The following is a 72,089-nucleotide window of genomic DNA, read 5'->3' on the forward strand; positions in this document are numbered from 1 at the left end:
TGATTGTTGATTTTTACAAATCTCATTTTTAGCTGCCTAATTCCTTGCAAGCTTGTAATAGTCACCCTGACATAAGGCCATTAAAGCCATAAAATACCTGCCCACACTCAAAGATCACAGTTGCAAAAATATCTGCCAACACTTTAAAGAGACTGTTGCATGTGAAACTCAAAAACTTACCTGAGAAAAGGAAGTCCACAGAATTTTTTTTAAACACCAAATAGAAAAATGTAATAAAAAAGCTTTTTTAGTGAAGATATTACAGAATACTGGCATGCTGTACAAATGTGGTTAACACACTGAAATTTAAACTAGTTGTAGGTTATGTTCAAGGCACCTTTTCTAGAAATAGTTTTTTTTAATGTTCATTCTACATTCACACTAGTTTAACCATGTAAACAAGTCTGTGAAAACTCAAATTAAGGTCACTTTCAAATCTGTATGCCAAATACTTCAGAAAAATATCATATTACACAGAAAATTCAATAAAGTAAGACAGATCCATCTACTGCCCAAACAGTTCAATAGATGCTAGGAGGTAAATTATTAACAAGATGAAACCTAAAAGAGGTTTCCAAAAATTAAAGATAAGTAACATGCAATGCATTAACATTTGTGTTTATCATTTGAAAGTGTACATAAATGCTGAAAAAATACAATTTACTATTCCTAGTGCTATCCTATTTTTGACGGGCAAATCTTTGGAGACAATATTATCTGGAGTTTAAAAACATCCCCCATCTTTTTTACCCCACGTTCATTAATCTTAAAATATACTAGAATGTATTTTCTTCACCAGGAAAATGTATAAAATTAATCTTACAATATCAACACTATAAACAACTTCCTTGAAACATCTTCTGGACAGAGAATTTCTGTGAAGATTGAAGTATAACAATTCTAGAATGATTATTTTTAAAAATATGTACATTCGTTCCAATGTCCTAGACCCAAGAAGAAATCCAAGTAAACTCTACAAAAGTTAGCCACAAGTCTTTGTCCAGTTAAGATTATGTCCAGCTTTGCCAGTCTTGCTGTATTACAGTATAATCAACAAAATTACAGCATTACTTGTTTTTGTGTAGGAAGTTCCCAAACTTTTGCATAAATCCTCTCAGCTTGTTTTCATTAGGCTGCAATGGGTGGTAAGCAGCTGAGTTGTAGCTGACCATGTGATTACTCCTGCCGTAATTATTCCCTAAGGTCTTGGTTTTGATATCTGAGAGCTGTGCACTGCTGTTGGCTGCAATTCCTGCAGGTTGGCTGGCATTTTCCATCTTACAGAATGGCTCAAAGCGACTGTAAACACGTCTTTCACTCAAACGAGACCTCAGCTCTTCTTGGTGCTTTGAGCCCGTCAGCTGAGGTGCCACTGAACTTGCTCTTTGGAGAGCAGAAACAGGAGCGCTTTCGGAAGTAGCATTTGTGGAGATCTCCTTTGCATCCTGATACTGAATCTGTTCTGTATTAAATCTTGGAGTAGATGGATCTCCTGCAGTTTCTATGAATTTACTTTCAAGGGGGCACAAGAGGGGACACTTTTTATTGCTCTCATCAGATGGAGGTTTTGGAGATTTCGGTGACTTCGGAGACTTTGGAGACTTTGTTGGACTCCCGGTGACATCTTCTTTACTTCTGTTCAAACTACCTTGAGAATTTGATGATGAATTTCTTTTTCTCCTTGGGGAAGAATCTGTCTTATTTTCAGAAATCTTTGGTTTTTGATTCTCATCTTCAGAAACCAATGTGTCAGAACTACTACACATTCTGTAAAAGGCAGGACCTTTGTTTCTTGACAAGTTTTCCTTCTTGTCTGGTGTGAGATTAAGAAGCGACCGCAGTTTCTGGGATCCTTTCTTCAGAAAACTTGGGGAATTCTTACTTTCTTTCTTCGATGTGCAATCCTTACTGGACTCCTCCGTGCTAGCTTCAGTGAGAGCTGCCATGGAGATTGCCTTGCTAGCAGTCGGGCCCTTCAGCTCTCCTTTCAGGTCCTTTTCCTCCTGTGGCGAGTGATTGGTTACACTGTGCAAACTTTTAGCACTCTTCAACACGTCTTCTGGAAGTTTTGGACTAACTGGCTGCTTAAGTCTATGTCTAGTCAATGTGCTGTAAACATAATTGGATGCATGTTTGTTGGTACCAGGATCCAATATGGACTTGGAATTAAACATGGGAAAACTTCTCCTTTTGAGCATATTTTCATTTTGAAGGTTCTTCAAATTTTCTGCATGTTTATCTGTACACAGCGTTGTGTACAAATACAGTGATGAGTCTCCAGCGGCATTTGAATTTACCCTAGGTTTTGTGTCATCTGCAATCTGACTTCTGTGGCCTGTTGGTGCATCTGACTTAAGAGGTGAGTTTGTGCTAAGCTCCTCTGAATTATTATCCGCTCCATTTTCCACACTCGGAGCGTGGTTAGATGTCCCTTTGGGTGTTGCACTTCCCTCTGACCCAATTATAGTTGAATTTGAAGAACTTGCACAGCTGCTTACTTCCTGCTGCTCAGGTAAAGTTGGCTGAAACACCAACGATGACCGCAAGCGAGAATGAGAGTACAGCGCATGAGCTTTAATATTTTCACCTGTGTCATAGCTATCATATCTGTCACCCAAGGCTGACCCATTTGACTCTACTGGACAATCTGACTGGTCATTCAAGTAGGACTTTATTCGCCAGTTACGTAGGAATGATTTTGTCGTGTGCTCAAGGGTTGGCATCCTCTGCTGCAGATGGCGGATATGATTGTCCGTCCCATTAAAAGACCTCCGTACAATTGAATTTCTCTCTGCAAGGTTTACCTTTGGTCGTGAGAACTGATCAGCAAAACTCTGCTGGGGAATATTGTAGTTATTTGCATATCCTCCTCGTAATGATGACACAATACTAAGGCTATCAGATGGCATTTTCCAAGTGTTTGGTAGATTGTTTGCTCTGTTAATAGCTCTGTTGAGCAAAAGGTAAGGTGTCCTTTCTGGCTTCTCTCCAGCATAACTATGTCTCTTCCAGTGCTCATTTTTTTCACTAGGTTGATACTGCTGTATTGGATTTTGAACATTAAAAGCTGGATTAAATGGCTGCTTATTATAGGCTTGATTTCTCAAGCTGTATTTATCTGTTTCATTTACTGCATACCTTCCACGAGCTTTCCAAACAGGATCTACCTTGAAAACATTGTCTGGCCTACCAAAAAGGTTTCTTTGGCTGGAAACTGAAGCCAAGGAAGACACTGAATGTTGGTATGTGTCATTATCCCACAGAGTCTTGCGACTGTTCACGCGCACTAATTCTGGGGCAAACGAGCTGGGAACGGAAGAACGGGCATACAGCGTCCTGAACTCTTCATCAAAGGATTCAACAAGCTGTCCTGTGATAACTTGAACCATGCTGAGGTTGGTTTTTTCAAATGACCACATGAAGCTGAAAGAAGAACAAATGACCATTAGATACAGTTCTTTGGAGCTGAAGTATTATACCAGTCTTGAGAAGAAAGCCTTTACAGAAACCTTGGGTTTGTAAAAGTACCTTCTAAATAAATAAGTTGAGGGCATGATTCATGTAATTTGGACTCAGAAGTCTAATCAAACATCAGACAAATTCAGATGGAGTTTTTCCACTGATTTCAGTGAGAGCAGGAATGAGTCTATAACTACCCTTATAATTGCCCTTATAAGAAGTATTCTAAAAAAGGATTGACAAATGTAGAACAGTAAAGTACAAATACCTAATGGAAAAAAATCACTTCTACAAAGTCTATGGCAGGACTAACCTGTACCCACTGTATTACCTCTTCTGTCAGACAATGTTACTGTGTGATTATGTTGTGAAAAAACTACATTTAAAATAACAAGCAGGAGTGCTTCAGCAATTTTGAAAGTACTTAATTCTAAACACTTTCAAAAAGATCCATCTCAGAATTTGAAAAAAGTTTACATTTTCTAATATGCATATTGCATTGGAGATGAAAATTTCTTTTAATTGCAATGATAATGCTTTGATAATGATTTTTTCTCTTTTGTGCTGTAAAAGACTGAACACATTCTCAAAGCTAAGTAGCTGCAATTAACTTACAGCTACTAAATGAGATAAAACAAATTAACATGTACATTAAGGATGCTGCAACAAGACTAATATCATGAGGCAAAAAACATGCAATTTCTAGGTTACAACAAAAATTGTTTTGAAATCCTATTTTTCATGAAAAAAGGAAAAAAAATAAAGAATTTATTTATTTGCATTTTTCTTTTAGATGTTAGAAAATGGGTTAGTTTTGTACAAAAAATAGCTTACTGATTTTTTTTTATGTTTTTGTATTTTTCAGGAAGTTATAGTGTATCAAGATTAAATCAGATCATGCTGCCTAAGTTCTTCTATTAATTGTCACAATTAAGAATAACATATAATATTGGAAAAAACCCCTGAAATTTAAATTGAGTTCAATGACAGAGTTCAGAAAGACTTGTTTTTCCTGTTACAAATCACTAGACTCTTTTACCAAGAAGGCCTAATTTTTACAGAAATTGATGATTCCAGCCTCTGTGGTGCAAGGTGTTCAAGCAGTGCTGTTTTTTCAAACTGGAATGAGAAAACCTATCCCATTCTCACAGACTATGAAGTGTCTCCTCACACAGTGGTGGGGAGATGTCAAAGCATGCAGGCTGTCCCTGCAGTCTCTTACCCTGAGTCATTTATGAACTTGTCACTTACCTCACTACCATTTATACATGTCAGTCTGAGTTTGGGGCTGGCTGAGTCTTAGAGGAAATGAAAGGTGAGGTTTTCAAAAGCTTACAGTGGTGGAAATCTGTGAAAGGCAATGGCTGTGGATTTGGTACCCAGGCACTATGCTGGCAGAAACGAACTTACTTGGGCAAAGGAGAAAAGTGTAGCATGAAAAGAAGGAAAATATTTAATAATGTGTGAGTTAAGACTGTCTCTGCTTTAACTTAGGTTTTTTCCAGCTCTGCAAGGCTGTTAGGTTCTTCCAGCCTGTTTTCCTCACATACACTGAAAATACAAAGGAAACCAGAATACAGAAACTTAGCCAAACACAGAAAAAGACATAGGCAAATTTGAATTTGACTATCATATACTAGAGAGCCACAGAATCAGTCTCTAATGTTAGCTTTAGAAGATTCCTCTTATGAAAAAATTTTGACACTTCTCTGGACTGAATGTTAAACAAGAATAATTCAGAAAACATAAAGACAAATCAGGATTTTTTTCTTTTTACGACTCTTCAGCTGTAGCAAAACCCATATCCTTTATTTCTTATTTGTGAAAAATGAGCAGAGGATCTCTTAGGCTAGTTAGCAATCACTATCTATGAAATCTTGCTAAATTACAGAAAACATAATCAAATTTACTCATGTGAGTCCCTAGAAGAATTTTCACAAATACAAAACCCCAACACTTGCTATAGCAGCAGCACTGAGATAACAGGCTTGCTACAGACACTTCAGTGATTGATCTTACCTGTAAGAACCATATATGACCTTCTTACAGTCAACAAGAATAAATTTTTGTTCCATTTTTCCATGGAATTTTGCTCCTGTTTTAGAATAGTAATCTTGTCCTTTCACAGTCCGCACCCTCATATTCTGAAAAAAACAATCAAAACAATTGATTTCATTTACTGTAGTCCGTGTTTAACATTCAGAGGGCTAAAATTCAGAGGAGCAGTAGGAGAAAAGTTAAATTATTACATATTAAAAAATTATGCAGGGAATGAAATGCTGATCAAGCTTATCACCTAGGGACCAAAATGGCTGATTACTGCTTTGGCTTCAAGACTGATGAGATTCCCCAGGCCTCAGAAAATGAAATTCTGCTTTTCCATAGCGACAACTTCAGAAAAGAGGTTCTGGCAGAAAGCACCTTCAACAAGGGGAAAGAGGTTTTGTACTGCAAAAAAAATTATTTCCATCAGCTGATGCACATGTTTATATGATTTCCAAGTACCTCAGCTAATCATAGAGAACACTGAAAAGAGCCAAGATCACTTTTATTTTAATTGAACAAGGCTGTTGTGTCTACAAATACCTATACCCTACTCTGAGTTCATCCAGTGAATGATACCACCTGGTGCTAGAATCCCTTGCAGATTTACCACCAATAAAATTTATCTATCAGCTTTGCACCATGAGATCAATCCCATTTTTAAATTCAGAGACACTAACACAACGTGCATAGGTAGCACAAACTCAATGCAGCAGCTGATTTTGAATTCTATTAAGCTTTATGCTTTATTCATGCAAACTCAGTAAATGGCACTTGGGAAATTTTCCACACTGGATCTCAAAGATGTGGTGAATTTTTATCCCAGACTACTGATGAAACTGATTCAGCTAAGTCAGCATCTTGTAATTTTTCTCTCTCTTGGGTTTTTATGCTCATAGAAATAGAAAATTTGAAAGAAATTGTTACTATACCTCATGGACTGTACTAATAAAAATTTTCCAGAAGTTCTTATGGGGATGTAGAAAAAAGACACATTTAACAGAAATTGTTACACAAAAGGTGCTTACCTGTCTAAAATTTATATTCAATGCAAACCAACCTACAAGCATCTACTTCATGTAAATATGAGACAAAATGCTTCACAAGAGATAAAAGCAGCTTGGAAGATAACTGTGAATGATCACAATATTTACTGTAGTTTCTCGCCTTGGAATAGTTTTTCTAGCAACCCTAAGCTTTCCAGGGGAAATAAAATCCATAATTTAGCAATAAAAACCAAGAATGTACATGATTACTACATACTCTGTACATATGGAAATGGTGGCACGTAAGACCTGCGAGTAGACAGGAATGTCACACTTCACCAGGACTGCCACAAGGGCAGGCTGCAGATCACAGCAGATGTGCTCTCTAAAGGTCAGCTATAGGTGGAAGGGTTGCTCATGAAGCACATGGAAAAGACTGTGTACATGGTAATTCCAGCAAAATCAGGAGGATTAAATAAATGGATAGGATAGGATAGGATAGGATAGGATAGGATAGGATAGGATAGGATAGGATAGGATAGGATAGGACAGGACTATTTCGGATGGAAAGGAGGTACAATGATCATCTACTCCAACTACCTGACAAATTCTGGACTGACCAAAAGTTAAAGCAACTTATTCTTTTGTCCAAATGCCTCTCAAGCACTGATGGGCTTGGGGCATCGATCACTACCCTAGGAAGCCTGTTCCACTGTATAACAATTCCCTTGGTGCTTCCTGATGTCCATTCTAAACCTCCTGTGGTGGGCTGCACCGTTCCCATACATCACTGGATACCAGGGGGCAGAGACCAGCATCTCTTCCTTCACTTCCCATCCTCAGGAAGCTGTAGAGATGTTCAAACTTACAAATTCATTTAAAATTCCAGTCTATAAAGTGTGACTGAGTTTGCAATACAGTGACATAAGCCTTCATTATCTATGGGAGGACTTCTACATTTGCCTAAAACATATGAAGTTCTGGAAGATAGAGGCTGTAGGAGTTTTAAAGATAGCATCTACTACAATCCAATTATCTTTCCAAACAGAAGATTCAAAAATTTGGATAAAATATCCATGATATGAAAGCACATTTCCAAATAACACATGCTTTCTAAATCACTGTATATTTCAGTGTTGGTTTCTTGAAACTTTAATCAAATGAAAAATCCAACCACAGAAGCAAGAGTTACACTTAAAAGCTGCTGAGTTGGAAAATTAGGGTTTAACTCAAGTTATCAAAGTTGTTTAAACTTCATTCACTGTTAGGAGAGTTTTTGCTTTGCATTTTTGTCAAGCTTTGAAAAAGCTCAACTCCATTAAAATGTACTCAATTCAGCTCAGTTAGAATGTACAAAGACAGCATTTAAGAATTACTTTTTTTCGTGAGCTATATGTCTAGCAAATGTAAAACATAAAGTTTATCTCTTAAATAGATAAACACAAGAAGTATTATCTAGAAATGCTGTAATATTTTAAAAGGAAAAAAATTTAAAAGCAAAAATACAGGTGAATACTTAGGTCTATTTTCAGAAATAGCTACAAAAGAATTAATAACAACCCAATTTGCATTACTGAATGCCAGGTTAACATAAATTTGCATCTCTAACTGCTAATCACTTCTGCCAACCTAATGTTCTGTCTTTTAAGTTTTCTGCATTCCAATTAGAAGTTTTCTTCTTGACAAAAATCAGTTTTTGTGCTTTTCCAAAGTGATCTTGTTGACCTTTGAACAAGCCCACTGAAGAAAATAATTTCTTCACCAGCAGCTATTCAAGCTTCAACTAATTATGTTAAAAGCTTTTATTTGAAAGATAAATACTACAGAAATAGTAATTCCTGAAAAAGAAGAAAATACTGAAATTTACCCATTCTGAAGATAACCATAATAGTAACTCTTTACTTTAATAGAATCCTGTGAATTAGTAATGAAATTTGCATTTACTTTAATGACTGTTTTACCCAGTTCTATATACCACATAATTATATGTGTATTTCAGACATATTTAATTATATTTAATCATATTTATGTCATTATAATTTGAAAAAGGTAACTTGAGAACAGCTTATACATTTTCAAGTACTCATACAAGTAATACTGGCCTAAAGACATGCCAGTTGAACACATTAAATGTTACTTAGATAATGTCTGATCAGTATTGGACAGGATATAATTTGGGAATCAATGCTGGAGGCACAACCAAGTCTAATGGCTTGCAAATTACCATACTACACAAAAAAAAAGCTTTGCCTTAGGTACACATAAGTTGATATAGGCATATGTAAAAAAGGAATAGAATTGTTTACATTAAATTCCTGGGAGGTTTAAAAAAAAAATTGTAGTCACTGTAGTCACTCTGTTGCTTTTGTTTACCTTCTCTTCTGTATTTTTCCCCTTGTAGCTTTTCTATCCCTATTCCCTGATTCTAAACTCTTTTCTTCCCTTGGTAGATCATCCATTACCAGCTGGGAACGTGACAAGTGGCAGAGATCATGCTTACCTTTCTCACATAACACTTCCTTTTCCTGCACAGTTCATCCAGCATTCTGCACCAGCTTTAAACCCTCTAATTAAGGTGCCAGGAATGCACGCTTTTATTAATCACCCAAAATCCCAAATCACCCAAACCACATCTGGAATACGGAAACGATGCATTTCACTTGGGATTAGAAACAGTAAGCATACACATACTGAATTACAAACCCCATCTGGTATGAAAGGCTGGGCAGGATGGAACTCCTGCCTGGTTTCATTCTCAGGCTATAGGACTGTCCTAACAGCAGTGTACTCATCACAGCATCATTGCAATCACTCATTTACAAATGGATCTCCTCTCTTGTCCAAGAGTTTAACAGGACACTCAGGAACATTTAAAACATCCAGTGGCTGCAGCTTAAGAATAGCCAACAGTGCTATCCAGTTAAATGACACTCAATGATGAACAAGAAACAAGCTCTAACCTCTTTTCTGTACATTTTCTGTACATTTTCAGTCCAGAGTGTGCCACACAAGCATGATTTAAAATTTTGAAGTATTATTCACCGCTACACATTTATTTTCCTTAGTAAAATTTCTCCAATATCGTAACCAGGTACAGTGAATATACTGGTCTCAAACATTTAATTTCAGCACTTTTTATTTGTAGGCACTGCTTTTATCAGTGTTCCATTACTTGCCCTGTATTTGCTGTCAAGAATATGCACAGACAAGAAAATTGATGTCTACCTAATATTTAGCCTAACAGTTCTAAAGGAAAAATAGTCAAATTTTTCATATTGTTCCTCATTACTTTAATTATTTACTGTCCTGTGCCTCTCTTCTCTAGTACGACAAAACAGGTCATAGAATGATAAGACTATCAGATTGGAAGGGACTTTAAGGATTATCTGATTCTTTGCCAAAGTACAGTCTGGTCAAGATGGCCTAGCATCTGCCCTTGAGTCTTAAAAGTGTGCAGCGTTGAGGAATCCACCACTACCCTGAGGAAATTATTTCAATTATTTTAACAGTGATTGTTCTCACTGTGACAGAGTTTCCTCTTGGAATCTCTCCAGGAGTAATTTTTTCCAAAGACCCTTCATCCTTTCCATGTGACTCCTTGTAAAAAATTAGTCTCTAGCCTCTTTGAAGCCTCTCTTTCATTGCTAGAACACAGTGATCAGGTCTCCCTTTCTCTTCTTAAAGCTGAATAAACTCATATGGCAGCTTCCCAGTCCTTGGATCATTTTTGTGGCCCTTCTGTGGACCTTCTCCAGCCTGTCCACATCTTTTATACATAGTGGGGATGAAAACTGAACGCACTATTCCAAGTGCTGAGCAGAGTGGGACAATGACTTCTTCATCTCTGCTGGCGATGCTGTTGCTGATGCAGCCCAGCATGCTCTGGCTTTCCTGCAGGAGCAGCACACTGCTCACTCACACTGAGCTTGCCACGGGCAGAACCCCAGCTGGTTACATCCCAGCCGGTGCTGCATGCCTGGATTATGCTTCCCCAGGTGCAAGAGTTTATCCTCATGCTTCCTGAACTTCCTAAGGGCCTTGCTAGCCCACTCTTGGAGCTAATCCAGGCCCTCCTGCAGGGTGCCTCTCCCTTCCAAAGTGCCCACTTATTCACCCCATCTGGTATCACCAGCAACCTCTGTCAGGGTACGCTTGATCCTCTCATCCAGATGGCTTATGAGGATATTAAACAGCATTGGGCCCAGAACTGATCCCCGGATGATTCCACTTGTGACAGATTGTCAGTTTAAAAAGTAGCTATTGACCACGTATGTGCTGTACAAATGCCAAATAGTTTTCAAGTCTGCTTCTATTCTGACTTTGAATATGACTCAATGACCGCTCGAGACTTGACTGGAGTCTGGTCCTTATCACAGAAGTTCGCCCACACGTACAACATCATGCTGCGAGTGCCTATTCAATAACCCAATTTGCCTTAGATGTGGAAGTACTGGAAAATTTTTGATGATTTTGGTAACACTAGTGAGAAAAAACAGGCTGCAAGCAGGTCTCAAGAGCAGCTTCTACTGTGTATTTAAACTTGCTTATCTGGGAGTAGATTTCACAGAAGGAAAGTGAAATCAATTAGTGGTTTAATTTTCCCTTTCCCTCAATTCATTAAAAATATTAAGGATTATCAGGTAATAAACAGGTCCTGCCAAACAGCTTCCAAACAGCTACCCTTCTGTAGCAAAGTGATTCTTCATTATTAGCAGAAGAGTAAAAAAAGAGGCTCCTCCAGAGCATAGAACCTCCACTGTCTCACCTCATATCAAATAAAATACCTGTCAGTAGCAGAAAAAAAAATTACTTATTAGTTTCTGAAAAATCACCTGGAAAAAAAAAAACGCTTGAATCTGTAGCAACTCTTCATCTCTCTATGCAAATGAATTGCTAACCAAGTAAGTCAGACCAGGGACAAAGTTAATGAAAGAAGCTTAGGTAGAGGGAAAAAAAAAAAAAAGAAGAAGAAAACAAAAAGAAGCAAGCCAATTAATTACTGAGGACAAATGTAATACAGCCAGAAAATGAATGAAACTAGAAAAGAATAATGGGAAAGTACAGGAAAGGAATTATTCGGGCTTCACTGATGGATGTGATGTCAAGATGAATACTGAGTAAGAAACAACCTACATGAAAAGATGCTGCAGGAAAGACTAAAAATTATTCTAGTAACCCCTGTTTTCCTAGTTTCCTACATGGAATTCACAAAATAACAACAGAATATACGGTCCATCCATTTTTTCAGCTGTATGTTTCAAAAAAGAAGAAAACATGCCCTGAATTTGGAGTCAGACTTCAGATGAGAAAAACTGTCTGCACAGACATTTAATGAAGATTTATGAACAAAATCCTCTTTCTTTTCCATACAGAAGACTACTTAGTTGTAATTGTGAATTAAAAAATACAGTACTGTTCATCACTGCATCTCAGGTTTTTTACTGATTCAAAGGGAGAGAAAAAGAGACAGAGGTGTTGAGTCTGAAACACTTTGCAGAAAACTCATCACAAGTGTAAGGACTAAGAAGCATCATCCATACTCCAACAAGACTGAACCAAATCATGCCAGACAAGAACAAGACCAATGGTGCTGGTGCTACATTTTTAGGAAAAGGAATAGACCCACACAGCTCTGTTCTCTTCTTGTCTTCACTGAATAGAAGGGCAAGACCAGAAGCCAAGAGTACAAAAAGTTGAAGATGTTTATCTTTTTTTCTGAACCTTGAGTAAAGTGAAAAAGGGAAAGGGAGAAAACATCTTCAAAATACTGGCTGTTCTTTCATAGTCACCTGCATTTCCCTTTTATCCTCTAAAAAGGCATAGGAGTTAATATGCAGGAGTAGCAAACTGCTATTCTCAGAGCAACACTCACTGGGAGTAGCCCATGGCTGAGAAGACCATTAATTTGAACAGCTTTATTACAAGCTAAACTGGAAACTCAGCACACAAAAGGATTATTACTTAGCTCTTTGGCATATATCTTTTATTTTCTGATTAAACTCAAAGTATTCTAGGTTAACCCTGAAGAATAAAGATGTATTTTATGTCTCCCACCAAAACCCAGAAATCTATAAAACACAGTGTCACTGAAGAGGCTACATAAAACCTCTCCAATCCCCACTAATCCATACAAAATCCACTCTGACCTATGTATATTAAATTTTCAACCATAATATAAATACCTAAAAGTCTATAAAACTGCCTTAAAAAGAGAACCTTGAATCCAAAGAATGTAAGCTTTTGAAACAACTGTCCATGGAAACAGTTTTCACATCTTGAAAATGCATACGGCATTTTTGAGACATCACTTGAAAGTCACAGTCTTAATCTTTTTTTTTATTTTGGAAGGAAAATGCCCATTCCATATATAGACATAGACCATTTTTGGTAACCTCTATGGCATAATTAACGCAAGTAATCAGCAAATGGTGATATCTCAAGTTCCAGAATATGGAAGTACTGCCAAATACTGACTTCATGAAGGCAATCACTACCAGTGTTTATAAAACACCCCAGTTTTGGTGGCTGTCCCTCAGAAGTTCGCACCACTCTGTGTATCAGGCAACCAGCGACAAAGAAACAAGCATGGAAAGTAGAACGGGAATACTTCTGAGGATGTAAGTCAACACTACAGAATAAAAAAGGGTATAAAACAGAGTTTGCTCCAAACATCTACCAAAAAAAGTCCTCTTTATCCTCACAAATACACCACATCTCTCTCCGATTCCTGGACTGGGTTCTCAGAACAGGTGCTGCTATAAAGAGCTTTTATAATACTCCTGACTGGCATGAATGAAGCTCAACTAGTTACAGAGGCAAGCGATTTCAAATGGAACTATGAGTTAAGGCAGTGCTCAGAACTTTGCAAAAAGACTTTGACAACATCCTTGGAACTTCTTTAGTACTGTCAGCAGTACAGTAAACCAACAAGTATTTATGAAGCACTTACATCAGTTCAGTGCAGCTCATGGTTTATATTCTAATCCCTGATAAACCTTTAGGCAGTGCAGGACATCTCATCAAAATGTAAATGTCATCTTGTAATCTCTCTTACAGGATAGAATTACATATTTAATGTGTAAAAGGAATAGGACAAAGCACAGACATGGAAATATGGATTTTCAGGAAAACACTACAAAAATAAATCTTGGGCCTCCTGAAGTATTTTAATGCAGAACCTTAAAGAAGAAATCATGAAATGAAGTACACAAATTTATCTAAGTCTTATGACTTTATTTGCAACTATAGGATAAAGGATAAAAAGAAGCTTAGTTTTTCAGTATTCCTAAATACACAATAATGGAAAAATATTTTATAAAATATATATGGAAGTGATGATATTCTATGAGATGCTCTTGTTTAGACACCTGAAAAAGATGCTTTAAAAATATATATATATATATGTAGAGAAAGTTCTGCTGAGAGCTTACCTATTTACACCTGGTTTTTAATTTGAAAAATCAGTATTTAACAACCACTCTTCCAACAATAATCACTTTTCAGTGGGCTGTGCAGGAGTAAGTAGTGAATGTTCATGCAAAGGAAGACAGTATGCTTACCCTGAGCCTCTGAACTTGACAGCCTTGCTTCTCTGTCATCTTCAGAAAGTGACTGAAGTTCGATTCATCAAGCAGGATATATACTGCAATCCCTCTAGTGGATGCTTCCACGATTTCTCTAAAAATATCCACATCTGTAAACATATCCATAACAATGGCAATGACCTGAATCAAACAGGAAAGACATAAATTATTGTATTGCATAAATCATATACAGAATTCTTTCACTTGAAAGCTAAGAATGATTGAATTGTGAGTTGTCTTGGTTTTGTCTGGAATCAAGTTGATTTTGTTCCTAATAGATGGTACCATGCTGTGGCTGGGATTTAGCACAAGAATAATGTTAACAACAAACTGATATGGTTGTTGCTAAGTAGTGTTTATCCCAAGTGAAGGACTTATCAATGTTCCATGCTCTGCCAGTGAACAGGTGCATAAGAAACCAGGAGGAAGCACAATTAGGAACAGCTGACCCAAACTGGCCAAGGGGATATTCCACACTGCAGAATGCCATGGTCAGGGGGCAAACTGAGGGGAGTTGGCTGGGAGGGGCCAATCACTGCTCAGGGACTTTATGGACATTGGTCAGTGAGTGGTGAGCAACTGTAACATGCATCACTTGTTTTATTGGGCTTTACCTCTCCCTCTCTCTCTCTTATCCTTTTACTTACAATTACTGTTATAAATACTAATAGTATCCTTTTATTATTGTAATATTTTACTTTCTGTGTAAAAATGTACTTTACTATAAAGTAAATAAGTAAATTTACTTATTCAATTATTAATCTGTTCTTATCTCTACCCACAAGAGTTTACTTCTTTCCAATTCTCCATACCACTAAGGGGGTGAATGAGCAAGTGGGTGTGTGGAACTTTGTTGCTGGCTGGGGTTAAACCATGACATGGGTGTGTGTAGTGACTGGTTTTATGAGGGAAAGGAAATTCAGTAAGGGTTCCCTCCCAGACAGGGAGGGAAAAACAGCAATACAAATGCTGTGGAAAAACATTCAAAATACAATTGCATGATGCATTAAAAAAAATCAAATAAAATTTTTGTACACAAGGCTTCTCAGTCTTTCATCATTTTCTCTAAAGCTAATGGCTCAAGAGCTGGAAGCAGCTAATAAGCAGACACTGAAGAGCTGGAGGCACTCTTACTGGGACAAAATGTCCTCAGCCTGTGAGAGTTTGGCTCAAGAAGATCAGCATGCTGAACACCAGCTACCAACACCCTTGAACCCACAGGAATAAAGCAAGTGCGTCTGATTTGGAAAAGCAATGTCCCTCTAGTGGTATTTTGGATATATATATATAAATGTTGTACTGTTGACATAACTTCAGTAATTTGGGAAGAACTTCTGTTGAAGCGCGAAAGGAAATAAGAGGAAGAACCAGGGTTTGTGTAACTTGTAAAGGTATAATTGTTATCCACTAGTATATTCATGGAAAGTTCCAACGAGATAGATGTCTTAGGTGCAAATTCAAACCAAATAAAACCTTTCACAGATATCAGAGCAGGTTTTACCATTTTCACTAATCTTCAAACTACCTATACATCAACTTTAAAGGTGTAATTGTTAAGTTGCAAGCACTCATCTTATTCTAGACCTGAAATATTTACCTCACACAGGTAAATGCTGTTGCACACAACCAGGTAAAAGTTATGTCTCCAGTCAGTTGCAGAAATTACCATTTTTGAATCCCAACTGCTTAGAACTAAAAGCTTCATTTATGCTGAACATGTAATTAAATCACTAGAAATATAAATGAGAGAAGACTTACATAAAGTAAAAGTAAAATAACAATGAAAACAACTAGAAAAGTAAAAAGACAACTTCCAAATAAGAGAAAAGGAATGAACTTGGCCTCTTCATTACATGTCACCTGGCAATAGAGTCTTCACAAATCCACCAGTCAAAGAGGAACTGAATAGCATCAAAGAATTCCATTCTTTTGAAAACCTTAGGTAACATGCCAATGCACTACCTCATTTCCTTTACTGAGTTTTTGAAAGTAAAACCTAAACGTGTTTTTCTCCAGTACAGAATATGTTTCTTTATCTGAGGACTGAAAACATGAATGTTTATCTTGACTCCAAGGATCTCATCACTTTCACACTACACCTTCTGCTTGGTCTTGTTTCTGAGATACACAGTGTTAACTGAACAAGGCAACCCTATTTATTCATCTGTCTTGTTTTCCTTGTATCTGAGAAGAAAAGTGCCAAGACAGATCAAGTATGGTAGGTAAGGACCAAAAAATAACCTGTTCTCAAATTTGAGTCTGTTTCATTACCTGTTTACCCCTTCCTGTGAACTCCCTAATTTCTTAATAGAATTTTCTTCAGATCCTCAAGAAATGGGTGCGCATTGCATTCTAGGATCAATTTAAATGTAAGAAAAAAAATCCTGAATAGATTCATTAGTGTTGTACACTGATACAAGTACATCCAATTGTGCATTTCCTACAAACCAGAGGTGACTCTTGTTGCATGTCCTCATTAGGCTGCCCATTTACTCTTAGCAACACTCAACACTCTATTAAACACAAACATAATTAGGCTTGGCTGCTGGAGTGCCAAATTTGAACAATGCACACAATACATATATGATACATACAATATGCAAAAAGTCAGTAACAGTGATAAGGTAATTTCTGCATACTGATTTCCATAAACCAAAACAGATGCTTGATCATAAACGATAGATTTTGATTCAGAAAGAGTGGATTCCATAAAGGTCATGGAACAGTCTGGCCTTTAAATGTATTAAACTTCTTTTTTCTTTTTTTTTTTCTCCTTTTAATAGGAGTGTGTGTATATTTCCCCAGTTTCCATATTCTGCAGCAGAAGAGAGTATTGCACATGGGAAAAGACAAAGCAAATATGGTATTCAAGGTTCCACGTTTTGATTAATTAGGGAGACCAAGATTAGGAAATTACTTCAGTGAGGTATTCTATAATGTGTACCTACCTTTAATTAAAGCTGCAAAAACAGCTGCAGGATTAGTTACTTGCTGCATCACTTTGGAAGAAAAGATTTCACTGCTGTGGTTTTACTTTTGTTTTTGCAATTGCAGAGCTAATTTTCAGCCTGGTACTTACAAGAACACAACAGTGGATTCCAGCAAGGAAGAAAAACTGATATAATTCAGACTGCAGAAATACACCAGCAAATTGCCTATTCCATACATCCCATTTCTTTTAGGCATAACAATACTATCCTGAGTCAAGAAAACCTCCTCAAGGCAGAAAGCTATAATGTCATACAGGAGGTTTCCTTACAAACTGCCTTTTTTTTTTCCAAAGCATACTTGTTTTCCACAATGCAAAGATCTTTTTAAAAGGAACCACTCATGCTTTTGAAGCAAATACAGTGGCCTTCCAACCATTCCAGGAAAACTGGATGGGTACAGCAGTTTTTTGATGAAAGCACCAGAATTCTGTGAGAACTTTCCAAACCTTGTCAAACTGATTATCACCCTGATCAAAAATGACCCTCTTTTGGGAACAGCTAAGCAAGCGTGTTACAGGAAGGAGAAAATCGTTGCTAGAGCAGACACTTGCTGTGCATAACATCACACAGCACTGAAATTATGCACAGCAATGGGGAACTACCACCACCTGGGTGGGTATTGGACAGAAAAGCACATTTCAATCATCAACTAAAAGTGAAGACAATTCAGAAACCAGTTTTTATGCCAGTGTTCTTCTCCCAAAATTATCTTTGATTGTCACTGATAGTATTTTTATCTTATCTACCCATTCTTTTTTTTTTTAAGCGATTATTATTTTTAAGCGTAAAATTTGGTTTCAGTGATGTCCTTACAGAACAAGAAAATCTGCTAAAGTCAATAAGCACAAAATTACTCCTAAGGAATCTAACAAAATGCTCAATTTAACTGAAGGCAGCAGTAGAGCCATATGCTATTATCTTTCTTACTGTCTTGACACTAAGACTATGCTTTGCAACAGAAAAGTAAACTCCACACCCTTCTTTAGCATTTAAAAACATGTAAATACAGAGAGGAAAGTATAACTGTGTTGAATAAGACTATTTTTATGCAAATATTCTAAACAATCTTTTTCAGAAAGCTGATTTACTTAATTTGCATGTAAGTGAGTAAAGTACCATTGTAAAGCTCAGTATCTCTAAACTATCATCACTGTACAAATACAGAGTATTCTTTTCATTCTTTCAAAGTTCTTAATCTTCAGTTTCAGTAAGTGACCGACTCCTACAAGAAGTACCAGTGACAAGGTTAATGAAAGACACATATACATTTGTTTGTTGGTTAAAACAAAAAGCTATAGCTGGAATATCCTGCATATCCTTGATAAACAGGAGATTATGTCCATGGTAACATGGCAACAGAGTGGATAACATGACACAGTAAATGGAGGCCAATGTTCAGTTCTGCGGTGCCTGTTATGCTACAGGGTAAGTTACTGCTACTTTGGGCCCATCCATGTGCATTGTATCTGCTTAGATGGTTCTCACCTTCAGAAACTAACTCTATTCAGAGACTTATCCAGAAAGAAGTTGCCAATCCCAACAGTTACACTTATCAATAAACATCGCCTGAGCGTGTCCAGGGGAGGGCCACCAAGAGGGCACTTGCCCTGTGCAGGCCTCATGAAGGAGCTGGCTTGTTCAGCCTGGAGCAAAGACGGCTTCAGGGAATCTTACAGCAGCTCCTGGTACTTTACAGGGAAGTTCTCAAGGGACAAGGTCAGGTTCTTTGCAGTGGTGGCAGGACAGAAGGAATGGTCACACCAAAACAAGAGCAGTTCTGCCTGGATACAGGGAAGCCCCTTATCCCCACAAGGACACCCCAGCAGTACAGCAGGTTGCCCAGAGTGGTCCAGTTTGCATTCTTGGGGGTTTTCAAGCCCCTGGCTGGATAAAGCCCTGGGAAACCTGTTCAGATATTACCACGAGCCATGCTCTAAGGGAGGCTGGGCTGGAGACTTCCAAACTGACCAAAGGCTGCAACTCAATGATTCAGAGATCTTCATTCCCATCATTTTCAAAATGAAAGCAAATTCTGCCATGTTTGGCAGTCATTATAAACTTTGCTGTGAGGCCTAAAGAAAACAAGCAGAGACTATAAAAAGAGAATGTAGAGAAATAAAGGAGTTTTTCTACTTTACTTCTTCCACTTTTGATAAGAAAAAATAAGTGGATTTTAATCTTCATTAGTTTTAGGACATCAAAGTCAACCGTTTTAGTAAGTGTGTGCTGAAATTCAAGCATAAATGTAACAAAAGGCCTTTACTGCTAGCACTCAGTAAGTCTATTTTGTGAACTCTTGACAGTTTCATTATCTCAGCATTACCACTTCTTTCACAAATATGAATTATGATTCTCCAGTTATATATTGCAGTGTGTGTCATTTAACAATTCCTTTGCTATAAACAGTAAAAATACAGGAGTCCTCCACTCAAACTGCTTGCTTAGGGCAGGCTTTACTAGGGACACATACCAATATCAATAACCTAGTAAAGAATAATGCTAAAGACCTACCCTACACTGCAAGAGTATTGATTTCTTGTAACCCACATGCAGCTTACTCTGGGCATTACATGACAAAAATCCATACTGCTGTGCAGCACTTTAAATGTCACCACCCTTTCTCACCCCAAGAACAGAGAACCACATCTCTGACAGAATTATTAATTCTGTTTTCATAGACCTTTCTTTGTTACTCCAGTCCTCTTTTTGCAGATCTCTGTTTTGGGGAGAATCTCCTTGAGGCACAGGCTCAGTGCTGTCTGAGTCTGGCCCTTCCCAGAGAGCAGGCAATTCCAACAGGGCTGTGTGCCATGCTGCTAGAATAGCAGGCAGGCAGCAAATGGACTGCTGAGTTTCTGGCATCAGAAGAGACAAATTTGGTGGTCAATGCAAACAACCTTTCCTCTAGTAAGCTATATAATATGTCCCACAAATTACTGTGGTTCTTTTCTCAATTATATTATGTTGCTTTTTATGGTTGAGGGTTTAGGTCCAGTTAGTTCCTGCAATTCATATTAACAGCTTCCTAATAAATCATCTGTTATCCTTACTTTCTGGCACTGTTGCTCACACCAGAGTGCTTCTAAGACATAAGTTCATTAATTTGGTATTAATTTGCAAAATTGAAGACAGCCCTGAAATGCTTTGCACAACATATCCTTTTATTGCAAAGTCTACTTTGAAACCATTTGTCCTGGATGAATTGCTGAGGTCTCACAATACAGTAACAGACAAGAAGTCTTGCAATAAAGTGCCAAAGTGTAATGTAATGAGGGAAGGCCTTGCTCTGTAAATACAGGCTAATGCAATGATATAAATAGTAATCAACCATCTGAGTATTATCCATTCTCCTACAATTTCTGTGGCAATATAATGGAACAAATACTGAGGTGATTTATACCTATGCAACATTCATGAAATTAATATCACTACTTGTTGCATTGTCCCTACTTGTATTATCATCATAATTGACCTCCTGAGATCTTATTTAATATATTTAATTTGGCTCTGCAGACACAGAGCAATATACCATAACTATGCAGCGTACTTGGAAATGTTCTCCCACTATTGCATTCTTTAAAAGCAATTTAATTAACTACAGGGTGAAGTCTGGCACTTCATTATAACAAGCAGCTACACCACCTCAGAATCAGCTCTCCTAACCCTCACTTATCCTCTTTTCCTCCTCCTGCTCCAAATTAGTTCTACCATTTTTTCTGAGGATAGAAAAACACATGCTCTCAGAACCAAGTACACCTTCTGTTCTGATCACCAAGCCTCATTTTATCATGCCATGTATCACCTACAAAATCTAAGAATTTTAAAGTAAAAACCAAGTGTATGTGGAATAAAAATTAACTTCCAACAGGTACATGAGCAATCCTCAATAACTTAATAGTTTTTCCCTGCAACAGGACATGAGAAAAGCTCAACACCAACACAAAATCATATAAATAAGTTCACTGTACAGAAAACATAAACTAAACTTTTAGCTATCTCCTGCAATACAACAAGAAAAACCAATGCAAACTATTAGAAAAGTATGAAGGCAGGTAACCACATAAAGCAACTATACAAATAATTTTCACAGAATTCACAGGATGACAAGGATGGAAGAGACCTTAAAGACTGAGTCCAACCCATGCCCAAACATCTCACTAAACCATGGCACCAAGTGCCACATCCAGTCTTTTTTTAAACACATCCAGGGATAGTGACTCCACCACCTCCCTGGGCAGACCATTGCAGTACTTTACCTTTCCTTCTGCAAAAAACTTTTTCCTAATATCCAACCTATATTTCCCTTGGTGCAGCTTAAGACTGAGTCCTCTGGTTCTGTCAAGGGTTGCTGCCTGGAGAAAGAGACCAACCCCCTCTGACTACAGCCCCCTTTCAGGGAGTTGTAGAGAGTGATAAGGTCACCCCTGAGTCTCCTTTTCTCCAGACTAAACAACCCCAGCACCCTTTTAAACTGTGCTTACCTGTAGTCCATATGGTATCTGTTCTGTCCAAGAAACACACACAAAAGATGCGCAGTAGAGGAACTTTCTAGCTACCAATAACAGGGGAAAATGTTCTGATTCTATTGGCGAAGAGTAATATGGCAATAAAAATAGGAGCTCTGAGAAAGGACGCAATTTTATTTTGAAAAACACTGGGAAGATCAAATTTTTACAATGAAGAATCTTCTTAAAACTACATGAGAATTCTCCTTTTGCTCAATTTGGGAACTTTTGTATAGCTTAGTATGTCTAAAAAAGCAGATCAGAAGACCAGCATTAGATCTTCGACAGGTGAAACTAAAACCAAAGTAAAGTTTTCTGAAATGGAAATAAGTCTGTTTTCTCTGAAAAGTGAATGTATAGAAGCCTTCTGCATTACCTTTCAGAAAGCTACTGCAGGCCAAGCTAACAAGCCATATATACTCTACCTTAAAGTGACGCCTTGTCTGTCACCTCTTGAATTTCACACAACTGGGAATTTTATTTTGCAAAACCAATGGGAGTGAGCTACCTTAATTCTATAAATGCGATGGTTATCTATGAGTTTGGTAGTTGTTATTATGGCTGAAGGATTAGTAAGAACTCATCGTGAGCTGACCAAATTACAGGAGACACCTCCTCACTCTAGCCAGCAGCAGAGGCAGTAATTCCTCTGAAGCTTTACTTCCACACAGGCAGAACTGAGTGTCAGCAAGTCATGGCAACGAGAAGATAAAAGGGGATATTCCAGGGATTCTTCATGGGGACTTTCCAAAGAGCATTTATAAACCTAATCCTTGGAATGAAGGATCTGCAAAGAAACAGCTGCCGCTCACACCACAGATAAGAAAATATTTACCTAAATGTGCAAAAATCTGTCACGCATCATTAAAACAACAAGTGTTCACAATGCTCAATTTTAACACTTTCCTTCCTGCTTGCAGTGCTCCCATCAACAATTAAAATGCTTTTGGTATTTAGCAAGCAAGTTGTGTTCTGTCACTGAGAACAGAAGCAGGCAGAGGTCCTAGAGAAAAGGACATAAGGCAGCACAGAAAATCCTTGGCAAGATGGAGGGAACACATTTAGGGACCTTCCTCTGCCCTTTCTTCTCTTGCCATTGGTACCACTGCTGTGTTCCCAGAGCCATGTGGTATGCAGCTGGCTGGGTAGCAAGATTCTAATATTTGTATTTAGCCCTTCAGAATGTTCATATTCAGTTGTTATGTTGAGAAGCTGCCAAGCTTTTTCTGAGGAAAGCAGTTCAGAAAGGAAATGCCAGGATTTCTGACGGCCTACGACTCTGCTATACCACAATGGAAATTCATGACAAAAATCAAAGGTACTTCTCTAGCCTCTGGCTTTCTCTATGATGAATTTCAAAGACTTGCTGCTTCAAAAAATACTTTTTTTTATTTAAAAGAGTATTAACAGCTTCAATATGTAGGTTCTCATGGGATCCCTTAATATTTAGTAATGTTTAGGCTACTTGAATTAATATTATAATGTTATACTTTTTATTTTAAATTTCTTTATAAGTAGAAACACTTAATTATTCATGTGTGTATTTAGTGACTGCACAAAAACAAACAATGCACAGCAGTGTGATAAGTCTCAATTATTTTATTTAAAAGTTGCAGTAGTATGAGTTACTACTACAAGGTTAAAAACTCTTTCAATACCTGAAATTATCATCTCACACCTGAGAACAAGGGAAAGGGATACCTCAAATGCAGTGGGGGATAAGGGGAAGGCAAAGGGACAAAAACATTTTTTTAAATGCACTAAAATTGTCCTTCCAAATTACTCCTGCTTAAAAATGCTCCTCATGCCACAGTAAACTAGACTGCACATTAATACTTCTAAGGGCTCTTCCTGTGATTTCTTTCAAGAAATATTAAAATAACTCACTGCTTATCAAAGAGTCAAAGTAAATGTATGAGATTTCAGCTAATCTAGATAACAATTCTACAGAATATTTTGGGGGTTTGTCACTTTTAACAGCACATTTTGGTGGGGTTTCTTAGATTAGGAATGATGTTCCGAGTCAGTCTGCCTTCCCACTGATTTACCTGGGTTTCCTCAAGAGTCCTGTACACATTTTTCAATACTAAACCCCTCTTCCTGAGAGTTTATACATTGAAAAATGCTAGACAATGTATAAAACACCACAATATAAATGAACATTTACAGGCTGTAAACTTTAATCTATAACAAAAGTATTTCTTAAAGTACAGAACTTTGTTGGCATTTGTTAATTAGTCACTTGGAAACAATGAAAGATTCTCTTCATCAAAGGCAGATTTGTAGGAAGAAGAGATGATTCAGGCCAACTTTTCGAGACCAGGAAGCATAATTTTGCTTTTAAATTTGCTTATGCAAGAGCTGTGTACTGTTTGTCATGTTTAAGACCTTAAGAGTAAACTGCCTGAAATCCCTTGCCCTTGCTTACAAGAATAAGTAGGCACAGCAGGAACAACTTGCACAGAAGAGAATCCAAGAAGAAAGGCAGGTATGTAACACAGGAGTGGAAACTACTGACTGACTCCACAGTAGATGCTGGAAAAGAATGGACTTAAATGAAAGTAAGTGTCCCTAAAGCAGGAAACACTTATTTTTGCATTTCTATGCACGTGAAAATTTTGGGGTATCCAAGTCAGCAGACAAATCTGATGTGTTTCAGAGTGGCTTATGATTCAAAGAGATAGACTTTGGAACACCTATATGCAGTATGTTAGGCACAGTCCACATGGATGGCCTAACAACATTTTTAGCAAGTGGAAAAATAAAAGCATACAGTTGAGGAAGACTTGTAGGCCATGTACTGCTAAGTCCACAAGTCTTACACCAGGGTGATCCTGCATCAAGCAAACACAAATTCATGCAAAGACTAATAATTTCTAACATGCAAGGGGGTGCAGCCAAGAGAAAACAAATGTATTTTTGTAGACAGTGCCCAATTTAAAGCAACAACAACAAAAAATCAAAAAAATCCACAAAACAAAACAAAAAAACCCAAAAAACCAAACCAAACAAAAAAAAGTTCAATCGCTAGATATTTCAAATCAGAGAAAGGCTGCAGACCAATGAGCATGATCTGATTATATAACTGACTTTATGACCTTAATATTGAGAAACAAGTCCTAATTATATCATTAATTGTTGAAGGTTAGTCCTCTATAGACACTCAAAACTTCTTCCAGAAGGTAGATTGCATAAGGAACACTGGTAGAAGAAATTGTTTCAGAGATAAATGTAGGAAAAAAAGAGGAATAAAAAAATTGGGAGTCCTTGCAGAAGACGTTGTTGTATGTCCATAGAACCCTCAATGAGCTAGAAGCAATTCTGGTTGAAGACCTCCTCTCGGTTCATGGTCTAGAGAAGGTAATACCAAAGTGAAGAAAGGAAGCCTCAACAGAGGCTCCTGTTAATCTTTGCAAAGTAGTGGCATAATTTCTTTGTCTTTAGGTTAAGAAGGAGCATTACAGTCTACTGCAATAGAGTAATATTTGTTGCAGCTGCAATTAGAAGACCTGGATGGATCACATGCAAGACAGCTAAATAATTTTGCTGTTGGTAATTTTTAATTAAACATTTGAGTATCAGAGAAATAATGCTTATGGCCACAATTCAAGAAACAGGCTGATGACCCAAGCTGGTTGCTCAGCCTGACTTCTGAAAGGAAAACCAACAAAAGAGTAAATTAATACAGAAATGAAGGCTAATCACATATTTAGGGAATGGTAAATGGGAAACCACCTTTTCAAATATTGCTTATTTCATCCTTTTTCAAAATCTAGCTTTTGAATTCAGATTCATCCATGTGACTGAGAGTCAGTAAAAGACACATGAGGTATACACACTTAAGGACTGTTTACTGGCCCAATGTGTAAAGTAGTTGTCCAATGCAAACATTTTGATTGCATGTATTTCTAGCAACTTGTAAGGCTCAATTATATTAAAGATTTTCATACAGTTGTCACAAAAGGGGAAGCAAACCCAGTATAATTCCCAGATTATTATGGCCTATTTCTGTTCCCCTTTCCCTTCCTTCTGTGACTGCCTTCGCCTTACTCCCCTCTTCCTTCCATCTCCCCCCCACTACTTCACTCCCTTATTCTTTCTTTTCCCTTCCTGTCCCTTCTTCCCTCTTTCAACGGAGGAACTCCAAACTGATTTAAATTTGAGACTGAAAAAAACCTGCTATTGGATGCTGAATGTGGGCTTAAAATGGGCTCCTATGCATTTTATACAAGCTTAAAAATACTCCCCTTTTTATTCCACATTTTATGACTATACCCTTATGCTATTCACAACAAAGCTTTTGATTCCTGCTACAACTACTATTTGCTTCAATGCTACTAATTTCAAGTTCTGTGGATGTACCTAAATATGTTTAAGGAGGTCAACTCAAGCAGTAATATGGTTAGAATAAACCAGAAAAATACAGAACGCAGGCGTTTAAAATTACTGGTCACAGGTCAGTGATGGGTCAGTATTAAGGAAAGCCAGTGATCCTCTGGTATAAATAAGAGAGGATGAATAATGAAAAGCTTCTGCAAGGTTTAGCTCTGCCAGATTCTCTGTTCACCTTCAAAATGTTTCCAGTTTAGCTACATGACATAGTAAAATGCATTTATAAGTAAAAATAGAATGACTGGACAACACCTGTAGTAACATTTATGTTGCAAAAAAGACAACAGCAATTATGTCATATCACTATTCTGAAACATATACCACAGATAAAATGTAAGCCTGCAGAAGTCCATATGGCACGCAGTTATATCTGAATGCCAGTAAACAACTTAATCAGATGATTTAAACTATTTGCTTTTTTAAACATGCTGCCAATTGAGCAGGAACCTTCCCTGATACTCATGAGAAGCAGATTACACCACCTGCTCATAGAGCAGCCACAGCTCCTTGTGCAACATATTGCTAATGACTGTATGCTGGCAGACTGCATTTCAATTTCACCTATTTAAGACAGGTTTTGAAACTAATTAATTAATTGTTGTCTGCAAATCATGTTCAGGTCCTCAGGTGAAATCCATTACCCTGGCATGCCAGGTTATTTATTACAGATTAAATGAAAAAGGAAAAAAATAATTGCAGACTAGTCTGAAAGCATCAACAGAATGTCCTAAAGATAAGAAAAGATTAGTCTTGTTAATAAGTAATTATGTGCAGCTTTTCAGGAAGAAAACAGATTTAAATTTTTATGCACAATAACATATGGAGCAAGATGTATGAAGTAGTAGGGAAGCAATTATAAAACCCTGCTCAAACCTCCCGTGAAGCAAACTGAAATGAAGAAGATAAGTAATGCTGCAATTCTTGTATCCCCAGCGGAGTGAATTGTGAATTGGAACTAAACAAGGTACTAAATAGAATTTAATTTCTGATCAAATGCAGCACTTAAAAACTAAAACAATAAAATAATTACAAGTAAAATTAGTATTAGAGAGTTATGATTTCAGTGCCAATGTTATGCTTTAAAAACACTGTATTTATAAAAATTATTTCAATTTTTAAATCCTTTTAAAGCTTTTTAAGTGAAACCTGAATTCTTGTTTGAGCATGAATCCTGCACAGGTAGTGAAGTATTTGAGGGAGTTGCAAGTCAAGGGATAAGAAATGGAAAAAAAAAGACACAACTGGCAAAATTTTGAAGAAAAACTTCTTTCTTATTTGTTTCTGTCAGGCAAAACTGATCTTTTGCCTCTGTGTGAGCTGGCTTTTGAATAACCATCTCTGTCAAGCAAGAAGCAATACAGCTTTACAGTTATCTTGGTGACACTATTATTTTGAAAATGCAGTTAGCATCAGCTTTCACTGATCTGCACAGCTCTTCCATAAGACCACACAAGTATTAATTCATCACTTGCAATTTGATACTACAATTGTGCAAAGCCAGAGGAAAGATTATTTGATCCTTTTGGTAAAAGTCTGGTCAGGTATATATAATACTCCATCTTTGCTATCTAATATTCTTTCCAATTAAATGTAAAAATTTATTTTTGATGGTTACAAGTTTATTAAGTGTATTCATAATGTTTTCTCAAATCAGAGCCCTAGGCCACTTCAAGGACACATCTGGGAAGGAGCAGACACACAGCCAGGCTGCAAGATTTCCTTCCACGACCCAGATTCCATCTGCCTCAGCCACAGATGGGCACCATGGTCTGCTCCTCTCATTTTTCTCATTCTCACAAGGATAGGATGCATAATGAAGCACTCAATTCAAGAATCATTAAAATGAACAATTATTCAAATAAATGAGTTATCACTGTGCAAGTAACAGAACCCTTTATACTCAATTGAGCTAGTGACCAAGGTAATGGCAATTTAAAAGGCTTTTTAAGGAAAAAGAGAAACATGTTATGACAAGTCTTCCAATGTACAGCTCCATGTGTGTGAGAGCATTCCCATTTCTACAAAATATTCCTCCTACTGTGCATTGCATGCCAGTTCACACACACACACCTAACCTCCGCTTGGGTAATGATAATCAGAGATCTAATCAGGAAGCCTGCTGAACATCAGCAAGAAATGCAAAACTCCTGCTACAGCAAGGTAGTATTCTCCAAAACATCACAGCAGATACCTGAATTTAAGAATGGAGGAAGAAGAAAATCAGTCTCAGGGGTACCTACTGCAGCTCTTCAGCACCTTTCTTTGCAAGATTTGCGCTCTATTTGTGCCAATGAATCCTTTGTAGCCACAAAACATTCCTGCATTGAATATCTATGTACCTCAAGGGTATATAAGTTAAGAAATATGAGGGGCAGAGAGGAAAATTCACTTTTTTGCCATCAAAAGTGGAACCTTCTAATAATAAGGAGTGAAACAGAAATACCACTGACCAAACCACCCATGGATTTACAATAAGCCATGTTCTATTGGCAAATTTGGTCTGCTGGAAAATGTGCCAAGCATGCTAATTGCTATACTTATATGAGTTAACTCATATATTTATATGAGATAACTTCAGTTGTTTGAAGTAAGGATGGAGGTGAGAACATGCAATATACATCTGTGGCGGAGAGGTGAACATTTTATTCCAAGCACACTTTGCCAAGTGTTGTTTTTCAATGCAAAGCAGTGCCTTTCAAATAAATATTTCTTATTACAAAGTACCTCTCAGGTCTCAGGAAACATGTTCCCTTGAGTAATCTGCCCACTCCAAGAAAGCCTCTTCCCATCCAGACTGCTTTGCTCCCTGTGCCTGTGTGCATGCATGGAATCCACGTTTTCTGTAGCATTGTGCACACATTCTCCCTGTGCACGTGTGCACACACGCTGACTGAAAAAAAACCATTTTACTATTTGCCTGTTTCCTTTAGATAAAAAGTTTCAAACCAGTACTGTATTGACAAAAGAAAAAAAGAACAATCATTTCAGATGTAAGAACAGGACAGTTTTTATCCTTTTTTCTTTCTCACTTAAAAAGGTGTACACCTTTTCCTGCTCTTCAGAGGTAATTCTCACTGTAATTCTGAATCTGTTTTCAGATATTGGTACAGTGTGCACTCACTTAAGAAGTACAGCTGACAGGAGGGAATTTTCAGTTATTATAATTTTTGGTTTACTGTGACTAGCAGGTGGTAACTCCAATCTCTTTTCAATATTAGATGTGCAATATACATAATTTTCACTAACACAGGGACAATTTTTGCAATGAAACAAGAGTCAGGTATGCAAAGGTGAGACTTTCATGACATTTCTGTGGGTGACTGAGCATTTGCTGAAATGCAACCTAAATTAGAAACACTATTTCAAGTGAACAACAAAAAAGTTATTATCTTGTTTCTCATGCACAGAGGGACATTGTGAAATAAATAACATCAGAAGATGGGCAGATAATGGGGAAGCAAACAACTCTGTTTCATATGTGGATATCACTGAAATATTTCTGCTTGAATGCTCTAAAGGAAACAATCTCATGCACAAAACAAATACACAAGAGCTTAATGCAAAATATAAAGTTTTAAACCATAGGAAGCAACTGAAAAAGGTAGATACCAGCAAAAACCCTTGTAACTGTTCCCTACCCCTAGCACAAGGTATGCCAAACTATCTATATGTCTCCACAAATCACTCTGAGATTATATTCATATTTATAACTGAGGAGTCTGCGTTCTACAAGGAATTTGTATACAAGTCTTCCAAGTCCTAGACCAATGTATTTAATAATAATTTTTTTATAGTCAATAAAAATAAAAACATAAAAAACCCACCATATTTTTTAAAGGATGTAAAAGACCTTTGAATTGAGACAAATGCAGGCAACTAGAAAAACATGTAAATCACTCCCATTTTATCCAGTTCAAGAAGATATTAGCATAGAAATATATTTTTAGTAGCATAATGTTATTTACAACCTCCCGAATCATCCCTGGAGCAACTAAAAAACCAGAAACTTACTGAAATCTTTTTCTACTACTTCTCTGTTGTAAAAGACTCCAGAAGAATTACCAGAAAAAATAAGCATATTTTTTAATTCCTTTTAACACTCAAATGCACACAGAAAGCTTTTCTCCTCTGTAAAGTGCAAACCATTCCATAAATGCAGGAATAACATATTGCATCTATTTTTATCTGGGAATCTGAACAGGGTGTGTGTGTGTGCGTGTCCTGTGCAGGGACACCTGAGTCAGCCCATTGCTAATGATCTCTGCCACCGGAACAGTCTGGTCACGCTAAGGGGATGCTCCAAGGAGGGGAGGACACCCTGCTCCCTGAGCGCCCTTGTGCACTGATCCCTGCTGCGAGAGCAGCTTCTCAGGGACTGTGGAGAGGCTGAGCATCCCAAGGTCCCCGTGAGAGCAACTCCTGCAGCTACAGATCAGCCCGAGCCTCACCTCAGCCTCCAGTCCTGCGTTTAGAATTCTCTGCACCTTCTCTTTTGGCTGGCTGTCACGTTGAGTGATGAGATACACAAGCAGAAAGCTCAAGCAGGCTTCATCTGCGTTTGCAACCTGGGTTTCCTCAAGTAAATGCCATCATTTAGAGAAAAGTGATTGTCCAAAAAAACCCCTTATCTCCCGGGCAATTATGAATTAGTTACCCAGAAGTGTTGACAGTAAGACTAGCACCCACCTGTTTTAAGGTCAGATTCACTCCTACTATCAGCTCTTTGAGGATGCAACACTGTCAGACTTCTGTTGTGCAGGGAGTCAGATGTCATTATCATTACAGTCCCTTCTGACATCAAAACCTGTGCATCTCTCTGTTTTATCAGCCTCTGCTGAATTCACAGTCCAGAAATGGCTGCAAAGACGAACAAGGAGCGCCCAAACAAGGTACGAGTTCTCAAAGGCTACAAACACTGATCACAGGCTCACGTTTACCCAGCTCTTTCTTAAAACAACTCCCAGTAAAATCACTTAGAAAATCGTATCTGAAAAGGAAAGGAATGACAAGGCTCATGAAGAGGACACATGAACACAGTAAAAGCAGGGGTATATAATCAAGAAGAACAGAAGACTGCTTTATATGAAAAAATAGCATTCAGTAAAATACCAGAATAACTGCTAGTCTTGGGGGAAAATCATGACTCTGTGAATTGAGTTCAAAACTAAAGGCCTGCCACTGGGATTTTGAGGAGAATGAACCTGGAGTATAGGAATTACAATGCAAAGAGCCTCACTTCAAATTCCCAGGCACAGAGAACCCAAAGCATGCCTAAAAAACACCAAGGAAGCAAAAACTGCTGATTCTGTGAAACATCCAGGAATATTTTACAACTCAAAAACAAATGAAACGTTTTAATTGGGATTTTCTCAGTTTTGTGGCTTTGAAGAAATTTGAGAATGGAAGGAAAAAGGACTGTACAGTTTATTACCATTAAAATCCTTCCTGGACAACCTGTTGACCTTCAAGAGCCAACCATGACTTTGAAAGTAATTAAACTGTCCGATGTGAAATACCATTCTCAATTTTCATAATGCATTAATTTAGTTAACTATGTTCATAATTACAATGAAAGATTTTTGGCACACATCATATTCACAGGTGTTTTGCATTTCAGCTTATGGCACTGCTGACAGCAAGTTTTTCAATGAAATTCCATTGTGTGTGTGTGTCTGTGTGCATTTATTATATGAATATTTTGTAACCTGTTAATACAGATTATTTAAAAATATTTAATGTCACTTCTTACTTTTTTTTTTCAACAGGTAAGGGGATTTCTCTTATTCCATTTATATATTTTATACGCATAAAATTGATCAAAATAGGATGCTTTGCATTTTTATTGTTTCATACCAAAATCCAATTTAGAGCCACAGATCAGCAATTTAAAAACAAATCCATAATAGTTCAATGCTTATTACTTACACTGGATTTGTTTTATTCATGGCTGTTGAAAAAGAAAAATACAAACCAGTGTATTTTTACTGTAATTTAGGACAGTCAGTGGAAGTTACTAAATTAGAAAAAAAAAGAAAGTCCTGGATTATTTTTAACATTTATATTACAATGCTTTCTATATTTCCAAATTTCTCCTCGTTAGAGAAGTAGCTTAAATTCTAGCCAAAGTGATTTCTTTCATAATCTCCAACTGAAGTATATTTAGCATAATTTTCAGAAAGCTCTCCACTGTTAGGACAGCAATGCCTCCAACAGGCATTGTCCAGAAGCTTTTTTGTATCATATCAGGTATTTCTTTTCTTTAGGGAAAATTTTATATTCTTTACACAGATTCGGCCAAGACTGATCAAAGAGACTGCCCAGATTTAGTAAGTAGGGAAAAATTATGCTTAAACCCATGTCTGTTTCTTTTCGCATGCACAATATATATTATGAATCCCCACACAAGCTGTATGACAAAAAGCAGCTCTAAATTCCATTTGAGTTTTAAAACTAGAAAGTCTGTGTGAACAACAGTGTGATATGAAAGGCAGCCTAAAATGCCACTGCTACTTCTTTGAAACGGGTCAGAAAGATTTCTGTATTTGGCATTAAAATGCCACAGCTTTTCATTCAGTATCATATTTCCACAATCACAATTTCTCATTCAGTATCATATTTCCACAACAGGTAACTATAAATGTGCTCCTAGAATGTTTCAACAAATGTGCTCAGCTGGAAATCCCCCCAAATCTTTAAACACCTAGCTTTTTGTGGTATTTTCAACCTAATTACATTCTATGGAAAAAAGTCTGATAAGGATTATCTTCTAATGAGACTTTCAGGTAGAGTACATAGCTTTGTAACTTCAGTTTCTGCATTAAAATACTGTTATTAAATATTTCAGAAATTAGATATTTTCCCTTTTCAAATTATTTCTGGTTTTGTTATGCGCAGTCTACTACCTTAAAAATAGATGACTGGGTTATGAACTAGACAGTAACACATTAAACTGTTTTCTTTTTTTACTTTAGTAGTCCTTTACTGAAAAGACTACTTTGTATAATTAAATTTAGCAAATAACCTCTCGGACAGTATGAGCAAGGTCTCTGCACAGAATTTAGCAGACTATGAAATTCTGATCCCTAAAATTTTTAAACACCACTAAGAAAATTCAAAACAGGTAGACCTACCTATGTACACACCATTTTGTATCAACATGTCATAACTGTCCATTTCTTGAGGTAACTGTTTTGTTTTAATTTAAGAATATGGAGCATTTAAAAAACAAAATCCATAAATTATTTTGGACAGTTCTATCATAATAACTAAATTCCAGATGTTTACTTCTTAACTCATTTTTCTTTTTTTTTTTTTTTACTTGCAGGCCAGCATACATGGGAAAGTGCACGTGTGCTTTTTGCAATACATTTTGCAATCATTTTTAAAGCCTTAAGAGTACAAGTTGAGAAATTTTTCCATGGAATTTTCCTTGCAGAGTACATAAGCTCAGTAAATGTGTAACATAGGAGAATAAAGCCTGTATCCCCTGTATAAACTGTTATGGTCAATGTGATAAACTAAGTCTCACTTTTGTATTTCTTCTGAAGGGACCACCCTATCTTCCATAACATTAATATGTGTACCCACCCCACATCTGTGAGAGCTGGGCCTGAATGCAGTGATGAGTAAAGGGATGGAAAAGCATCTGGGGAAAGGAAAACATTCCACTGGCTTCATGGCTTTGCTTGGCTTTCAGGTATTCAGCAATTCAACAGAGTTTTTATTTAGAATAAAACAATTCGAACAGTCTGCTTGGACACATGTTATTCTTTTTCAGGTGCTCACAGTGGATGCAATCACCCAAAGATGTAGCTCATTTCGGACTACAAATGTACTGTGGCATGATTTAAGAGAAAGAAATTAATTAAACCTTCAAAATCAGATCCTTAATGATATATGGCCATATCCCTAGGCATCAATTCTGCAAACATATGCATATCAAGTTAATAGAACCTCTCACGTACACAAATTACAGTATTTAAATCCTCCCAGAATTACAGATCTAATTTTGCTTGAAGAAAATAAAAGTGTCTTCATTGAACAGATATTATTTTTTGTCACTCTGCCCTTTACTAAATATTCCCCTGAAAAATTCTTGTCAAATTTTATTAGATGTACTGTTTGATAAAAGGAGATTAAAAGCAATTGTGTATATAAGCCATGAGTATAATTAAGTAGCCTACTGTAATTTCTGATACAAAATTGTTCAATCTCTAAACTTTGTAATTTTTGCCAAAAACATCAGTAAGGTAGTCCTGTTCAGAAAATACCTTCCTAATACTTAATATCAGAGATGCAATTTAAAATAAAAATCAGAAACCTGGCAATAGAATTGATGAGACAAGCAATTCAAAAGCATTGCTGTGTTTCTAACACCATGTTGGTGCTTCACAAGTTCTTACTGGTAGTGACAGAGGATGGGGAGCTGACACAAACACCAAACTGCAAGCACTGTCTCCAGGTATGCTGACTGGCACCCTCCAGGGCAGACACACTTCTTTACTGACCTAAGAGGGAAATATCATTTCCAGATGTCCCACCTGGAATTGCTTTCCAGAAAGATGCCACAAGTGTCTAGAGCAGGCAGCAAATGTCCACCTCTGTCAGTGGTGCACAGTGAAAGGAGAAAGGACAGAGGAGGTGGGGCTGTCCAAGGGACAGAGCTGGAGAGGGGGTCAAAGAGGGAGGGAAAAGAAAGAGAAACTATGACCAAAAATGCATGTAGGATGGTTTCCTGTCAGGTATATAAGCATAATCAGTATATATACATATACTTCATACATATACTTCAGTATGCATAATGTTTGTGCCTTGCTCCCCCCCCCATCCCCCTTTGATACAGATTCGCAGGAATTACTTCTGATCAATGCTCACCACCACAGAGTGGAGCCCAGCTGATTCAAACATTGGCCCATCTGTGTGTGTCTTAAGCTGTCCCCTTCCATATGATGCTCCAAGACTCCAGTAACCTCAGGCTGCCAGCATTTTCACCCTGGCTGCAGGCTCCAGAGTGTTATGGTCCCTCAGAAAGGCAAAACGGTGTTTAGTTGCTGCACTGATTTCTAAAAAGAATCAACTGGAAAGACTGGCAGATCTCTGCTCCTCTGACATGCCTCCCACCCAACAACAGCACCTTCCTTTGCTCTCCTTTCTCCAAAAAGCACCTGGAGCTCTGGCTTTGAAAGGCTCTGGCATGCACACAGAAAGAGCTTCCTGAGATCTCGAGAACTCATTGCAAAGACACTGTTTAACTCCTCTAACTTCAAGATGAAAAACAGGGCCTTTACTTGGGGCAGAAATCCTGTAATGGGTGATTGCAATATCATATGGCATTTCAGATCTGGACTGAACTTTCACCATTAAACTTATGCATAAGAAATAAAATCCTCTGACTAATGACATTTCTGGCACAAGTGGCTTACTAATATTCATTAATCTAGGATTCATTAACAGAATAGATGATGATATTACTGCAATAATTTTGTGCATCATAAAATCCATTATAAAATACAGTGATATTACTGGTGCTCATGTTATGCTAAAACATGAAATAGGGTGATGGCAAATAAATAAACCAATAGAAGAATCAGTCATAGTTACTGGTTTCATATCTATGCTTAGTCTTCTCATTTCAAAAGTATATCCTTTGATCAAAATAACATAGTTTTTGTTATGTTTTAAAACAACTTTCTGTAGACTTGTTAGAGTACATACTGCTGTAAAAGTTACACTTGTAAATGGCTGTATTTTTAGGCCCATCCTCAGCAAACAAAGTTTACTGATCTCTATCAAACACATTCTCTGCAGCCACATGGGCCTGTCTGTTATTTCAAAAAAAAAACCCACGCCCTTAAGAGTGACTTTTCAGGCAATTATTGCATGCCTGTGCTAATCCACCATTAGTCAGTGACAGGAAATTATCAGAACAGCAGACAGCTTGAGATATTACTGTGCTCTGTCATGCTGGATGGAGACCTAGTTGCTTTGATAAGCAGCATCTCTCTGGCATTTGAAACAAATCAGTGTTGCTGGCCTGACACTGCAACTTCTGTTTGCTGTCTCTGATGTCTCTAATCAGAGGGCACAGCTCACTAACAGGGAGTTCTGCACAGCTTAAGGAGAGCTTAGTCCTTTAGGGGACATTTCTTGAGAAAGGTCCCACTGGGAATCATGATCTTTTTCTGCGTTGGTTATTTCATCTCATCCTCCATATTATTTCCTTCTTATCAAGCATCAAAAGCCTAAAGAAAAACACCAACTAAAATGCCTTCTGTGGACTGATGCCACTCAGGTTCACCTGAATTCAAAGGTGATTTTTAGTGCTTCACCTAGTGCTTAAACCATAAAGGGAATTTATTGAGCTGAAGTGCAGCCTTCCTAGGAAAGGGTGACTGCAGCTCCAGGAAACAGCATGAAAATAGGCTGAGATGTTGTATCTGCTGTTTGAACTGAAGGCGCACCTATTTGGCTACCTGAACACACAGTCCTGTGCTACTGTTCAAGCCTGATTGCTAGTGAATGATGCAGATCTCAAAGTTTTCTTTTCATCTCTAAGAGATACCGCACATAACTTCTCATATTATCCTATCACTCAGCCTCGTCTCTGACAGCAGGATCACTGGCAGAAGGGAAAAGGCCTGAGGAGATCTGGTGCTGCAGCTAGCAAAAATCCCTGGATAAAAGACATACCAAGAAGCTTTCTGAAGGCAGCTACATGCCCACACTCCTTGCTGGGGAAAGCAGGGGTCACCATGGACCCCTGGTTTTGAGGAATCTGTTCTGTTGCCTCACACCACAGATCTTCGGGGCAATCAGCACAAGCACTCCAGACCAAGAGACAGAACTGATTAAGATAACCCGCTCCTAGATAAGGTACGAGAACACCCTGCATATGTCACACCCTTCTTATCTGAAGCTAGGAAATGCTTCATGCTTTTACAAATATTTTTGAAAAGTAAGCATTACACAGCTGCAGTTTGCAACTTTTATCAGGGAAGTACTGATGTTCTTCAGAAATCAGTCTGCATAATTACATGTGCACAACTGTAATTTTTATCAAGAACTAAAACCACAGAGATCAGAAAATAAAAAAAAAGGCCCCTACTTGCTTTGAGTACTGTTTAGTAATGTATAAAATTATACATTAATTTTATACACTTTTGGTTTATAACTGTATCTTTAAAAAAAATATTTATATTCATTTAATGCTCAGTGTGTCTCAGTAGTCTCATTTACACACACTTTGGTAATGCTCTTTGCTGGCTAAGGATAAAGGAGCATACAAATTCTGAATCTACTGTTTATATTGTAGTAGTGGTATGTTTGTACTGGCTGGCACTAATCAGGGTGACTACAACAGCAGAAATGTGTACAATATACAGACACACAGTGAAACACAGCAATGTTCAGTGCTTCAGAAAACAAACACCTAAGATATGGGAAAAGATGGCAAACAAGGGCAAGGAAAGCAGAGATAGATCATTTAATTGCTTATAATTCTGTATTTATCATGCAAATAACACTACTATAAATTCAGCTGGCTTACTGATCAGTGGATTGTATACTGAAAAATTATTAACTGTTGATCAAGCAAGCAATGGCCAGACATTGCAGTTATTTATTTTGAACAGCTCTGTTGAGGTGAGTCATTTTATGGATGTCTGCAGATCCTACAGTGAAGTGGCAGGCTCAGCCCCAGTTACACCCTGTTATGGCTGTGATGCCAATGCTTCTTCCTCCCAAAGGTAAACTACAGTAGGGTTTTACAGAGCAAAAGCCGTCTGAGGTCTCAGGCATGTTGACAGCATTTCTCAAAATGTGGACTTTAGCTTCTCTTGCAATTTTATTGTATCCTTATTAGAAAATGGTTACAGATATAGAAAATGGATATAGATACTTTATCAACAGGCTAAAATGGAAGGCATGACTATGCAGCTATCTAGGGCAAGGTCTGCACTACTTTTAGAGAGGTAAATAATAGAGTGTACTTCGACTCCTCTGTCATCTGGGCTGGAATACTTGCAATACTCCTCAAGGAAAATAATGCAGCATTAAGCAAGTTGCTCTGAAATAGTTACAAGTGAAGTAGATACTTCTACTCAGATTTGATCTATGAGGAAACAATACATGTAACTCACTGGCATGCAATCCTACTCCTTCCAAACAGAAGAATGGGAAATTTTGTTGTTTTGTCAGCACTTTTCAGCTTTCTATGTAGATTCTATCACACTGTGTTACACAAATGCTGCTTCAGTACTGCAGGTATCTGCACACAAAGGTATCTGCTCATTTAAAATTCTACCACAGATAATATAATATTTTAGTTTCCAAATTCTGATATATAATAAATTCAATGTTCAAAATGGCCCTAAATGTGTCCCCTCAGAGGATCATTGGCTGTGCTGGAAAGCTATCATGAGTTCAAAAGCTCTTGCAAAACTGCAAAAGATGAAAAAGGCTTATGGATTTATGAATGTGATTAGACTTATAGTTCTTCAGGCAAGATTGCTTCCTGGTTGGGGAAAAAAAAACCCAGAAAAATTGAGATCTCTCCGGGAGAGGAATTCAGATGAACAAAAGCAGCACTTCAACATTACCAGTATTTTTTGGACAAGCAAGAAAAGGAGAGGGACAAAACCCCAGTACACTAGTCTGAGCACTGAAAGAAGCATTCTGCCTGGGCAAAATTATTTTAAATCAACAGTTATGTATTTATAGCATATTTTGATCTGTAACTGCTTCAGCATAATGTAGCACAAAGTTATTGTTGAATATGATAAAGAACACTTTAATCTACTGAATGTGCAAAAAGCGTAAATGACTTCTTAATGGCACTTTTGTTTTGACTGACAGAGATTTATGTCAATGAGAGAAAATGTTTTAATGAAAGGAATTGCTACAAAGCATATGTGTATGCTTACTTCTCATATGTATGTGAATGAGACAGACATTAATAAAGAAAAATACAGCTGCCTGCAATATCTGGTCTTTAATCTTCCTTATTCTATTTTTAAATTCATGACAGAGGTGTGGTATTTTGATAACACATTAGCACAGTTCTGACATAAAAATGGCAATACCTATAAATTATTTAATTACATCTTTTAATATGAGTATTGAAGATGTCAAAAGTCTTGCAAAGACAGAAACCTGTGAATATAAAACTACCACAACTAATTAAAAATTATGTTCTCAAAGATTCCCACTCCCCAGGCTCTGCACTCTGCTTGCTCTTCACTTTTGTATCCTCTCCACGTAACAGGAGCACTACCAGGAAAAATTGTGGGTTTCATGCTTAGAGCATGTAAGAATTGGATTTCACAAAAGTCCCAGGCTTTCCAGCCTGTAAAACTGCTTGCAGATGTGTCCCATGGATGGCAGTCCTCCCTGCCTGCACTGAGGGCACTGCTGTGACTGCTCTGGGACTCCCTTATGTGGGGGGAGCCGGACAGCAGGGAGAGAAGGGGACAGACAGGTAAAACAGTGTGAAGACTGCTAAGGCAAATCCAAGCAGAGAAAATGCCTGAAATAATTATTTGTTGTGAGCAGCACTACTTTCTGATGACAAAAAAAATGATACTGGGTCACACAGTAGCAACGAGAGCAACAAGAGTCCTCTTCCAACACATGGCATGTACTCTGTGCAATCAGAAAAAATGGGACAGGATCTCACTTCCTGAAATAAATCTATCACAAACTATAAACTATGTTTCACCTGGAAACCATACACATGACTGCCATGCTGGTTTTCAACGATCGGGAAGTCTTTTAACAGACTTTGAGAGGAAGTTAATGATGAATTCACCCTTCAGGAGAGCAGCTGAACCAAAAGGCACCTGCTGAAATCCTTATGGGGCAAAATATCCTGGCAGGGAAAATGCTGCCTTATATGTTTTCAGCCAGAAACTGAGTATTTCTATGCGTTACTCTCATCTTAAAAAATTATATCCACTGATTATCTAACACTTTAAAGATAATAGAGAAAATGTCTGAGTGGGGCAACTACTGTATTTACCTATTCTTTCTCCCTGAATTCAGCGGATTACTCTGGTTTTTACATCCAAAAGGTGCAGCCCCTCTCTCATCTGCTTGAACTGATGCAATTAGTGAGCTAAGACGAGCACTGCCACAAGCACTATTCATTATCATTGTTCCAGTCTGTGTCCAAATTATATTTAAAATAGTTGGCAAAGAGTACTGGTGAAAGAGAAATGAAAGATTGCTCAACACATCCATATTCTACAAGTTTTCTCCTGTACAGAAACATTACTCTTCATATTTGCATGCAAGAATCTGATTTTCTTTCATACTAGACTGCAGCCATTACTAGACTATTATTACTTTATTATACACATGACCAAATGAGATTAACAGCACATAATAGTGAAGAATGAACAATAATTAATAATAATTAATACCAAGTAATAACCAATTAATAGTGAATAATTTTTTTCTGTAATACAAACTTTTCACTCTTGCTTGAAACAATACACAACAAAATAAAAACACCCCACAAAACTAAAAGAAAATATTTTTCTTTTTATATAGTTGCAAAATGAATCAACTGTTTTTTATTTGACGACGTCCACTGCTATAGATAACAATGCAGGCATTACATTTTGTACGTAACTCTCTCTCACAAGAATACAAAGGAACACCTTTTTGACCAAGTGCTTACCTACAGTGTGTCCAGCAAGATTAATAACAAGTTACACTGATTCACAGCGTACAACGTAATTCTTTCGCAAAGGTCCAAGTTTTGCAACTTGTCTCATTAAAAGCCCCAATCATGAGTATTTCAGCAAAAACAACTGCTTTTTTTTTTATCTTTTAAAATTAGAATACGCTAACCATTCTATTTTTTATTTAAGCTTCTAAGCAATTATATTTTTAAAAAATTCTTACAAATATCACTGACTTCATGAACCCAGGCTTATGACTGCTAGTATATTTGAATAAAATAAAATCAGTGAAAAATATTGCATATTTTTTGAATAATGTGCTACTTCATACATTCCATCATAAATCCCAAAGGTACGTCAGAATGTCTTTAAGTGTTTTCTGGTGTGCGCTACGAACCAGTAACCCTTGGGTTGTCTAAGCAACATGATTCTTTAAAAAATAGGTTTTAATTCTCTCCAGGAAGAGCAGATCCTTATTTGGATATGAGTCTGAACTGCGCCTTCTCTCTAAAACTGTGTAAGAACATCTCCATGGTCAACAGAGAAATTAAGTTGCTATAAAAGAGAAAAAGACACTTCCAGAAGGTCCCTTTGGTGCCCTGTCCTGTCCTTTCCCTGTGGCCTCACCCTGTCAATCACACCTGAGAAAACAGTACAAGAGGTTTCTTGCACACATGCACAATCTCATAACTGGTGGTTTTGAGGCAACTCAAACTTAGGAAAAGTCACAGAGGGAGAGAACGAACACTTCATTTTTGAAGTCTCTGTGCTACAGTGTACTAAAAGAAGGAAGTTTCATGTTAACCAGCATCAACCCACTATAACCTGACACAGATGAGTAACAATCTTGATATCATTTCCCAGATGAATAATCTTCTCAGTAAAAACTGCTAAACATTATCAGTTGCTGTTCAGACGGCCCAGCTGTGATGAGTCAGGCTGCAGGAGCACCTCAAGCCTCAGAGAAGCCGGAAACCTGCCAATGATTAAAGGCAGAAGCCTCCAAAACGAAAGAGAAATAAGGCCACCAGCTTGTTTACAGAAGTCTCCATCATTAAGGTCAGACAGACCTTGCAGTGCTTTTTCCTCACATGGTTATATCAACATGTGAAAAAGGCTCGTGTCTCCCCGGTTGACACAGTCACGCCACACAGCCTCCTTGTGTGAACACAGGTTATGTTGACAGAGGAGGGTGGCTGGCAGGCTGTATCATTTAGAGATGAGGTCTAGTTACACCAGCTGTAAGCCCATCTTGTTGACATCTTGGTTTTACCTAAGGCACTCTGCTAACATCACATCTATCCCACAGAAGTGCTCCAGTATATGGGGGACAATGTAATGCCATGCTGTGTACAAACCTTCAGAAATATATATCATGGATTCATCTCTTCAAATGGTTAGCTCATTTTTCTAGGATTTAACAGTACTGATCCTTTTCTGTAAGAATTCTGTTATTATATCATCTGTATTTTACAATGAAGGTGATGTCTATAATTTTTATGCTGCTTGAGTATTCAAAAATACGTGACAAGACTTTATTACAACACTTCTCTATAGTCACTGGTTTTATTCCAGTGTAGCATGGGCTTACAAATGATTTTCTTTAGTCAGGAAAAAATCAGTCAGCAAGCAAGTTGCTTAATGTTGTTTACAACATCTTCTTAAGGTCAGAATTAACATACATAATAATCATTTTAAGGAGTGACACTGTGATGCATCAAGCATGAAAGAGGTCAAGAATAAGTCCACTAATAGTGTCATCTTATCCTTATATATATCCCAATATTCAAAAGCATCTAGGTTTCAAGTGGCTCAGTCTCCTTCACGAATTTTTGGGATAGTTTATACATATAAATACACATCAAATGGGTTCCTTCATGGAGTGAATCAGTGCAGAAATATTCTCTGCGTTGCCCTTGCAGGAGCTGGTTTCCTACTACATTGAGCTGTCAGGGTAGCCCAGGGAAATCAATGCCTGAACTCAGACACTCAGGCTTGGTGTTTGAATTTAAGTGGTACGAACATGCCCACCTCCAACAGCCTGTTTATTTTCACACAGAAGTCCGCTGAAATTCCCATAGATTTTGCTTAGAGCTGCGTTGGCTGAATATGATTTTCTGATTTATTCTTTACAGGTTACTCTTTTTCATGTGCAGCATTATCCTATTGCTTTTGAATAGTCTCAAGACTACACATTTCCACTACTACATAACAAAGAATATTTTAATGCTTAATATAACTACATTTTTTTAAGTGGCTTAGGAGAAGTGCACTAGGCTGTTTACAAAGGGATTACCTACTGTAAGCATGATTTAAATACTTTACCTTACTTAAAAATATTTTAAACTTTTCTATTCATCTGCAGACAAAAGAGGCTGAACAACACTATGTTTCTTAGATTTAATTGCTTGTCCCTGAAGCAACCAGTCTATATCACTGTATCAAAAGTGTTGCGGTTGTTGACGTTGAGGTTGTGCTGATCAACTAAACAAACCTTTCAGCTGTCAGATTTGACAGCGACACACATAAAACATCCTCTTTATAAAGTGGAAGCAACATAAGCACACCAGGGAGCAATGTACTATGCATTCAACCTCCTTCCAAAGCAAAGCAAGAAGCACACCTAAATTTTTTCTACAGTTGCATTAAAGGAGCAACTAAGGGGGAATGGCCTAACTTCATAGCATTTCAAGACCTTGAAGCAAAACTGCACTAGTCTTCTCAACAGAGTTAACAGTGTTTTAGTTGTTTCCCTTACAGTGGATACATTGGTAGGTCAGGAGAAAGAGTATTCTGGGCAGTTTACAGTCAGGTCTCACTACATACCAGAACAGAAAACATCCAATCTCACTCAGAAAGGGATAAAGAGGGAGAGAAATAATGAACTCTTCCTTGAGTGTAGTCATTCTAAATTATAAACTGTAGGATAAAAGACCTAGTCAAAACTCGATTATGGCAACAAATTATATGCTTTATCCACATATAGCAGAGACATTGTAAAAAGACACAGTCCTTCCCTGCCCTGCTCTGTTCAGTCCGTTTCTATAGCACACATTTACACACATATTTCAGCCACTGAAGTGTTTACAGATGTTTGTGAGATAGAGCCCATTCTACCAATTTAAAGCCTGTAGAGTCATGCAAGACACAACTGTATTTCACGGGGAAAATTTGAGTGTGACATACTTGCCAGAAATACTTCTGAAACATTGTCATACCTTTTAAAGAGGTATTGCGAACCTGCCTCAAACAGATCTGCATGCTAATTTTTTTTCTGATTTTTTTTTTAACTGACATTGTTTTAAACATTTAAGGCTTAAAAATTTTAAGCTGACACACTGATAGCAAAAGTGGTTTGTACATACAACATTCTGTCACTAAGGTGCAAGCCAGGTGTGCTGTAGGAAGCTCAAGATATAAGGGCTCCTAAGTGGAGACAGGTACATTTGGAAAAATGTCCAAATTTTCTAGCCATTAATCAGAAATGAAGGCAAGATACACAAGTAAGGTCTATTTCCTTGTTGCTTAGTCTAGTTTGTTTTTTTCACTCTGAGTTTGATTTCTGCAAGGACATGTCAAAATCAGAAAACCAGACTCCCAAGGTACGTGAGTTGGATGAACACTGAGGTGTTGTTTTCTTATAACTGTCTGCCATGCCAAATGAGGCATGTTCCCCTTGATGCAAGACAGAAACATCAGTATAAATCCTGGAGTTATACAGAATTGTATCAATGTATATTCAACTGAGGTCAAAGATACGGTGTGCTGATTATCTTCTCATGAAAACTTCTCATGCACTGATCAGCATTACAGTGAAATAGTAATTATTCATTATAATGGTACTATTTATTAATCCCTCCAATTAACCCTTGATCCCTCTGAATTCAGGTGAATAACACTGGTGCATGTGATATCAAAGGACTAATCTCAGCCTGGGAAAAAAAACCTTTCCTACTGAATTGTGAGCAACCAGATAATTTTATCCTGCCAGGACAAAAATTAAAAAAAAACAACCTTGTAATAAAATACCAACTAGATTATTATTATTGTCATTTTTTTCCCCATATTATTTTTCATGTTTACCTTTCTTGCATCTCGTATCATCTTCCGAACAGTTTCCTTTATGGTGTAAGGCTGTGCTCGTGGTGGATGAAAAAGTAGATCAATATTTGTGCCACCAGAAATTCCAGGCATCAGATAGGGCCAACCTAAGTCAAGATTTGGAGCTTCCACATCGGATTCAATTGGCCAGTAGGTTCCCGAGGAAGAGGTGTCATCGATGGCATGGTTAGAGGAATAAATTGTGTTTTGGGGAAGTTTGTGAACATTGTTCAAAATATAATCAATTTCCTCATCTGCTAAGAACTCTGAGCATCTCTCTTTGGAAAGAAATTCTTTGTAGGCTTCTAAACCTCCTTCAATCAGAGCATCAATAGCTATTCGGTACCATTCCTTGTAATGAGGTTCAATATAGTTGTCTGATCTGCATTCATCATGTAAAGAGGACAGCAAAGATGAAGTTTCCATTTTCACATGTATTTTGTATAAAGTCTTTTAAGAGTCCATTCATGAGCAGATGAAATGTATCTGCAAAGAGAAAATAAGTAAGAAAACAGTGAAAATATTTCTCGATAACTACAACACACACACAGTTATAAACTAAAATACTCTTCTGGTAAAGTTGCTCCAAGTTTTTCCAGCATTTTCCAAGATGTTAAAAATATTTTGAAAAGGCTCAGGGACTGCTATTGCCAAAAATTAAATATTAAAGAGATAGATAAATATTAAATAGAAAATACTATACTAGAGAGATAGATAAAGAGCTTTTACATAAAGTAAACTAAACACATAATTCAGTGATTCTGGGAAGTTGATATTACAAGCTATGTCAGAACTCATAGCACACCAAACATCCATACCAGTAGCACCAATACATACCCAATGCATGTTCCAATACATTGTCACAGGTTGTGTTTCAACCTTTGCAACAACTGACAGAGTACTGTCCAAAGAAACACCTGAGAAACCAATTAAATTTCCTACTTTTTCATACATTACTGAATCTGCAAGGCATTTCTTTTCTTTGGCTTCTTTGAAACCACAGTCATTCAGGTACTTCTCCTTATCTATCTGTTCTCCCATGCTGATCTAATCCATTTGTTGCTCCCAAGCAGGACCAGCCTAGCTCATTTCAGTGAGTTATGAGGAACTCCAGAAAGATTTATCCTCCCACATCTGGGATCAAACTCTGAATCAGCAATTTGATGTCTAGTTTCCACCCTGCTCATTCCTTCTGCCAAAAGGAGCGGCTGCTTTAATCTTTTTTTTTTTTTCAAAACATTAATAACAAGTTGTTTACTGCTGATGTTTTATAAATTCATTTTTTATTACACTTGATTTCATTTAGCAAGTTCTGAGAGGGTTGCTTTGTGCTGCACATTGGAGATTTAAGAAAGAGAGAGAACAAACACACAATGTTTCTTCCTTCACATTTCTGCAACCCTCAGTAACTCTCCAAAAAGAGGAGGGAAGGTGTTTCAGGGCAGCAGCATCAACATAGCCATGTAAAACAAAAAGAAGGTAGCAGATCTTCCAGGGCTAGGGCATGAAGCTTAAGAGAAAGACTGCAGAAGTAGGAAGAACATCCACCAAAGGCAGAACAGTTAGAAAAAGCTTGATAGCTTGGAAGTTAACACTGGGTTTCCCTACAAGCCTAATTAATAGTATAGCAGTCCAATAGCAAAAAATCATATGGAGTTCTGATTTCATTTACTGGCATATAAGTGTAACTTAATTCCCTCTTCCCATCAAGACCTTCCAGATATTTTTGCAAACAGTGCAATTGCTTTCTACTGTCTGTTGGGAACAGTTTAAACCTTCCCGAAAGGAAATGTAAATTAGCTATATTAACCTAAAGGAATGAAAATAAAAATCTCCATATCTACTGATAGTTCAGATACCAATTAAATTTTCAATTAAACAAAGATTTATAAGGAACTTAGGAAGTCTGAGGTTAAAAAAAAGACCAAGAAATAAAAATCCAGATCTCAAGCTGGCATCAGCATGTCATATGGAATAATTCCATTTGAATCCTGTCTCTCAGCCAAGTAGCAGGGCAGATCTTCCCAGATAGGATTGCTTTCGAGCCTGGGGGAAAGGAGTGTTCCCTGCTGCTTCAAGAGTAGCTCTTTGTGGTGAACTGGAAAGCAGAACACGAAAGGGATCTGACTGCTCTCCCCCAAACTAAGAACTACATGGATTCCTCTGTCAGCTACTCAGGGCTTCGTTCTACACTGCTCTCCCAAGAAGAAACGAAATGTTAGCAAACAGGAGCAATACCATGTCCCTTCTCACAGGTGCAGAGACAGCCTGTGGCAGAAGGTGACAGAGAACCAAGCACACAGTACAGGCAAGACAGATCCAAAGATTAAACTCTTAACATATTGTAAAAATAAAACAGTCACATCAGGACCAGCCCAATCGTCTGGACCAGGTTTTGAAGACATTTTAGATACAGAATGAAGAACAACCCAGAGTACAAAATGCAGGTACTCAGCTGAGTTGTTCCCAAGAGTCTGAACAGTAATACAGGTGACTTCATTGAGATTCCAACACACCCCTCTTTTAGGGCCCTCCAGGACAAATCATTCTCTAGTCACTGCAGTAACACAGTCAGTCTTAAAAGTCAGTCTTATTACGACATGTAAGAATAAATACGACTTTACAAAGGCAAATGAAAGATATTCCTAAAATTCTCACTACTTTGGAACAGATATACTTCTAAAACAGAATTTTTTCCACTGACTGCATATATACAGTCGTGAAAGATGTGTTTATTTCAAAAGCCTGTCTGAATTTATTTTTTCTTCTTCTCATTCTGCCCTTTGAAAATAACTTAAGGGAATAGGAGACTATACTTAATATGTAACATTGTGCAATATCAAATATTGTGTGTTATGAACAAATAAAAAGTAAAACAATTATTACTTGTGTGTTCTGCCTCACATGCATTTCTTTTATTTGGTTTGGTTCTTTCATTTGTTTTTCACAATAGTATAGTATATTGCTTGACTTTTCATTGAACGTAATGAATTACTTAAGTATGGAATAGGTCAAATAGAGCAACTTATGCTCAGACTTATGCTGAAAGCAGGGTATGAATATAAGTAACCTTGAAAAGGTGAGACTTCTGGTGCAACATCTTCCAAACAAGAACAGTCATTTTACAGTGAACATCTTTGAAGCTGATGTTTGATTAACAAGTGGTGTTTAAAAAACAAGCTTAAAGCAGCACACATTAATTTAAGAAAGTAAATGTAAAATTTGCCAGTATGGAAATAAATCACAGAACACTTGAGACAAATGAAAAAATTTTAATCCTGGGTTTTGAAACTAAGGACATCAGCATGAGATACATTCATATGAAACAAAAGAGAACTCCTAAATTAAAAGAGTGGCTTCAGGTATACTTGACAAAAGCTCTGCATGTCTTTACACAGGTATTTTTCTCCTTAGAAGGTAAGAGCTACTGTGCAGAAACCGAACCTGTGAAACCATATATCTCTGCATAAAACAGCAGAGATTTGGACAAAATTTTTAATAACTTTTTGATGTCCTCTTCAACCGTGTATTGTGATTTCCGCATAATAAACTTGATTCTTCAAAGGTCCTCCTCAGGTCAACAATTACATTAGCAAGGTTGTGCAGAATGAGGCCCATTTCTTGAGGCTTACAGATCTTTATCACACTTTATGTACACGATCACAAATTTTACCAGCACCGGAAAGTCGTCCTTCATCCTCTGAGAAACAACCTGGCCTGCTAATCCCAGCCCATCTTCTCTACCTGAACACAGGGATCAGTCACTTAAAACTTTTTTAAAAAGTGCTATTAATGGCCTTTAATTGAATTTAAACTCAAATGGAGCTACTACAACTGGATCTTCTGCTGAAGAACACAAATGCTGAATCCTGTATTGATGTGATCATCCTGTCCTTCTATTAACATGTTCAGACCTTTCTAATGCCATTACCAGGAACCCAACAAAATAAGGCCTTTTTTTATGAGTAAGAAGTAACTATGCCTTTATACAGAAAGATTTGGAGAATATCACAAACTTCACAAATGCAGCAGATGACAAATGTCCACTAAAGAAAATTATGCAACATTATACAGTACCTAGAGACAAGGAGCTTCCCTGCCATACTAATATTCACAAGATTTGAAAAATTTCCTATTCAGCAACTTTAGGGAGCAGCCCTAACTCCAGGCTTGTACAGCCGGTCCTTGGCAAGGGCCTGGCCATGATGCTTTCCTCAGGATGTCCTTATCGCTTTTCCAATGGAAATGTGATTACTTTGACAGTTTCTGCATAAAGTCTCAGCCTTGCCAGGAAATTTACACCTCGAGAACAGCTTGTTGAAAGCTGTTGCATACTCTCAGCTATGGTTTTTAGGGCATCCACCGGGGCACCTCTGGCCCACGGCTCGGCCAAGGAGCCTCCCCACGGCTTAAGGGCCTGGCATGACCAACCTCTAACAGAACAAACAGGCGTTTTATGACACCTGCCTTCCACCAACCTTTCTATTAAAGAATTGTATCAAGAATAAATAATAATTACCTCACATTAAGCAGTGACAGGCAATTATTTCATTATTAATGAAATTACATTTTCTGTGAATACAAAGGCCATCAAATCCAAGTGAAAAACAACACCGCAAGCGTTCCTGCTGCTTTCCTTCTTTTCTCTTTCTCTTGTGTGTTTGTCGGGTCGTTTTTGTGGGGGGTTACTTCGTTAGTCCAACCAGAAAGTTTAACTTTCCAGGCTGAACAAGGGCAGCGGGCGCTCCGCCGGCCGACACCGCACGTGTGGCGCCCCCGGCCCGGCCGCCTGCGCACGGCGGCCCCGGCAGAGCGCGGCGTGGGAGCGGCGGGAGGCGCTCCCGGGGCCGCCCCCGCTCCCGCCCGCGGCCGGAGCGCCCCCGCCGCCCGCGCTCCGCGACCCGCGCGCCCCCGTCTGAACGCCCCGCGGCGCCGAGCGCGATGTTGGCGGGACGGGGGACTGCCCTGCCCTGCCCTGTCCCGGGGGAGACTGAGGGGAGACCCACTTACTGCGCCGGTGCCCCGCGTGGGGTCTCGCCTCCGGAGCGGCGGGGCGGCTCGACCCGGCTGCTGCGAGCGCGGCGGCGGCGAGTCACGGCGGCGCAGCGCTCATCGCAGGTACTTCCCGTCGCTCTCAGGCGCGGTGGGTGTGGAAACCAGTTACAACATGTCAGGACGGTGTCGCACCAAACCCGCCGCCGCGGGAGCGGGGCGAGGACTTGTCTGAACTGGGGAAGCCCGGCCCTCTCCCGCGGAGCGAAGGGCAGCGCCTTCCCCGGGCCGCGCCGGGCCCCCCGCCCCAGCGCGGCCCGGCCGATCCTGCCCTGCCTTTGCCTGCCCTGCCCGCCGGCCCGGCCCGCAGCCGCGGGAGCCCGCGGGGCAGGGGCGACCCGAGCCAAGGCATCGGCTGCCCCGCGGCGGGCCCGGGAGCGGGCTGTGCGTGGGAGATTAAACTCAAAGTAAACGCTGGCTTCAAGAAAAAATAAACCCGTCAGCCTCGAGTCACGGTTTCCAGGTTAACTCCGGCGGAGCAAGTCACGGCAAGAGAGCGATACCCGTTTGGGACCTTCAGAGTCGGATATATGGAGAAGCCCCTTTTCCATAGCTCAGTTGCTTTCAGAAGGCTCTTCTTTTGCTCTTGATGTCTCGGTGAGAGACAGGGTCCTGCAGGTAGAGCACCCCATCCTGGCAGCAATGCACCTGGGCCTTCCTTGTTCGTTCTGGGCACGCCGCATGGCAATGCACGTGTTGAAAGCTTGGAGAGCCCTCTCTGAAACGCGCTTTGAAACCACGATCATCTCTTCAGCAGGATCTTGCAACCACCAGCAGATCAGCACATCCCATGTGCTTAAGCACACTGAGGATGTTTTATAATTTTTGACTTTTTGTATAAAACCCCCTCAAGCCCACTGAGGGGGTTTTATAATTTTAGACTTTTTGGTAGACTTTGTCCACATCATACTCTGGTGCTTAACTGCAGGCAGCTCTTTTTTGAGGCATTTAAGACGATGCAGTATAACCCTGCCAGGCTTACTAGCAATAACTCATCCAGTCTGGCTTTAAGCACAAACTCATTTTCCTAACCTAAGGAGAGGCTCCTTGGCCGAGCCGTGGGCCAGAGGTGCCCAGGTGGAAGCCCTAAAAGCCATACCTGAGAGTATGCAACAGCTTGCAACAAGCTGTTCTCGAGGTGTAAATTTCCTGGCAAGGTTGCGACTTTATGCAGAAACTGTCAAAGTAATCACATTTCCATTGGAAAAGCGATAAGGACATCCTATACTGCCTAATACTAAGTGTGGGATGTATCCTATGCTGTGGCATCTTGATGATGGTTTCTGAGAAGAAAACAGTAAAAATATGCAGTATCTGTACAGTAATATTTGTATATTTATTTGTATGTAAGTGTATAAGTCTGGCCATCAGGGAGTGCTTTTTTTCCTTTTACAGTTTATTCAGGTAGTGGAGTGCACAAGAGGAAATAGTTGGTGTTAATATACGCATGGAATACCCTTTACAGACAAAGGAGCATCTGGATTAATGATTAGACTCTTCTCACACTCAAAAAAGAATTTCCCAGGTTTTGATGGAAAAAAGGGGTGAAAACTGCTTTAAAAACAAAATTTTAAAATGCACATAGAACTTTATAGTTAGTACACAGCACTTTTTGTCCCATGAAAATATGTAATCAGGAAGGAGAACCTGTTTCTGTGGAAACTTACTCATAAGGAGGTGAGGCTATCTAATTTTTTAAGAGAGCAGATCTATTTTCTAAAATTATTTAAGAAAGGGTAGGAAGGTAGATGAATGGTCACAAAGCTTCTTTTGACCTTGAATGAACTGGTTGCACTTTTATTACACAAAATTTACAAGCCTCTGCCTTCTAGAGAAGTTAAGTTGTTGAGTACAGGCTTAGCATAAACAAAAAGTTGTAATGAGACCAATCATAGCTTTTTAAACAAGGAAATCTGCATGAAGGAAAGTTATCTAGGTTTTTTTGCCTTGTTAGTATCTGTACAAGAAAAGGGTTTTTTCTGCTCCATTGCAGTTTATCAATTGAAGCCCTCCAGTAAGCTATACTAGACCAGACAGTTCATAAAACCTAACTTGGGTAATGCATTTTGGAAACTGTTAGTTGTCAAAATAAAGAATGTTTTTACCTAGCAGGCAACAAACTTATGTGTCCTGCAGCCACAGGCATCAGTGGAAGCAGACAGTATGAGCAAGCTTAATGAGCAGTAAGGCAAATTCTGAGCAATAGGTATAAAATGGTATTGTAAAAGTGTGAGGCAGGGGAATGTGCTTCAGTATCCTTACTCCTAGAGCCGTGGAACTGCAGAAGTATGAGGGGAAGGGACTGCAGAAATTGGGCAGCCTAAACAGCTTTTCCTTTTGCCATTGAAAATGTAGAATTGGGCAGGATGAGTTGCAGCATCCTATTGTTTGGAACTGTTTTACTGTAATCCAACTGATTCATAAAGCCTCAAAACTACTGAAGTTCTTAGACATAGCTCTTTCATAAACTACATGAGAGAAAAGGATCCACGCAATATGTTTGATGGCACCATCTTTATAGTGATTTTCTTAAGTGACCTGGGTGCTTGGGTACCCAGGTGGGATGATGGTGCTGGTGGATGATCATCCATGCTACTCCCATCTGCTTGCAGTTCTGAAATTTTTTTTGTATTGACAGATCATCTTGCCCTGTACAAAGTCTAGCTGAATGCAAGCAGAAGATAAAGGATTATTAGCACGTGGGCAATGGCACCAGTCCAAAAGTTTATTGTAGGGATGATTATTAAGGATCAATACTTATGTGAATTATATTTCTATTCCTACTGCAGGCTTACTAAGATTTCATTTAGATTTACTAAAGGGAACATTGATTTGGAAGCAGTGGATGTTTATACAATTCACAATACCTATGAGCTGAGCTTTTATTAGATTTTAACAGATGAAGAAATAATACAGTCCTGAAGATTCATACTATTTACAAATCAATGGCCATCTACTCTAAAGCATAAGCATGGAGACTTCACACACTAATCTTAAAATTAGAGGAAATGTGCTTCTACAGATATGAATATAAAAGGAGCCGCAATACATTTATAACAAAGCTTGATGGGTAGTGATACAAAATCCACACCTTTCATAAAGTAGCAGAGAGAAAAATGAGACAGAAAACTACAAATTAATATGGAAAAGCAGGCATCCTCCTCTCAGTACATCTTTTTCAAATTAAATAATCATAACCTACTCTATTTGGTATCATATTCTTAAATCAAGAATACATTTATTTGGTCCTTATGGTATTAAGGAAATACTTGGCAATGTCCAATCACTGTCTAGTTTGCCAGTTACTTTCACAGCTTCTATCAAGAAAAAGCCTTTAGTCAAAATACAAAGTATTAAAGCCAAGGTCTTTAGTGAGAGCATTCTTAACCATATATTGGGGCCTGGGTATCTGTGCCATATACCATATGGTAAATTTTTGTTATAGGTCAGGTCCTGTGTTAGAAGCTTGTACAAGCCTTCTGAAATTACTTCAATTGTGTGAAGAGAATCTGTGTGTTTCCTTTGGGAAATTTTGGTAAGAGGTGAGTAAAGTTATGCAAAGTACATTATTTTTGAGACACAAGTAAATAAACAGAAATCCACCCGTCCTTATTTTCTGCCCATAGCATAAGCAGCTGAGAGAGAAGGTAAAAGAGCAGAGTGAGAGGGATGATCAAAGGTGAAGAAGAGCTGCCATCTGAGGAAGAGTCACAGAGTCTGGGACTCTTCAGACTGGAATGGAGTTGGTGATTGAGGCTTCCTGGTGTGGTTCATTACATGGCGTGGAGCTCAGTGTACAACAGGCCTGAATGCTGAGAAGGAAACTCCTCTGAGGTCAGCTTTAATGTGAAGCCAATATCTCTCTCTCAGGCAGTTCCAGGACAAGAAGTTCTAAAATGATGGAGGTTGGCAAAGTATTCTCTGCTCCTATTATTCATTCCTCTCCCTTTCCTCTTTGCCACTAGTGTGCATGTCATTAAAGGGCAGATAGAAGGGCTACAGAGACCTTTGTTCTGAATTCATACAGCTGTTCTTAGATTCCTTCAGAGCATGCCACAGCCAATGTATAAAGAAATTGCAGAAGCACAGATTTCTTACTTGGGATTAACTTCGTTCTCTATGGATCAGAGAGGTAGCTCCTCTTGGTGTTCTTAAAGGCTTGAGGTATCAGTGTGTGCCATTAAATATGATTCCACCCCTGCCCTTGGGGAAGAGGACTACACAATGGGCAGTAGGTTTCTCTGAGGTTTTATGTCTTCATAATACCTAGCTTAGATATCTGCTCTTTCAATTTGCAGCTGCTTGTCCTGTCTACAGTTCTTTACAGAGTTTGTCACCAGCTTCCCTGTAGGCCCCTTCAGATACTGAAGGCTGTTATGAGGTCTCCACAAAACCTTCTCTTCTCCAGACTGAACAGCCCCAACTTTCTCACCTGTCTTCACAGGGAAGTGAAGTTGCTCCAGTCCTCATCAACTTCATGGTCTCTTCTGGACTTGCTCCCACAGTTCCATGTTCTTCTTATGCTGGGGACCCAGGGGATGCAGCACTCCAGGTGGGGTCTCACAAGAGTGGAGTAGAGGTGTAGAATCACCTCCCTCACCCTGCTGGCCACGCTGCTCTGAATGCAGCCCAGGGCACAGTTGTCTTTCTGGGCTGTGAGCACCCACCACCAGCTTGTGTTGAGTTTTCATCAGCCATCACCCTATGTCCTTCTCCACAGGGCTGCTCTCCATCCCTTCTCTGCCCACCTCTAGTGGTGCCTGGGATTGCCAAGATCCAGGTGTAGGACCTTGCATTTCTCTTGGCTGAACTTCATGGGCTTTGCATTGGCCTGTGTCTCGAGATTCTCAAGGTCCCTCTGGATGACATCCCCTCCCTTCATGTCGACTCCTGATCCATTGTAAGGATCTTTGAGTCAAAAGGAGAATTCATAGCTCCTAGGATCCTTCTGACTGGGAAAAAAGGTGAGTCCTCTAAACAGATTCATGGAAAGAGAAAAATGAGATGGGGCTAAGGGAACAAATCGTTGCTTGATTCACATGTGGTTTATTTTCAAAGCTGTAACCACTGTGTTACCACTTACAAGGACCTAATTTTGGCCTAGTATTTACCTCTCTGCTTGGAGGTAAGGTTGGCAAAAGGATGAAAGCTGTTTGTTTCCTTCCAATCCCAGAAGTGCCTGAAGCTAATTTTCCTAGAGCTGGTTACTTGGAGTCTTCAATGTTAGCCCAGTGTTTGCTTGGGTGTTCATGGTCCTCATGAGCTTTATACACACAAGCCCATCTTTCTTGTAGATCTTTTCTTATTCTAAAACTTGGGGAGGTTTAAAGGTCTCATAGTGCCTTTGGGAGTCCTCTGGCCGTCAGAAATAATACTGGCAGAAGTAAAGGAGAAAAATAAACCAGGGAATAGACCAGCCTATATCAAGTAATAAAATCACATTGAAGCCTCAACAGCAAAGGAAGTTATGTTAATATTGTAAAGGAACAACATCATAAGTCTGAATGAAGCTACTACAAATGGCAGATATACTCTGTCCTGATAGATTCCCAAACTGCCAATGAAGTTACAGCCAAGGAAGTTATTACCAATGGCATAAGTGGCAAACAGGTGGCAGAAATCTTCCATCCTCAAATACAAGGTTTTCTTAAGTGTCCACATACCTGTCCAGAAAACAAAAATGCACTATGATTAGGGAATGTTTATTGGCTGAATGGTGCACAGCAAATGTGGAGTTCACTTATAAAGGTGAATTTATGGGGTTAGAAAATGTTTTCCCATTAATTTGGTGCTTTATAATCAGTGTGAAATTGTTAATTTACATGTACAGTTAATGTAGTAGTGTAGTGGTGACCATGATAAACTAAGAATATCTACAATTCAGATTTTTAAGTATAGTTAAATCTTTCATCAAATCATCTAATGCTGTTGTTGAAAGCAGACAAACTTATAGTCACCGACACTTCTCCAAACCTGGAATAGACACAGCAAACTTCAAATACAACGAAAAATTGTGAGCAAACTGCTCTGGATTAAACTGGAGATGTTTCAACTACAGAAACAGGGTAAACAGAGTGGCATCAGTCATGATTAGGGTAAGCAGGCACATATGTTCCTGTGGGCAGCCTGCCCTGTTTGGAGAGTTAGATACGTGAGATGGCTCCCAAACAAGGTAACTATTGCCATTGAGTTACTGTGTGTGAGCTAATTCATCCCTCTGAAAACTGGGGCTTGTTAGTAGAGGTGTCGCCATGCCAAGTACAATATAGGAGTATCTATTCTAAATCCATCTCATTCAACATCATGCCTTTGACAGGAATTGGTTAGAACCAAGTGTTTGGGTAAGTTTGTGATCTTCCATCTTCGTCTCTTAGCTCTTTCAGAGGCATATGAGAGTTGGGGATGATGGATCCCCATCATTGCCATCCCCAAAGCACGCTGAAAACCCAAACATATCTGATTTCCAAGTAGATAAAATAGAGACTCTTGTTTCAATCTGTTTGTTGCTGTGAGGTTGTGGGAGGAAGGGGATACATTGTAATGGCACTTATAAGGGCAGTGCTCTCTGTGACAATGAGACACCAAGATGCAGGAATTACAGGTTGCAGCAAGAGAAATTCTAATTGGGCACCGGAAAATGCTTCACTGTGGGGGTGGTTAAGCACTGGGATGTGCTTCCTGGACAGCATGTGGGATGCACCTCTGTGGAGATTTTCAAAACATGACTGAACAAGTCCTTGAACGTCTTCATTTGATTTTTCAGTTAAACTGACTTGAAGCAGGAGGTTGAACTAACATCCAGAAACTCTTTCTACCCTAATTGTTCTGTCATTCTGTGATTCTGTCCTTATTTTCCTTCCTGTAACAGCTGTAATTCTGACAGAGGTTATTCCATCCTTAGAATGGTAAAAATCTTAAAGAAATTTTTTGAAATTAAATATTTCTTTATGCATCTCTATTGTGTATTATATTATAATCCCCAGTCTTTAACTGAAATTATCTTATGATAATAAAAAATTTGGGTTTAAAAGTTTAACAGTTTTACATTCAAAACACTTTGGAGCACTGCAGAAGTTACTTCTAGGAAACTGAGGAGGTTTGCCAATTCATTTGAGAATCAACTGAGAAACAGTGAGAAATAATATCTTGAGGTCATGAAATAATCTTATTATCTGATTGTGTCTAGAGATTTTATCAATAACAGAGTGGCTAACTTCTTTGATACTTATATTGGCCTTGGAGTTAAAAGCAAGATCAATGGAGACTGTTCACTCCTAACATTGGAGTCTTCAGCTGGCTGTTAATGTCCTTAAGGTCTGTCTTGAAACCCTGAAACCTATATTATACATAATATTTCTAAACAGCAGCTTACATCTGGAACCATAATTGTGTCATGCCCATGTGTGCTCCTTTCAGCCGTATACATGACTATCACTTACTTACAAAACTTCAAGCAAAACAAATACTGCCAGATTTTACTGGTAATTGGTGAACTATCTGACATCAGAGAGAACTTCTATGTCAAATGTTTGTGAACAAATGATGAAAAGTTTTGTACTTTGTCAATAACATTGATATGGCTGCAAGAGATTGTGTTTCAGTATTTAGAACAATGCTTTGAGTTGTCTGTGATATGTGATGGTTAATCTGAAATAATCAAGTCCTTGAAGAGTATCTTGGACAAAACATACTCATAAATTCAAATGTCTGTGGATTCTTTCCACTCCCTTCAGCTACCTGAAATGGAAAACCTCTGTGATCAAGGCCTAGAAGTGGGTTTGAGTTGTCATCCTATGTTTACCAATTATGGGATGTCATGTGCTTGCAATTCATTTAGATTAAACAAATACATTAACATTTAAGTGGCAATCTTAATCTGACTTGTACTGAGTTAGTAAATGAATAAAGGTAGTTCAACTAAGGGCAAAAAATACATAGACAAAGGAGTAATTGAGTAAAAAGGGCTGGGTTATGAACATGGAAATTGGCAGTTACCCTCACTTCTTTTAAAATGGAGTCATTTGTACAGAAAAAAAGAAAGAAAATATCTGAAGTTCAGTCGTGCAGAACTATAAATGTATGGCAAGCTAGAGTGAGGCAGACTATCATAAAAATGTTAGGCACCATAAAATCTTCTCCAAATGAAGTAAATACTATTTTTTCATTTTTTATCAAAGCCTAAGAAATTCCTGAATGAAGTAGCCAATATGATTTCAACTATTACAAGGGACTTTCATGACTAACATAGGATTTCAGACTCCTGTCTTGAAAATTGCTCATCAAATAAACTCTTCTCAACTGTTATTTAAACTTGCTCCAGAGAATATTATTTTTCCTTTTTAAATTAGAGTGTGCCTGAGTCTCTGTCCTTGTGTATACAAGGATATTGGCCCTTATGTACACCTTCATACCTAACTCATAGGCATTGTCAACTCCTAGAAGCTTTTAATTCCCTCTCTCTCACATCCCACATGACCAGATCAAAAGTTTCTCAGGTTCGCTCTAATCCTCTCAACTACATTTCAGTTTTTATTTACTGTGCTTTACAGTGAAATCCTAGAAAATGCTCCCAATTCCACTTGCTTCAGTCAGCTTTGGTTCAGGCCCTAGCAAGCAGCACACACCTGCACAGAGAGGTGAGCAGAGCTCGCCAGAGGAGCTGGTGCACGGACTGCAGTGAGTAAGGGAGGCATCCGCTGGCCTCAGGAACAGCGAGGGCTGGTGACCTACAGCATGAACAGGATGCAGCACGTCCACACCCACGGGAAGAGCAGCAAGTGCAAGGTCGTGTCCCGTTGTTATTGTCCATATCCTAGCAGTAGCAAGCAGTAAAAGAACAGTGGAGCTGCAGGACAAGTAAACAACAGCACTTAGATCTTGATCAATAACCTCCAAATTGGTAGGTACATTAGGCATTTAATTGCTGTATTATTCATAGTAGAAGTAGTTTTTCGTGAAGGAGGATCGTAATGAATCATGGTCTGAGTTTGGGAAACTACTGCCCATGTCAGAAGTAACATAGAGTGAAAGACAAAAGGATTAGTGAGAAATACTAATACAAGTAATTGAAATGTGATAAGAATAGAAGTATTCCTCAAGGGCTAGTTCATAGGCAAATAATTCAATAGCATCCTCTGTTGTCTCGCTTACCCCTTACTGAATATGCACATGCATTCTGTTTTAATATACCTCCTCAGCAATGTAGTTTTCACTGCCAGTGTTTTGCTCATTTTCCTTGTCATCCTGCAGTTTCCCAATAAAACCTGCTATTCCTGAAAAAAAAAATCATATTCCTTTTTTCTGTGAGTTTGTTCATTACTATTGCAAATAGTAATGAACAAATCATATTCCTTTTTTCTGTGAGTTTGTTCATTACTATTGCAAATGTTCCTCCATAGCCTAATAAAGTGCAAAAGTAGCTCTGTAGAATGTCTGTAAGTTTTGATTTGATTTAATTTCATATTGGGCATCACAGAAAGCCAAATATAACAAACAATGTATAATAATCAAGAATATTTGTGGTAAAAAATGCCTGAGTGACTATGAGTTTGACTGACTTACTTACTCCATTTCCAGGTAGAAAATAGCACAGTGGAGATGATCATGTTGTCAGCAGACACACAGGAGTCACACTATTCACAGAAGAAACCTTGAGAGGTTTCTGAAAATGCCTGACAGTAAGTGTGATCCTGGCTTTGAGAATGGAAATATGAAGATAGGGAGAAAGGAGATTCGTACGACATTTAATTCTGTGTAATGTAAAATAAAGTTCTAGTTCAGTGTTGTTATTCATGACAGCAACTGGAAACTGTTTTGATTGTGTATTCTGTTTTAATAGTAATTCTTGTATTAACCAGGATGTTGAGAAATGCAGGTGAATGTCTGGCAACTTTGAGAAGAGCTATCAGAGTGGGACTGAGCAGATTACTCCAATGAATTTCTGGCATCACAATAAATGGAAATAGAGATGGAAATACAAATACTCCATATGGAGCATAAAATATCCAGACAGCAAATGTAACACAAAAATGAGGTGTGTAGAATATTTATTGCAAATGAAGGATTAAAAAGAAAATTAGATGGATAATATTAGATGGATACAAGTGGTGATTTATTTAATAAGAAAAAATAAGTAATTTATGCATAGAACTAAATACATTTGTCCAAAACATGGTGGTACTCATACTTGGAAAATAGCTCTTCTTCAAGTTAAGATTAGTTATTAAGAGGAGAAATAAAGATGTTAATGCAGGAAAAGTTGTCATGAATTAAGATCAGTATTTTGCTTTATTTGGGCATTTATTGTGTATTTACATTGGACAACTTCATATTTCAGATATTATACCCTGATTGTGTTGGAATGTCTGATGTTAAATGGCTTTTAGTGCTGGTAAACTTATTTAAGTCTTAATTCATATGTACTACAGTCTGCATTTAACATTCTTAAACAAAAAGCATGTTCCAGTCAATACAGATCTAATATCCTTCATCATTTCCTCCATCACCCCACAAAGTTTTGGGTAAGCCTTGCCAATGGTTCATGAAACAGCAGGTACAATTCCATCTATTCCTTTTTCTCCAGAAGGAAAGTTGTTTATGTTTTTACTGCTTGTTTTTGTAGATTCTGTAGGAAGAGTTGGGGATTTAAAAAACAAGCAAACAAATTAAGCTAACAAACAAATATCTGGTATGTCTTAACAGGAAATTTTAAGACTGAAGAGACATGCATTGCATCTGAAATGCAAATTGCTAAACACACAATGGTTATTATTTTCTCTCAAAAATAATTTTACACTTCCTGAAGTTACCTACAAAAAATTCCTTTTCTTGGAGTCTCACTTTACTCTTCGGCAGAAAGCTGGATTGCTGTACATATAGATTCATAAGAGCATTGTATTGAACAACAAATCACATTTGCAGCTTTTTGATACCAATTGGATCTTTTTGAATGAAAGATGTTTTTTCAATAATGCCAGAATTCTATTTTTCCGTTGATTAATTTGTTCTACCTCCTTCATGCATTATGCAATCAACTGCTAAACTTCCTGGTAAGATTTCAGCAACAATAATGAAAGTAATAAATTATTTTAAAATAATAGAAAAATGCTTATAAAATCAGAAATGGACACAGAAAATAAAAGGACAACAAAAACAATTTTGTTGACATTGTGTGAAAACCATAACTTTTAATCTTTTAAAGTATTTTCTGCATTAAACTCTTCATATAATTAAAATAATGTTGCCTACAGGGATAAACCATATCAAAACAGTGATTGGAAAGTGAGGTGCTTTGAATGTGGGGAATGTAAAAAAAAGGCTTTCTGTGCAAATTTCAATCTGCCCTTTTTATATGCACAGATTATCAGATAGCTTTTAATTACATGATTGTATCAGTATTGTTTCTTCACATTTGGAAATCCCACCTTATTCAGTAAAGCGGTAGTTATTCCTTGTTTCTTCTTCCTCCAGTATTTGATATCAGATCTTACTCAACATCCAACAGGCACATCCTGCATCAAATTCAAAATTATCTAATATTATCATGGATGATTGTGCTCTGCTCTTGCCATGGCATGTAAGTGCTTCATAAAATTACTTAATCTATGGTTCCCTACAAAATTAAGTGCCACTATTACCCTCATTTTATAACTGAGAAATTGAGACACGTAAAGATTAATGTCAGAATTGTCAAAAACATTCCCTAATTTTGGATGCTGAACATGAGATGTTTCGTGCTTCATTTTCAAAGCATAATATACTTTTATCATCCTTTTTATCTTCAAAGCACAGCATTCATCAACTTGATCAACTTGGAGAACAGTATTGTAGCTGTGTTTCTGCCTGGAGAGACTGTGATTGGGTGTTTAGCAAATGGATTTATTAGCTCTGTATCTAAAAGATGGGGGACACTGATTGTTGCAAATGGGCCTTGCCAGAAGAGGAAAATGGTGCTTCACATCTGTTGTAGGCTTTGGAGGGGATTGTGCTCTGACACTTTAGGGCACACATTTGTGTGGAGTGGGTTTTAGAGATACTAAGGGAGTACCACTCGAGCTGAAATGGGGTACATGGTGTTGCACCTATCAGGAAAGGCACACATGGTGCTGTTCCTATGAGGAAAGGCACACATGATGCTCTACCTATCAGGAAATGTCCACATGATGCTGTTCCTATGAGGAAAGGCATCCATGATGCTGTTCCTATCAGGAAAGGCACCCATGATGCTGTTCCTATCAGGAAAGGCATCCATGATGGTGTTCCTATCAGGAAATGCAAGCCCAGTTCTGTGCTGGCAGGTAAGTGGTGTCTTTGTTTTGGCATGGTGACACACCTCTACTAACAAGCCCCAGTTTTCAGAGGGATGAATTAGCTCACACGCAGTAACTCAATGGCAAGTGTTATCTTGTTTGGGAGCCATCTCACGTATCTAACTCTCCAAACAGGGCAGGCTGCCCACAGAAACATATGTGCCTGCTTACCCTAATCAGGACTGATGCCACTCTGTTTACCCTGTTTTGTCACAACAGAGAATCTGTATTCCTGCCTCCCAATTTTCCATCAAGCCCAGAAATCATGCCCCTTTCTGAGCGCCTTTACAGGTGCCCAGAGTCCTGTCAAGGTTATCTTCTCTCAGTAGGACTTAGGTCCTTTATTTTTGGTGTTGAGCAAATCAGTAGCGAGACCAGAACCTGAGCATAGGATAGACAAAAAAATGTCTCAGCCGTTCTACAAAGTAACTCTCTGATATTTGAAAACCCATTTATTTCTAGGAATCAAAACCAAGTCATTCTTCTTCCTTATGAATGACTCTTGAAGAGCAATTTTCTTGCAATGATTTTTCTTTAGTAAATATGTGTGCCAGTTCAAGCTCCTTACATAGATTTTATGTATGGCTCCATCTTATGCAGTAATCTCACTACTTTCTTAAGGTCTGCCCAAAATCTAGGATCTGTAGATAGATAAGATACTTGCTGGCACATTTTAAGGGCTCAGTAGTAAAGTGTAGTCACAGTAAAGAATGGGAAATCTACTAATGAATGGTGGAAATAAGCCAACTTAAGGTTTTGGGGTTTTTTTAATAATTGAAGCAGTATATTGGAAAATTCCTGCTAGGAAATGCACTGGTAAATGGTGAATCCTTTCTGAATTAATTAGTATGCCTATGTTTTAATGTTTTGAGACCTTTAATGGAAACCAAAATAACTGATCTGAGAAAAGATGATCTGTTGATAACTGTTGTCCAGCTAGTCTAAACTTAAGCCAGACATCCTTAATTATGTTAGCACATGAACAGATTCAATTATTTTCAGATGTAAACACCTATAGAACCTGCTATAGGACACTGATACCTTTTTGCAGTGTTTACAACTCTCCTGGCAGCAGTCTTTTCTATGGCAGATCTGTTCACAGAAAAGATTTTATTACAAGGAAAAGTGATAGCAACATACTCTTGCAACTGAAAACACCAAGAAAAAAATTATCTCATGAATTCAGGAACTGAATGCAATTTTGAGTTAAAGTATTTTCATTCAGTTATTAGCTTTTTTATTTCCTTTCAAGATAAGCAGTAAGAAGCCCTGCATCTTCTTACTGTGGTACTTTTAAAAAATGGTTTATCACTTTCAGGTTTTACCAATTTTACTTTCCTTTATTTCCCTTACAATTTTTTTCTTAGATTTCTGAGCTAGTAGCCATATTAAATCTGTCTGTCATTCTTACATTTTATCATTCCATATGTTTATTTTACATCTTTAAAGGTCTTATAGATGGATAAACATGTTTTGTGACTTATCCCCATATTTTTATTTCACTCACACTTTCCATTAAATTTTGTAGATATGTAGCATGTCTACCAATGACTTAAAACTTTCTTACCATTTCTTTTTCTTTCTATCTTTGCAAAATAACATTGTGTTCTTATGTAAAATAATCCTAGTTTTATTTGTTTCTTCTCCAAATACTCTTGACTACAAGATTCTTTTGACAGCTTACCAGGACAGGGGCTATCTTGAAGCATACCATCTCAGGAAGAGCAGGATGAAGGATTTTGCTGCCTTCTTTTCTTTCAAGGATGGTCTTTTTAATAAAAGGGAATGTCATACTATATATTAGACACATAAAGACACATCTGTTTCTTGTACCTTGTTTGAAATACCAGAATAATTTGGTGTGATTGGTGACTGTTCGCTGTTGAATCTTTTGGAGCCATCAGAGCTACCTCGATGCCTTGCCAGGGTCAGAAACACTAATTGTGTCCTGGTTTTTGACATATAGGACATGCTGGAACTTGGAGTTAATTTCTGGAATATTTGACTTCTGGAACTTAACATTGACCTATTCTTAATCATTTTGCCAAAGAAAATTAATTTTTAAACAAGATAAAACTTGAAAAAACATTTATAGCCACTGGAGCCACCGCTGTGCAGTCGATTGTTCTCAGTCCTGGAGATCTGGGCTGATTATTGCAATCCAAGCTTTTTGACTGGGCATTAGTAAAATTATAAAGATTTAATTTCTGTATGAATGCTTCCCTTTCTTTGTCAGCTGCTTTAAATTTCTGCACTTGTGTCTGGTTTCTGAGATATACTGTGGCACAGGTTTTTGTAGTCAAAATAAGACTGTACAGATCTGTAGCTATGTAATACCATTACATTCTCAATGTGTTGACAGAAAGCTTAGCTCACCAACTGCCAAGCACAGGCTTGTTGAAGCATTTTGTATTGCCAGCAGGTTTGGGCATTCAGCACCAGTATCAAGCCTTCTTGTTGGTTCCTTAACTTATAACTAAATAATAACTTAATTCATTAACAGCAATTGATGATCTCCACCAATGGGTAAACTCTGAGCCTGTTTATGATTGTCAGCAGATAAGCAGCTGGTACTACATTCAGTCACAGACTTTGCCCATTATCCATATAGACTTTCCTACTGTGAAACGAACTCTTTGGGAAATCAATCGTTTTGGAAAATGGTTCAAAGCCTCAGTGCACATTAAAAAGAAACTTATTTTTATCCCACTTTGGGCAGATACTCTGATTTACACCAGTACTGGTAAAAGCTGAAAGAGGGCTGCAAATAAAAGGAATTTCAAATATTACATAAATGTTTTACATTTATTCAAAGATTTGTTTGTGATGATTTTGCAGTTCTGAAGTACTGCTATTTGTTATTTTGAAAATAAAAAAAAAATCTATCTTTTTTGTTTCCTCAGTTCTCACAAGGTCACAAGGATATAAAGACATTACCTGCCTAAGCAAGGTGAACATTCCCATTAACTTCAAATTAAGTCAATGCAAATAAGGGCTGTTCTTAAGAGCAAAGATTTGTGGAACTTTGCTTTAGTTGACCATGATGATATAGAAATGAAAAGATGCTAGTTTTTGATAAACAGATCCCATGATGTATGGAATTTAATTCACCGTAAGTTATCATCTGTCTCTCTGTAGCTTGGTGCCCAATGTCTTGTGGCTGCTGCCCATTCATCCTCTGCAGCCTGGCTGTGCACCCCTGTGTGACCCAGGACGAGTCTGTCTTGTTCAGGGATGTGGTCGTCCATGGCTGGTATCAGGAATGGTGAAATCAAAGCCTCACTTGTTCCCCAGCTTGTGCTCCCTTGTGTAAATACTGGGTAGCCTTAAATTCCATTTTGCCCATTGCAAACCAAGAAACAAGCTCAGTTTAAGGTGGAAGAAACACCTCTAAACTGGCAGCCTGTTTAAGCTCAAGGATATTAATCAAAGCCTAAAGTATTTGAAGGACAAATTGTCCAAAGGCTGTTAGATGTCTTTGGGACTTTAGAACCATTTTTATAAATGGTGATAAAAGTGATAAGAAATGCTCTTTGCTGACACTTTGATGGGATGTGAAAAGACATTTTGTTTTAGATGTAATAAATGAGTGAGATTTCATATATCTACAAAGGTAAATCAGTGAACGCTTCAATGACAGTGTGAGGCTAAAAGACTTTGTTTCAGGTTTAAATTGTCAGTAATGCACTTGGCCTTCACTGCATGCATTAGGCTAAAATTGTGTTTGGATGCTGCTAATCCATTAAGAAATGGATTTAATTTGCAAGTGAAATTTGTATGAAGTAAAGAACATGGAAAGAATATTTCTGGCAGACAGTGTTTCCCAGTTGACATTGCTATTTGATGGAATTATATAAAGTTGGCACAGACAACACTTGGCATAGGTTTTCTCTGAAATGAGAAAACAGCTAGCTACCATTTTCCTTGGGCTCTGAAATGACCATCCATGCTCTCTAAGTTTTGTGCTTTCAGTAGTATGAAACAAGCCGGAAGAAAAATCTCTATTAAACATTTTTTCAGAAAAAGAATGTAATTCCCAATTAATCCATATTTTTTAATATTACTGGTCAAGGAGGAAGGTAGGTGCTCATCAAAGTCACAGAGATGGCTGACTCTAATAAGGTCCTTATAAACTATGATTGCAAATGGTTGGCAATGTAAATAGAATATGTTTTTTTGGAATTGTTTCATTTAATCCAGGAAGAAAGGAGTCAAACCCTCATCTCCAACTACCAAAGCTGGCATTTTTAACTAAACTACTTCCTGGCCCTTCCACTAAACAGCCCGAATCGCCCCCTGACACAACCCCCTCACAAGCTCCAAGACCACAAACAAAGTCAACAGTTCTCAGCCCCAGTCAAAAGCAGCCCCACTCCCTCTGAATGCAGCATGGCCACCCACTAAAATCTGATCGGACCGACAGCAGACCCCCACTATTCACCATCCCCTTGTCAGCTAGTAACCCCAACACCCCCCAGGAATAAATGATTTGGAATACTAGCTGAGATCTATTGAACACTAATAATCTGAGCACCAATGTCAGATTGAGCTCACTGCAGTTAGGTCATATGATATAAACAACTGGCTTGGTTTGGTTTTCAGTATGCAGAGATCTGCGCTTTCAGTCTAACACCTGTGAAATGGCCTAATGCTTCCTCTGCTTCTTTTCTCTTGGTGACCCTTTACTGCTGTTTGAGAAGCTGTGGTCTCAGGGGCCCGTTGCTGCAGCACTGACATCATTTGTCACTTCACCAAGCTCACCTGTGAGTTAGTTCCTGAATCATTTGTACTCCTCCAAGGGTGGATCTGACATGCCCCCTCTGGAGGCCGGCTGCAGACTCAAAGCCCTACCTAAGCCAGTTTTAAATTCTGAGATGGGTATTGGCACTCAGCTCCATGCAGGGCAGCAGCAAGAAGCAGTGTGTCTTTGTTGACTTCTAAACTATTTGTTCAGTTTCCCTGGTGGATTTTGCAGCCTTCCTCAGCAACATTTGCAGTCACAAAAAAAAACAGCAGTGTAAATATATTCCTAACCTGAAATTCTGTCTTGCAGCCACTAATGCCAAGGAGACAACAGGGTAATAATTCATGTACAAACAACAGGAAGTTTAACTTCAGTAACATCAATTGAATACTAACAACTTCATAGTTGTGAACAAGGGCTTCCAGGACATGTTATACTTTTTATAAGACATTGTACAAGTCACTCCAATCAGGAAAAGAGATTCAATTTACATAGAAACAGAATATTTTAGAGCAGCCTTATAATCAAACATAGATAGTAGTAAAGATTTAAAATGCTTTCACTGATGAGTTGAAGAAAACAAGTGCCTACAAAAACACAAAATACTAAAATTTTGCAGAAAAGTTTTTTGACTGAGATATAATTTCACCTATTTTAATAGTTTTTCTAAAAGTAAATTGTCAAATATCTACACTTATAACAATTGTTCTGTACTTGAAAGAGGAAGCATGACATTCTCATATGTTATTAAAATAGAACATGGGTTAAATAGAAATTGCATATACCAGGTAAACAAATGTTGTCTGTCAGGCTCTTTTATTTTAAATCCTCTGTATCACAATTTTTCCCCTGCCAATTGTATTATATAGGCATGCTTAATAGACCTATAATTCTGGCCCTAAAATCTAAAAGCCATAAAGTTCAACTAACAGTAAAATGAGAACTGCAGAACTGTACAGTAGCAAAAATAAACCTAGACTCTGTGATACCAGTAAACCCAATTGAACTTTTGGTTCAAAAACAAGGGTACAAAAAAGTAAAAAATACTGAACTCCAGTAGCAGGTGACCTCTGCTGAAATCACAGATCTTACGATGTTGGCACATAAACAAGAACATTTTAACAGCATGTTAAAGTGAACGTTGTTTCGCTATGGACAGCATAATTTTATTTATTAGCCTTTTATGCAGCTTTTAATGCACATGCTATTCCAGATACTAACCAAGTGGCATGATGCTACTTGAGCAAGATGATGCAATGCTAGTCAAATCTTCTGACAGAGCACAGAGAAGAGATAGGTAATGAGAGATGGTAAAACACTACTTAAAAGAAACCTATAAATCTCTGTTGTCAGGCATTTACATGAAGCCTGTTGAACGTGCAGGATGACAGTTCAGGCTGCAGTGCCAAGGGTTTTTAGATGTATTTGTCATTTTTAGTACTGCAACCATTCACTAAAAAGGTACCACAAAGCCTTCAAAATATTATTTCCTCGAATAGGAGCTACTGTCTGAATCTGAAATTGACCTAACTCACTTTTGAACTTTTATTAAGGCATTTTTAGAACTGTTAGAATGAAATCACTCCCTTTCTACTTTTTAGCATCAAATTCTTCACTGTGTTCAGTCAATTTTGCAGTTTCTGGAGCAGACATCTCATGGTTCTGCATCTTCTACTTTCTTGGAGAAGAATTATCTGCCATGTATTTTTTCTTGATCTCCAAATAGGCATCATGGTCATAATCAAACCTTCCAAATAGGCAGTGAGGCTGTCCAATGGAACCAGTATATGACACTGGTTAAAATAAGAGACCTTTGGCTCCTGGAGTAGCTCCTCTCAATGTCTACTGGCACAACTCTTATTCTGGCCAGTTAAACAGAACTTAGTCACCATCACTTCTAAGCCTGACAAACTGCTTGTAAAAATCTGGGACAGGAGAGAGAACAAGGATGTGATGTTATCTCCCTTGCCACTGGTGTTGGGGTAACTGAGTGAGTGGATGCACACCTGAAGGGAAGTAGCAGCTTGACAGTACTTTTAATCAGTGTGATAGACACCCCCCTACAACTGCTAGAAAAGTTCTAAACCTGGGGAAGACTTAGCAACAGTATGGAGCACTGACACCTTTAACATGCTTGTTTTCAGTGCATGAAAGACATAAACCAGACTGACCCCATTTTAAGCCCTCCCTGTAGCAAAATGTCTGGAAATGAGCCAAGGGTCCGGAAGGCTGGAACAACCAACCATTTACCCTCACCTCACCTGTGCAGACTCATCCAGCAGGATGATTTTATTTGGTAATGAGTCAGCAGGACAGTGACACTGAGCATAGTGCTGTGTGTGTCTGTCTTGGGGAGAAGTGCAAACCTAGGTCAAGTGTGACAGGATTTATTACAATAATTATACACTGTACGTTTTGATCAAGACCCATGAAATATGTCAAAGTGTGAGAAGCTGTCTCTATTAACATTTTATTTTCCTCATTCTGGGAGCCACAAAATAGATATTTTGAATGAGATAGGAATATTTTGGGAGAGATATTACCTTTTCATGTGATCTCATTCTCCATTGGATTGCACAGATACAGTAGATCAGGAAAAATGTTTGCAGTGTGAGATCACCCTGCTGCAAACAATACTTGCACTATTGCACTATTGCACTATTGCAAATGGAGGTCCTGGAGCTGTAAGCATCTGATTAAATGCTCCTAGGATTGAAATGTGTAGGTGCTTAGTTGCAGCTATGACTCCCCCTTGCAACAATTCTGTCTACATGTATGTCTCTCTGCTTAGATGACTGTGTACACGCACATGAATGTGTGCTTGTGTTGACCACACACATTTATATGAGCTTTCAAGTCCCTTTTCATATTTTGCTGCACATCCGTGCAGCCAGAATGGTGAATTCTTGCTCGAGGCTGCTTCTTCTAGTAGTTGACTTCCCCCAGAATTGGATCCTGTCACCAGAGGGAAGAGCTCAGTGCCTTCCCTTCTGTCTGCCCTCATGAGGAAGTGTATGGGTTGACCCTGGCTGGACACCAAAGCCTCTGTCTCACTCCCCTGTGAAACTGGACAGGGGAGAAAAAATATAATTAAGGGATTTGAGATAAGGAGACATCACTCACCAAATACTGCTGCAGCCAAACCAGGCTCAAAATAGAGATATTAATTGAATTTATTACGAAAAAACATCAGAGCAGGATAATAAGAAGTAAAATAAGACTTTAAAAACACCTTCCCCACCTCTCCCTTCTTCCCAGCTTGACCTCCTCCCCCAGCAGTGCAGGGAGACAGGGAATGGGGTTATGGTCAGTTCATCCCAGGTTGTTTCTGCTGCTGCTCAGGGAGAGGCATCCTTCCCCCACTCCAGTGTGGGGTCCCTCTCACAGGAGACAGATTCTCCAATCCCACAAGAGACAATAGGATCCCTCAAACTGCTTCAGCATGGGTCATTTCCGTTGGGTGCAGTCCCTCAGGAACAGGCTGCTCCAGTGTGAGCTCCTTTCTCCACAGGCTTCCCATGGGTCACAGCCTCCTCTCAGACATCCACTCAATAAAGGAAGTTAATGCTATGAGGTGTCTCCACAGTCTCCAAGTCCACTGCTGTGATTTCTTTCCTGTTGGTGTCCTGGCACCATTTGAGCCTCAGAGCAAGATGGGTTTGACTACTAAACCAAAAAGAAAACTCTTACCCTAACATTAATATCTGCAGCCTTTAGTGTACATGAAGGCAGTGCCCCTCAAACACCCCTCTGTAACTATCACAGCACTTTTCTAACTACCCAAAGGTCTCACAGGATGGCACTTGTCATGCTGTGTACCAGCACTGCACTCTTACATTTTTTTATGACAGCTAGGTTCTTAGTAATAGCATGAAACTGGAAATAAAGTGGGAAGCACACACATTAGAGGTCTCAACCCTGTAGTTATTTACAAACCAAGCTTCAGGACAGTGTAAAGCCCTGCTAATAATCAATGTGATGTCTCATGTTAATAAGTTCAGTGTGTATATAAATTGCTGCTCAGCTGAGGGTTGTATCTGATTTAGACTGAAAGCTAATTGGATGTGGATTTTATATGCCTTTATATTAGTGAAATGGAGTGCATATCTATGGGACTATCAGGTAGTGTAAGTGATCTGTGTGTGAAAAGAAGGTGTGGCTAAGTTTTGTACACATCAGGGTGTGTTTTTAATTTTATAAATGTCTGAGTAGAATTTTGCGTATCTCATCACCTCGCCCCTGCTTTTATCTTTCTTCTCTTGTTTTTTGTTCTTCCCAATCCTTTAATTTTCCTGCTTCTTTTATCTGCTTTGCTTCCTTCCTTCTATCCTGCTAGACATCTTTTCTGCTTTCATCTATCAGGTCCTCTTCTCTCTCACTCTGCTGTCCCCAAACACAGATCTCCAAGTTAACTCTCTTTATAATCCACAGTCCTGTCTCACACCTTTACTTAGTTTGGCCTTTCATCCTATGTTTTTATGTGCTACATTAGAGCTGTACCTTCTTTGAAACAAAGAAAACATGTTACATGTTAGTACAGTACTGCTCCGAATTCACTACAAATACTTTGGGAAAACTGCAACAAAGTGCAAATTTATTCTGCATATTGTTGGCTTTTTTGTTTGTTTTTTATTTGTACTTGTCTGCTCTGTTTCTCAAGATCATACATCCCAAACTCATAATTATTTTTAGGACCAAGTGTTCCTCAAGAAACTACTCAGATGTTAGTGGATAAGGAAGACAGGTCATTCATTTCTAAAAAAATACTGTATTTTTGTTAAAAATAATTATGAGCTTGCTTTTTCCTGAAATAATCTCCTAATGGCACTGCTCATAGAGAAAAAAAATGCGTGTGCCTATTACATGCAGATCCTGTAAGTCTCACCTGTGGGAAGTAATCAGAGACAGTTCATCCAGGCTTTTGTGGTTAGAGTGCTTTTTATGGCAGGGGTAACACAAAGCAGATGGTTGGAAAATGATAAACTTTTCTTCATGTTGATTTGTCAGCTTCTGTGATACAAGCATCTTTAAAATGTTACAAGAAGTGAACATCCAGAGTTACTTTTGACGTTGTAAATATTTTTTTATGTGGTCGGTTACTTGACAAGAAAACCAGTTGGCATATTTTAGCAAAATTTCAGATGGGTTACAACTATAGAGCTGAATATTAATCAGAAATTACTGCAACTAATTTTCTGACTCCTAATGAAAACTACAATAATTTTTTGGAACATGTATGCTTGAC

At 38.2% G+C, this 72,089-nt stretch overlaps 1 protein-coding gene across 1 annotated transcript; it reads right to left on the reverse strand.

Moving 5' to 3' along the window:
- Positions 1-1,067: 1,067 nt before the first annotated feature.
- On the reverse strand, positions 1,068-45,166 carry FAM83B (family with sequence similarity 83 member B). Its single transcript, XM_064710119.1, has 4 exons — positions 44,723-45,166; positions 14,048-14,212; positions 5,479-5,603; positions 1,068-3,423 (listed from the first exon to the last, which is right to left on the reverse strand). Exons 1-4 carry the CDS (start codon positions 45,164-45,166, stop codon positions 1,068-1,070), a joined length of 3,090 nt encoding a protein of 1,029 aa, XP_064566189.1.
- Between the last annotated feature and the right edge of the window lie 26,923 nt (positions 45,167-72,089).

The sequence above is a fragment of the Zonotrichia leucophrys genome, chromosome 3 (genome assembly GCF_028769735.1).
Source record: "Zonotrichia leucophrys gambelii isolate GWCS_2022_RI chromosome 3, RI_Zleu_2.0, whole genome shotgun sequence".
NCBI classification, from domain to species: domain Eukaryota; kingdom Metazoa; phylum Chordata; class Aves; order Passeriformes; family Passerellidae; genus Zonotrichia; species Zonotrichia leucophrys.

What these genes read in the sequence shown, in the direction of transcription:
- FAM83B (XM_064710119.1), bottom strand. Translation starts at nt 45,166, where the DNA reads ATGGAAACTTCATCTTTGCTGTCCTCTTTACATGATGAATGCAGATCA. An exon ending in TGATACGAGATGCAAGAAAG is followed by an intron (nt 14,213 to 44,722) that starts GTAAACATGAAA and finishes TGTTTGATTCAG; the next exon opens with GTCATTGCCATTGTTATGGA. An exon ending in GTCAAGTTCAGAGGCTCAGG is followed by an intron (nt 5,604 to 14,047) that starts GTAAGCATACTG and finishes TGTTTTTTTCAG; the next exon opens with AATATGAGGGTGCGGACTGT.